This window comes from Takifugu flavidus, chromosome 15 (assembly GCF_003711565.1).
Source record: "Takifugu flavidus isolate HTHZ2018 chromosome 15, ASM371156v2, whole genome shotgun sequence".
NCBI classification, from domain to species: Eukaryota; Metazoa; Chordata; class Actinopteri; order Tetraodontiformes; family Tetraodontidae; genus Takifugu; species Takifugu flavidus.
In genome coordinates, this window is record NC_079534.1 from 5972495 (window position 1) to 6042875 (window position 70381).

A 70381-nucleotide genomic window follows, 5' to 3' on the forward strand; every position below is an offset into this window, starting at 1 on the left:
CAACTCTATCAAATGCTTTCTATTGAATTCCCTGGAACAAGGCCGACATCCTGCAGCGGTTCTCTGCAGGTCCTCAGAGGTTTAGGACGCATTTCTCTCCCTCTGCCCCCTCAGCGCTCTTATTTTATTTCAGGGGTTCATTTATTGATGCTGATGTTGATGTGGATCGGGATACTAAAAACAGAAGAAATGCGCCACTGTCAAATCCCATTTCTTTCTGCCGTCATCTTCTTGATGTTTTTGTTGCCTTGGCGATCGTATAATATCTTCTGCGTATCCAGTCAAGCGTAAGAGTTGCAGCTTTTGTTCGTGTTCGCACACTTGATATGGTGGTTTATTACCTCAAGGACCCCGCCGTGACTCAACCAGGATCCAAGGTGAGCGCGCTCAAAACGCTGGTTTCAGGAAACAAAGAAAACACATTTTGAATGAGCTGGAATTATGATAAAGTCCTTCTTTCTCTCCTCACCTTCATCTCAACACCCCCACATCATGAAGCAGGGAGAGAACGGCACACCTTTTCAACCGATGTCTCCATGGCGACGCCGCCTCCCAGCCTCTCATCCACCTTGTTCCCATCCTCTTCTTTTCTGCTCCTAATGGTGCAATATGGTCCCTGCTCTGATTCATGACATTCCTATGTCTGGCTCCTCTCTCGTGTCATGCCAATTACTGCGGTACAAAAGCTTCGTGCTTGTCTTTGGGAGGCAAGTGGTTTGAGGGAGGAGCGGGTGGCGTTTCAGAGTCTGAGTCATTAGGACAGTAGGGGAAATGAATGCACCATCCTGGAGAGAAGATAGGAGGACTGAGGGAGGAGTAGGAAGAGAGTTGAAGACAGAGAATATACGCAAGCCTTTTTTTAAAAGGGCACGTCTCTGTAGCGCCAGAGCAGAAGACCCACAGCATGTGGGAGAGTTGTCAATGTCTGTATTAATGAGCCACCAGCCGAGACCGCGTCTTCTCCTCCTGAGACGTACCAGGGCACCAACAAAGATCAGTAGGCTTCACAGTGAATGCTGGAGCCGGAAGCGTTGTAGCTTAGCATAAAAACCTTGGCCTCCGTGGGGTGGGTGGAAGGGTGGGGGGGAGCCAGGCTGCACGTCCCTGTCCAGAATCCACCTACTGGAAAAGCAAAACAAGCTCCCCAATGACCGTCTGTATTCAGACTGCGCAACACATGCCTGGCTGTAACATGAGGGAAAACCATGTGTATTAAACTGATTTACTCCATCTTCAGTGTAAATAAATGAAGTCTGTTGGTATATTATGGCAGTGTAACTCTTATTACTTGTTCGGGTGCAGATAAACCAGTTTTACCTTGCAGCCATTTTCAGTAAATAATGGTTTTATTGTAGAACATGTTGTGCATCCGTCATAATTAAGCTCACGTTGCTCCGTTGTTTTTCCTCTCTTTCCTTGATGGAACAGACATGGACTTGTATGCAGAAGCTGCTGCTTCACTTGGACACCTTGTGTGTTTATTCGATCCGATGCATAATAAAGATGTCCAACCCCCACCCCCCCGAGAGCTGAAGAGTTGTTTGATCATTAGGATTTGCCGCCCGGAATCACTTTTCTGCTACTTTTCTCCATTTGTGTGGCAGTTCTCCCTCATCGAGTCTCAACAACAGTCCCACCCCATTATTGTCATCTCCCTCGCTGAAAAATCCATAGCCCTTGTGTGTATCTGCCTGTGTTCGTGCGCGCGCATGTGCGCACATTGGACGTCTCTATGGTGAGAGATGCAGGGTGACTCACCGGATGACGTCACCAGAGGAAGAGGCAGGGTGTGTTTTTGAGGAAGAAGTCCTGCCAGTGTGAGGACAGGACCAGCATGCCAACCAGACAGACGGATAGAAAAACTCTAATTTGGCTATATATATTTGGCTAAAGCTATATGGAACCCAGACCCAATCACCGATATCATCATTCAAAAAGCGCCACGATGCACCAAGGTGACACGAGAAGTCACCGCCCTCGGGGTCGGCCCACTTTTGCCCCCCCTAACTGGCCTTTTTCATCCTTTTGACATGCAAACATCTAAAGCGGCACATGTATGTACAGTTTCCAGGCAACTGGGTCACTCTGTATGTTCATTAAAGCCTCTCCGGAAGCCTCACACATGCTGGTTTTGGGCGTGTGAGGATTATGGTCACGCATCAGCTCGCCTACACGGCGTGTGGAGAGGCGCTCGGCGCCCCTGTCCCATTCGTTTTTCACCAGTTTGTGAACACATCCTGCTTCGCCTCGGTCTCGTTCTCTTCTCATCTCCAGGGTTCACCCTCTTTACATCTTCCCATTATGTTGCCGTTAATTAATGCCCACCCCCCACCCTAATTTCCAACTTTCATCTCTGCGCTCACCTCCCTTCGACACTCCCTGGCGGCGGTGCAGTGACGCTGTCCTCCCGGACCCCTCCCATCCCCTCCCTCCCTTCTGTTGCTATAAATAGACAACCCCGGTGAGTCATCGCCGAGACGTATCGGCTCCCTCCGCCCCCACCTCCTCGCTCCTCCAACCGTTACCGCCACTCACCTCTATGCCCAAACTCCCACCCTCCGGCCTACGCTTGACTCAAGACTCCCCAACATCTGCAGGAACGTGCACCATTTTGCACGTGCGCCACATCTGCACCATTTTGGATGCAGAAACACCAGCAGCGGTTGAAAACTGCACTGAGAAACATTTATTTATTGATGTCTCTTTTGGGTCCTGCATGTTTAAATGAGAGATCCGGAAGGTTTTGACCCGAGGTGCAACAGCCCGTCACCACCACTCCAACCTTCCCTCCCCGCCGTGCCGCCATCTTTCTGCATCGCATGCAGCCGCCCGCAGTTTCCTCCAGCCACCGCCCACAGCTCCAGAGTTATGAGCTCCCGCTCTGCTCATCCTTGGGCAAACTCCAGAATGGCTCACTGGCCCACGGTGGAGCGTGCGCATAGGACGCGCGGACACACACGCACGCACACAGGGTTTTTTCCGCACTCCTGACTCATAGACAGGAAGGGAGAGACAGAGTGAGAAAGAATGAAAATAAAGGTGCCAAGAAAGGAGAATTCATGCAAGGAAGGAAATGTCCTTCAGCTTTCTGCTTCGTTGTTATCGTCTTAGTGTGTGTGTTTGTGTGCTTAGAAATGGTGGGTTAATGAAGGCAGCATTATGCTTCTGACGCACTCTCTGGTCCCATCGGGTGGGATGGAGGGAATAAGAGAGGAGAGGAGGGGTTAGAGGAGCGATCACTGAACTCCCACTGGTCTGACACGACTACTGTACACGAAAACACCAGCGTCTGTACAGCTAATGGAAAGGACTTCTGTGCAGCATCTATCCGTCTAAAGGTCTCTGAATGTCATTTTCATATGGGAATGATCCATCTGAACTGGAAGATCAAAGCGAATCAACCAAAACTATCTCAAAGACCAATCAAAACCAAACCACCCGTTAATTCTGCAACGAGGGGTTCGGCGTCTTTGTTCAGACGGCATTAGGCGGATGCAGAGTGAGCGAGCGGGAGGGCGAGCAAGCGCCTGAGTAGGTCTCCGCCGTTTGTTTGGAGCTGAAAAAAATAAAAATAAAGCCAATCCTGTTGTTTACCGGAGGTTAGAACTGTGTGTTCCATTTGCATCTGCGTGCCACATGGTCGTTCATATGCATTCAAGTACACACACTCACATGCACACGGGGACCTTGGTTGCCATAGAAACTCTGCGTACAGGGCGATTGTAATCGTGCTGCTGATGTATCAGTCACATATCACAGACGGACAGGCTGCGCCCGGGATCCAAACACAAAAAGACCTTTAAATGACAAACACTACAACAAAAACCTGCTTTTTTTTTTTTTTTTTTAATTTTATTTCATTATGTAGTTCCTCAAGGCCAAATCACAAATAAATAAAAAGGACAGAGACACTTGTAACAGCCCAACCTGACGGGTTCATAACCACACAAAGCAAGGAGACCCCAAAAACCGGTCAGTAACAAACTAAAGTCGTTAAATATGGTAACAAGGGACTTTACATTTGTATTATTATTCGCAATAGAGTGAAGGAAATTTGATCAGAGACCCCTCCCCCCCATCAAAAAAAACAAATATATTTACAAAGCAAGTAGAAATGACAGGAGTGGTCAAATTCACCGCTGTCCCACCCGCCGTCTGTCTGTCTGTAAAATGTACAAATAGACGTATAAAGGATACACGCGTTAGCATTAAAGCGCGGGGAGCGCTTCACATTCTCGAGTCTCCCAAAGGACTCATGTGTGTTAGAAGGCAACTACCTGTCTCTGGCCAGGCAGAGGAGAAGCAGCATACAGCACAGTAAGCCACTGACGTTCTGATGAAATGTCAGGAGATGTGTTATTTCAAAAAAGACAGAGAGGAAGGTTAACTCCCCTCCCCCGTCCCCCATCAGCACTACAGGCTAAAACCTTCCTGCACCTAGCTAGGAGAGAGCAGCGAGCACGGCGTCGGCTCGTACCTCACTGAAAGCAAAGCGAGTTCTCAAGAAGGCGGCGTCGGGACAATTACTGACCCTTTCATCGTCTGCCTGTCTGGGGGAGCAAAGAGAGAGTGATCCAAGGAAAGGTTTCGCTGGTTCTGCTGCCATCGGGGATTAGCTGAAATCCTACATCGGCCCAACACGTTTATGCAAGAGTTCATCTGTCATAATCTGCAGTTGTCGCAATCAGAAGCTCCGTAAAAACTCTTATCTATAATATACATTGCACATACTGATAAAAGGAGGCCTGTAGGTCTAATATTAAATCCTCACTATTCAGCTCCTTCGATCCTCTGACTAGAGTGCACCTTTTGCTCGCTCAAACATACGTTCAAGTGCTTTGGTACAGTCCACACGCCTTTTCGTCATGCACATTTAAAATGCCAAATATTAGAATTCCACTTTACAGTCTCATTACAGAACATTACATTTACAGCACAGCACGTTCCAAAGGGCTACAAATAGACTTCTCTGTCAGTGTCTCTCTACCATCCTCTTCATCGATCCTATGCTTCTGTTCCTACTGTCTGGTGTGGACAGTAACTGAGCCTTCTTAGGCAAGAGAGGGGCCGCTGTTTTTGGGCAAGCGAACTTTCTACATACTTTAAAACCTGCGTATAAATATTGCACATTCATCTTGATTTTCATACTCGTAAGTAAAAAAAAAAGGAATCTAGATCTAAACACTAAAGGATAAACTGCAAAAACGCACCTCAAATTAACTGGAATAGGCTAATTGTTTTTCAAGTTCCCTTGGCAAAGTTAATTTTGTGCGCTGGTCGAGTGGAGCGGTCTGGAGGAATGAATAGAGCAGGGCCGCACCGTGTTAACACCCTCCAAAAAGGAAAACAAAACAAAAAGAGTGATTCAGAGGCATTCAGGAACTGTAAGAACGTGGGAAAAATAACAACAGGAGTGAAAAGAGGAGTGATAATACATAAACAAAACAACTGGAGATTTTTGATCAGGCTGCAAAAGCAAAGAACATAAGTGCTCAGAGGGCGGAGTGTTTCACGTAAACACACACTCATGCTTTGGAGCACACGCAAATAGAACAAGGAAAGCTAAAAACACACACACAAAAAACTCACATCAAAATATAGCCGGTGTACAAAAAATAAAAAAATGGGAGTTTAAGGACCATCAAAGCATTTAACCATTAAATGTAAAGAAAATGTATTAATGTCCAATCGCTTCACCGCTGATTCTCACACGAGTATAAAAAAAACAAACAAACACGGAAGGGGAAAAAACCCAGATCAGAAACAAAATAGATCCCTGCTTCCAGTCCATGTCGACTCATCCAAAACTGATCCAAATACGTCTCACCCGGATGTGTTTATGTTTCCGTGCGCATCCTTCAGCACAAATCCTCCCAAAGCGAGCGGCGACTTCCGTGACATCACTGAGAGCCTTGCCTGGTTCGGATGTTGGAGGGATGACCTTCATGCGTTTGAACCCTTTTTTGATCAAACCCGGAAAGCAGCGGAGAGTGTGTGTGTGTGTGTGTGTGGGTGAGGTGTTTGTACTGCGAGTGTGTTTGGATCTGATGTGTACGAGCTCAACTGCGGACCTCTACAGTCGCAGCTGCTCCTCCGTGTTCAAGTACATACTGTATGTTTGTCGTGTTGCCTTCGCTGTCTCTGGCTGTTATTTGCCTCCGTACATCCTCTCAATATCTTCCTGGTAGTGTGATTTCAGCTCTTTGCGCTTGAGTTTGAAAGCGTCGGTGACCAGGCCGGTCTCTGGGGTCCAGGGCTCGGCGCTCAGACGGATCTTCTTGGGGATTTCAAATCGCTCCAGTTTTGCTGGGAAGAGCAGAAGGGAAAGGTCAGCGTGACGGGCGCGGCGCGGCGGTGAGAGAAGTCCAAAAGTCCTACCTGCGATAGCTGCCTCGGTGATGATGCGAAGGACCTCTTTCTCCATCTGGGAGCTGTTGCAGAGTTCCTCCCAGGTGCCCTTTACCTCCATTTGCTTCGCCAAGGTCATCAGTTGCTTCTGGTTGGGCACCACGAAGCTGATCACGTACGACTGGTCGCTGTGAGGCACGCGGTTCCCATGGTTACAGACATTAAAGCTCAAAACGAGTTTAAGTGTAGTCGCTTTACCTGTTTGCGTAGGCACAGATGTTGTCAATGAGGGAGCAGTTCTTCAGGACAGCCTCTACCTTCCCCAGAGACACGTACTCGCCGGCCTGCAGCTTCACCAGGTCCTTTTTGCGGTCTTTATAACAGAGCGCGCGTTAACATCAAAGCAGGAAGCGAACGCTGCGGCGCTTCGTCGCCACCTTACCGATGATCTTGAGGCAGCCGTCGGAGTGAAACTCGCCGATGTCGCCGGTGCAGAACCACCGCTGTCCGTCCTCGTCCACGAAAAAGTCGTTGCAGATTTTGTTTGTGGTTTTGTAGTAGCCCATGGTTACGTTGGGGCCGCCGATGAGGATCTCTCCTCGGGGGTTGGGCTTGTCTGTGCAGTAGTAACCACCTAAAACACAAGGGCACCACCCGAATCAGAAAAACCGCACCAGCTGGTCCATTGGGCTTCTCTGTTGTCGCCACTGGCCTCTCACCTTCCTCCCAGTCCTTCAATTTGATCTCGGAACAAACCAGAGGAGCGCCGACACGTCCTGTGCTGTAATCCCAGACTGAAACACACACCGTCCCCCCACCCGGTCAGACCCGCCAACATCTGCCAATCATGTTCGTTCTTGAATAAGTCTACCCTCTTACTCTCGCTGATGGTGCCGGCCCCGCAGGTCTCCGTCAGGCCGTAGCCCTGGCCCACCGGGCAGCACAGGCACACGTTCATGAAGCGCTGCGTGGCGGGCGAAAGGGGAGCGCCGCCGGAGAGCAGTATTCGCGTGTTCCCTCCCAGGAGCGCACGCACCCGTTTGAAGACCAGGCTAGAGGGGGTAGAGCAGCGTTGTACAGTGACTCACATGTGTTAAGAGAAAGACTCTTTAAGACTAGTTATGCTGATTCTTGTGTAGTTTTTCTGCCCCCCCCCCCCCCCCCCCCTATTTATTTACAGGTATCGCCGCCCTTGGAGCTGCTTAATGACCTCTGGCCCCGCTGAAGTGATTGTACATCATATTTTTTGTGTGTGTTTCTGTGCTCTGTGCCTCTCCTCTCCTCTCCCCCTCCTTTCCTCTCCTTTCCTCTCCTCTTTCCCCTCCTCCTCCTCTCCTCTCCTCTCCTCTACCTCCCCTTCACTCTACTTCTCCTCTCCTCTCCTCCCCCTTCTCCTCTCTCTTTACCCAGCCAGCCATCAGCAGGAGGGTCCCCCTACATGAGCCTGGTCCTGCTCAAGGTTTCTTCCTGTTAAAGGGGAGTTTTTCCTTGCCACTGTTGCTTGTCTGGGGTCAGGCCCTGGGATTCTGGAAAGCGCCTTGAAACAATTTTGATTGTATAAGACGCTATATAAATAAAGATTGATTGATTGAAGTTCTTACACGTATTAACACAAACTAACCATTAACCAGGAACCAAGGTTAATGTTTGTTGAGCACCGTGGGACCAGCACTCAGGGGTTGCACATGGCCGTTACCTGTCACAGAGCGGCGTGCTGTAGCCCTTGGAGATCTGCTCCATCTTGTAGTTGTAAGCCAGCACGAAGAGAGTCTTCTGGAATTTGCTCATCTCTTCCACTTTGGTCATCACGTTCTTGTAGATGCGATCCATGATCTCCTGCGGGACAGAGAGTTTACCAGGCTCAATATTTTACAGTTACATTCTGGGAATTAGCTGAAGGGCAATTAGCTGTGAAGGGTATGCTGAATAAAGTGCTTTTGAATCAAACATTTTAAGGAACAGATGAATGTACTATCACACATACTGGTACAGCAGCCATCAGAGTAGGTTTCAGCACACTGGTGTCGCCTTTGCTGCCTTTTTTTATCTTGGTGGACTGAAAATGAAGGAAACAAACAGTCAGTCAATAAAATAAACAGGTAGAGAGCTTTAAAAGTGAACCCATGAAGTTTTCAGAGGTTAACACTGTGAACGGTGTGGAGAATAAAAACTAAATTAAATACGATCGAGGTCTAGTTGGTGCTTAAAGGCATCATTTGTGTTATTAAAATGGTATTAAAATAAAAGGATTGTGACATGAATTGTGGGATCGTGGCAGGTGTAAAAACTAATTAATGTGTTTGCGTCTCATACTTCGTTTATACTTTACACAGAGGAACTGTGCAGTGAGGAGATATATCACCATGGCAACACATTTCTATCACAAGGCATCTGTTTTATTCTCAAAAAACAAAGGTCTTCAAGGATGATTTCATCAAAATTTGAAAGCCAAAAGCAGTTCTAACATAATATTCCTGATGCTCTTTGTAGGAGAGAAAAGGTGCAAGAACCTGATCTGCTAAGGTCTGAGGGGACGAGTAGCCGATGCGACAGCCGTGTGAGATGCACACCAGCTCGGCACTGAGCTCCAGGACGTGGGCCAACGGCAGGTAGCCGATGTAGGTGTCTGTTTCACTGCAGGGACAGAGATGAAACAAGAGCAGGATTGTTTCCACAATCGGGAGATAACAGTTGAGGTGTGGAATGAGGAAATGAGCTCAAATGCTAAAGGTGGAAGCATGGTGAAACAATGTTAAAGTCGGGGGTTGGCATACTTGAGGTTTGGAATTCGCTCGGCCATGCCGGTAATCCCAGCAATGATGTTGCCATGGGAGATCATGACACCCTTGGGGATGCCAGTGGAGCCGCTGGTGTACATGATGACGGCGATGTCTGAGGGCTCGGGCTGTCTGCGGTCCACTGCTACTGCAGATGAACAGAGTGCTGATCGTTACACAGGAAATGGATCCCAAACCAACACACAATATTTGCAGTAATAATAAAGTAATTATGAAGAAAGGTTGATTTCTGTGCGCAAACAGGACGGATGAACCCTTAATCAAACAAGTCAGAATGCTTTAAATGGATTTAGAAAATAAAATATTCCTCTGGGAATATAAAGGAAAATGCTATATTATAGATTCTATAGACTTTTCACACATTTTCCTTGGGTTGTTTTGTCAGAGTATAATTACAGTCACTTGTATTTCCAAACCCAATCATGTAATTATAATAATGGTTACTGGTGCGCAGTTAATTTGACCCGTTTGTCACTCTATTATTCAAAGCGCATCACTCTAATATTGCTTCAGCTCTGTATTAAGCCTCCACGTGGAGCGTTTTCATTTCCACCGCTAAATGAAAACCTCTTTAATAACGCTCACTCACTGTTGTCGGGATTGGATCCCAACTCCTTCACCGTGTCCATGTTGTAGATCAGAATGCCTCTGGGCATGTCTGTCCAGCTTGTGCGTTTACTGTCCACGACAATGATATGCTGCAGCCTTGGAATGTCGCACAGGATGGCCTGGGATGTAAAAGAGAGGGAAATCCTTGAAATATCACAGTGTGCTTCAGACAAATACCATCAGGACAGGTGGGTACCTTGAGGCGGCCCTGTAGAAGGTCCTTGCTAGTGATTATGTGTGTGACTTCGGTCTCGTTCAGACCGTGAGCGATGGCCGCTGGTCCCAGAGTGGCGTACAGGGTCACGACTGTAAAATTAAGGTCCAGTTAAGTCTGACAGTTGTTGTTACTGCAGCCACGAGCGTGTACGTGTCTGAACATTACTCACGTGGGAAGTTATACATAAAGCAGGCTTGGGCCGCCACGATCCACTCTGCTCTGGTCTCACAGAAGATGGCAATGTTACACTGAGGCTTCTGACCCAGAGCCGCTAGTCCGCTGCCAAAACATTTTGCTGCATGAAGGGCTTCCTCGTATGAAAGCCAGTTGTAGTTTCCCAGAATGAGCTGCACACAAGTTCAAAGTATGGTTTGTTTTCAGGATTATTATTAATTGCAAAAAATATGAGAAATAGGGCTATAGTTAGTATACCCAGTCAGCCTTAATCATAAACAAACTGGATCTCATTGGATGCATGCCGATTCAGGGTTCCGAAATACAGGAACGTTGGTTTGCGAGAAACAGTCAATTACTGCCACCTATTGGGCTTTACAAGAAATGCAACTTTTCATGAGGAAGTTTCATTTATTAGATGAAACACAAACTAAAACAAGGCGTCTTCCCCGCCAATATAGAGTACTCGCTGATGATAACCTTGAACATAGCTTAAATAAGAAATGTATTAAAATGTAAACAGTATATAAACATGCAGGAGAAAACTTATTGCGAAATATTGCATGATGTTTATGCAAAAAAAAATCAAATGGAAAAAAATCACGTGCTACAATTACTTTTATAAAAGTTGTCACCAGTGTATTTTTTAAACTGAATGTCTCTCACCTTCTTAAAGATTTTGCCATTCGGCTGGAGCTCATCTTCCTCACTGAGCACCTCTCTGGTGCCAAGGCAGTCTCTCTGGGGAAACAATGTGGCTGCATATTCAAACATCTTATCCAAGGTGTCCACCCCAGGGTGCACGCAGGCCAGTAGCTCGTCTTTGCTGTTGATGGCCCTGTAAGGCCCGGCCGGGTGTCCGCTGGCCGAGCGCGCCTTGACGCGGCGAGCTCGCTCCAAGTTGCTGCCGCTGCCTGAGATGAAGTACCTGGGGATAAAGGTGATGACGGAGTAGACCCACACCACAGAGCGGAAAACCTGCAGCAGCAAAGGATTTATGTCCTCCTTCAACTTCATCTTTGAGGATAAAGTCAGCAACGGAGACAAAGTCAGACAAGACTCCGACACAGATCCCTAATTATCTCAGCGTGTTGCTAAGACACCAGGAAGCGGAGGACAGTGCCTTTGTGTGGCAAGGAAATCAAATCTGCAAAGACACAGAAAAATATGGACCATTAGACATGTGAGCCAGGAAAAGAAGACACTGCAGCACAGTTAAGATCATTAAAGTGCAGCAAATGCGAGCTGGTAAACCAATCCAGCCTGTAAACCCATCTATGTTATTCTTAGGCCGGCTCTTAGTCAGCACTATTTTTTCAGATCCACTGGCCCTGCTGCAAGCAATCCTTAAAAAGAGAGGATAGAAATATGATCCACATCTGTGTGACCATTTTAGCTCAGTCTAAAAACTAATCTGTGTCCACAATGAAATATATACCTCCGTATGGACACACTGTGCACTAACTTGCATCCAATGCCTGTATGTAGCAACAGCGTTTAACATCCCAGAGAGGAATGTCACACTGAGGGACGAGGTCAACAAAACTCAAAACAGATACTAAATACACATAGGATGTGTAGAAAACACATTTAATCTTTTTTTCTGTCCAATATCATGATTACCAGAATTGTGTCAACATTGGTGCCTAGTCCGTTTTGCAATAACTCACATACCACAAGTAGATCCACCCACTTACTATTAAAACTGGTATAGTAACCTCTGCAGGGTATGGCTCAACCACGACCAAAGCAACCTTCTTGAAAACGACGGTGAATTCCACACGCTGCCACCCCATTCGAATAAAATCGTTTCCACAATTTCTGCACCATCATCGCGGTCACAAATAAACCAAAAGGTGATCCGAATCGAACAGCTGGGTCAAAGCACCGCCAGCCACTGATGTAACCTTGAGGAATTATCTGACAGGCATTACATCAATCGATTTTTTCTTCGGTGCTGATTATATCAGCGTGGTGTTGATTTAAAAGACAACAACTACGACAGCGGTATGCTTTGTGCGCCTATTCAAGAGATAATCGTTATCACCGTCAGATGAGATCACAACACACTATAGATGCGATAACGAAAGGATTTTAAGCGTGACCATGCCAAAGCCTCTGCAACCATAACAATGCCAGCGTCTTTGACTGCGGCGCACTTTTTACTCCCCGACACGAAATTATGTGAAAGGGTAACGATGGCGAAGCCGCATCGGGATGATCAGCTAGCTGCCAGCTCAATGAACTAGCAAAGCCAACGCTTAGCATTTAGCATAACAACTGTAGCCGCTGCTGCTTCTGTGAAACGAGCGATGTACCGTAACCATGAATCAATCGATTCCCACAAACGAAAGGACAAACTATACGTTTCACATTATAGGCATTAATCACAAGGAAGGTGATTTACAGGGCGTTGCTAAGTCACGGAGCTAACAATGTGTTCCCCGCATCCACATCTGCAGCGGGTCCACGCAGGCTGAAACTGATATCTTCTTACCGCTTTTCCGCCGTTACGGCTAAGTCGTTGCTTTAACTCACAGAGTCCCTTTATCGTTCTAATCAAACCGCTGACATCCTGAAGGCGGTGTATTTCGGCATATCGCGCAACTACATACCAAAAAGAAAATTTAAAAAAATGTAAATCTATGCGTTACCGGGACAGTTCTGTCAGCCCGGAAGCGATCAAGGGACGTCAGAACCTTTCCCGGTCCGTGATTGGAGGAGAGGAGGTGGCGCGTGTACGGGGCATCCGGGACGTCAGTGGGGTTACTAGCGGACAGTTAGAGCCGCTCCCGCTGCCAGGTTGTCGGCCGACACCCGACCTGCCTGCAGGTGTCAGGTAACCGTGATCCGGATGTGTTTGGTTTTTTTTTTTTAATTATTCTTTTTAAAGATATATATATATATATTTATTTATTTATGTTAGTGGGGACTGACTGATAGCTGGGAAGCACTGGGAGAGCGCAGATCGCCAAGCAGGTCATTTACCCACTTGCGACTTCCAAAATTAATAGTCCAGAAATACCCTCGATGATATTGTTCGTCTTGTGTTCGAGGGAGCCTTAGTGAAATGATTGCCGATAGCGGTTAGACTCCGATTAGAGGAGCAAGGTCCCGGGAAGGAGGGAGATCCGAGTGGTTTTTCTTTAATGGAGGGTGTTCTACTTAAAATAAGAGAGATAAGAGTTGTCTCGTAGATGAGGTCGCTCAACTAAATGTAACTAGTAGGTTGCTTGAAGATCAAAGCCACTTGGCCTCAAACCTTGGAAGTCACCAAGCTTTTTTCACCAAAAACCAAACATCTGTTCTTTGTCCCATTATCAACGTTTTTCCTGAAAATCTTTATTAAAATCCCTTCATAAGTTTCCGATTTATTTTGAACAGCTAGTCTGGCTAATAAACCTTTGTAATCGGACCGATGTTTAATTAAAATCAGTAAATTTGCATGTCCCATTTAGGTCTTAAGAATACGACAACAGATCAAGATGTTACCACGTCTTCTGAGTGAATGTCGTTTTTTGCGGCAAATTATAAAACACTTTCTATTGCATCCAATAGTAAAACACAACCACGCGATAACTAATTTAAGATCATATTAAACTGGCGTAGAAAGTGATTTTAAAGTAATCCCTATTCAACAGTCATGGTGCTGCCGTTGTGCTGCCCTCTAGCGGCAGAGAGCGTATAAGATATAACTGGTTTTACCCCAAAAATTCAACTCTTGGTGAGCAACAAGGAAATATAGAAAAAAGCTTAGATATTAGAAAGGTTGAAGAGTTATGTGTCACAGTATCAGCAGGTTCAATGAATGAATCAGCACCTCCTGTGCTTCATCTTTCCCGACGTCATGTTCCCCATACTATCTAATTAAAACAATTAGCGTCTAACTAATAGAGTGTGTGCCTGACATTTATGATTGGTCTGATTGTTCTCTCATGGCAGAGTAAAAGGCCTTGCTTATGAATGGACTAAAATTCTCACAAAGACAAACAAGCGACTCAAAAATCTCAAGACCTCAGTGACACCATGTGCTTCCTTTTTTTTTTTTTTTTTTAGCTCCACAGAAAGTTTCTCATCTTCTAAAACTTACTTATATTTTGGTTTCCTACTTTAGCCTTGGCTTCTCCATTCTGATCATTTGTGTTTTAAAGTCATGCGCTCTCCTTATCTAATATGCTAGTTATTTATTTATCTAATCCTGCAACTCTACCATCCAAATCAGCCACTTGATGATTAGATAGTGTGAATAAGTTAGATAAAGCCTTGTAACAAACACCAATGATAGAGCATGGCAATGTCTGGATTAGTCGTACCGCTACTGTTGAAAATCAATATAGTCTGGTCCCATGACTGGAACTGGTGCAGACTGGGCTGCATTTAGCTCCATTCTGAGTTTACAGCCACACAAGAAAGCAGCTAGTTTTAGGCTGTTTGCTGGCTGATATTATTTTACAGTCATCACACAACCAGATGGCCAAGCTACTGAAACTCAACCTTCCCTTGGATTACCACATTTCAAATGTATAGGGTTAGTTTGGACTGACAGCAGACAAAAACACAGTCCCCCAGCTTTACTTCAGAAGTAAAGTCGATTATTTTCAGGCTAAAGTAAGAAGTAATATCTGAATCCACCTTTGGTTGCATTCCTACGTCTTTGCACTAGGGGGAAACAATGCGCATGGTCTTAAATAGGGTCTCTGACCTCCATCATAATGCCTTTTGTCTCAACTTGACAGAAAAGATGTCAAATGTTTATCTGTGAGTGTTGGGGACAGAGGGAAGTGTTCTTCTTGACATCTGAAGAGTGACATCATGAATCCAGAAAGGCCCAGTAAGCTGCCGTTGACACTTTGACCCTGGACGCTGATCCCATCTCACTGATCTGTGGCCCGTTTCCATGCCTTTTAGGCCATATGTCCATGTTGACATACTGTGACAGGCACATGCAAGTGGACACACAGAAAAAAGAACCTTGGTACCTTTAATGTATCATAAACTCGTTTACGTGCCCGGCCACAAAGGCCCCCACAGATGTGATCACATGACAGGCGGGAGTGCGCACAGAGTGGTGATAATCGCTCTCCCCGGGCGATGGCATCAGAGGTCATCTTGACAGGACACGAGGAGGCAGATGTTACGAGCCAAAAGGGAGCACTTTCATCTCTGTGAAATACGTGTGTCCAATCTGATAATGACTGCTGGACACACTCTGGACACTTAAAAGAGGAAACGCATCATGCAACATGTCAGTGGCTAATGGCTGCTGCCTTGACGTCCACCTGACAAGTGCCATGTGATCGTTCTCTTTCCTGAATCGCGTGGTCGAGTTCAGAGGCCCAAAAATGCCAGAAGACCTTAAAGTTTTTCAAGAGGGAACGCAACAAGGCGCCGCTGTCGCCATCCAGTCTTTTCAAGAAAAACAAGTAAACTAATAAGTTCTGAGCCCCTGGCTGATTAGGAAGCCCCTTGATGTCCAGTTGGACTTATAGAGAGGACAGGGGGAAGGGGTTGTGTAGGGATTAGGGAACAAAAGGATCCTTCTCTGTCATCAAAGAGGATCTGCTCCAAACTCATCCCTCGGCTGCAGGGATGGCGGGAAGGTGGGCTAAACACAGCAAAGTTGGGAACTGGCAGATTTCAAAGGAATCTTTCGCTTTAAGCCCCACAACCCCACTTCTCCTCCATTTAATTTGATGATTGATATCTGAAGTGTATTTTTTTTCCCACAATTAAAATCCCCTAAGCCCATCTGCCTCCTGTGTTATTGGGATTCGTGCCGGACCGAGTGGAGGCCGCTCATATCGCGAATCAAGCCTAACCTGCCGCCGATAAACAAATCCGCAGAAATTGGCGATATCGTAGCGGCGCAGCCAAAAGTCCTTTACGTCAGTGCGATAATGCAAAAACTATTTGAGCTTGGATCATCGCGTCTGGCACCCTAAATATCCAGGACATCTGGAAACGATTGCCTATCAAATTTCGAAATACAGATCGATCAGATCTCTTTGCTTTTTCGTTTTCTCGACCCTCACTGCTGCAGATTCCTCTTTTCACCACAGTATCTCAAATATTTGAAGCTGCTTTTTCATCTTTTGCACATTTTCCAGCAGACCTGGACTAAGTTAGAGTATTGCCAGGGTTGGCCACCAGACGGCGTTCTGAAAAGAAGGGAATGTTTTCAATGTTTTCTGGCACACATGACAAAAAACATACAAAAACCCACATTATGGATAATGGACCTTCTTGCATGTTATATGACCTCAGAAGACAAACGAAAGACCTTCAGATGATTTAAACCCACTAGGAGGTTATCTGCCCTCCTATTGTCTCAATAGTTTACAGCACTACCTATGTGGCCCCCCTACCCCAAAGTTATTTCTTTCATTTTGTGAAGGTTTGTGGGCCCCTTGGGGTTTTGGGCCCCGGATCACCCGAGGACCTGGCCCCCCGGCGGGGACTCACTGTTATCCTCCCACAGGTGCTGATGATGGTAAAATGGTCCTGTCACGGACCCGATAGCTCATGCTGTTCAGGATAAATCAATCAGTTGCAAATTGACATTTCGACATGTGCTACACCTGAAGGACGCCCCTTAGCGCTCAGGCTTCAAAAGGTCACCTTTGCCGCTGCGCTTCTTTAAATGCTGTATTTAGCTTTAAATGCTGTATTTTCCAACCGTCTCTGTGGTTTTCTGCTCCTCCAGTTGCTAAATGTGACCTAATGATGGTGGCAAAACATCCAACATGCAGCTGTTTTATCATGTGTATTCCCATAAAAAAGTCGGTTTCATTAAATAATGCCTTTCCTGTTTTTATATTTGGGTGTGTTGACAATTTGTTTTATCATCATGTGACTGATTGATGATTCTGTGATCATAACTGTGTGTGCAGGTATGCAGGGCCTGACCCACATTTATGAATCAGTCAACCATCATGGCTCCCTCAGGAGTTGAGCCCTACAAAGAGCCTCCCTGAACACACCTGTCAGCACGTCTCCACCTGACAGTACCCGAGCGTGCTGCGCATGCGCACTGCGATGTTTGCGCGTAAATCTCTAAATAGTTGTCTTAGTCGGACGCCTTAACCAGATCACCAGAGTTGCATTCGATGACACGCGTTTAAAATGATTTGCTAACTCGGTGTGTGTCACCTGGATGGTCTGTCATTAGCGCGCGTCATGTGCGCCTGGTGGACTTTTTGCGCCTGTCTAAGCGTAAAATCAGAATTTTGCGTGTGTGGCAGCAGTATGCGCTGCTGTGCGTGCGTGTCTGTGTGTGGCACCTGCGGCTGCAGCTCACCGCCGTTACAGGCAATCCCGCAATATCGCCTAATAATCAATAATTGGTGTGTGTGATGCGCTGCCCCTCTGGGATCGAACTGTGATGATCACGGGACCGTTTGGAACAGAGCACCCTTCAGAATCTACCCTCCCTACCATGCATTCAAAGAAATAATTAAAGACATCATTTGGAAAAATATGTGAGAACAAATAACATCGTTCACGCACCAACGCAACAAGCTCGACCACCTGATTCAGTTGATTCATTTCAGATTATTTCCAATTTGCTTTCTGATCGTTGTGTTGCTGAGGTTTGAAGCTCTCGCGTCAAATTTAATCAATAACATTTCCAGAAATTGTCTCAAATCGCAGAGATTACGGATTTGGCTCCAGGCCTTGACGGGCGCCCCCTAGTGGTTTAATATACACACGATTAATCCTGAATTCAACAAAACTACTCAAATTAATGCAGATAGGTAAACTGGTAATTTAGTTAGTCATTGTGTATTTTCTCAGTATTAATATAATAATTTTTTAAAACGGGAGCTGTGATTAAGTTAGTTTAAAATGTTCCTCATTTTTTGTCGTTTTGTATAAAGGCATTAAATTCTTGGGCTAAATAACAGTTTTTTCATAAACAAATTAATGTAATCCAGCAACGGTAGAAATGATTGGGGGGGGTGATTGGCAAATAAATTGGCAAATCTTTCAAGAATGGAATCTTTTATTTGAAGGTCACATTTAAGGTTACATATCACAGTCATTGTGCCAGAAAGAGAATATTTATCCCCTCTGAAGCATGTTTTACCCAACATTATGTTTTTAAAAATGTGTAAAAAATATATTAAAATCAAATTGGTTTATTGATGAAAATGGCTGCCAAATGGTCAAATCATTCAATAAATTTAAACCTTGAATTAAATCTGGAAGCCAACTGTTTTGGTAAATACAAACACACACGCACGCACGCACACGCACACGCCTGCACACACACACACACACACACACACACACACAGGCCACTTAAATACAGATAACGATCTTCATCATAGGACCATAATCTTCATTTTCTGAAGTATGGAGGTGACCCCCCCAGCCTCTGGGCTGTATGCTTAACAAATGCTCTGCTTGTCTTTTCCTTTTCTCTCACCCACCTGGCTTCACCTTTCGGCTCTTTGTCATGTAAAGCGCGCTCAGTGTGACCCCCTTGCTGAAGCAAAGCGGGGTCACATGGATTTGATAAGATCAGACATGTCAGAAAAAAGAAACAGAACTTCTTTTGAAGCAGCCTTGTCGCAGGAACATCCCAGGGCTAACTAATCACAGAGCACATTTATTATATTAAAGACACAGCGTTGCTGAGATGTTTATCTTAATATCCATCAGGCTTCCATCAGGTGTCTTCAGTCACAGATGAAGCATCTTGGTCCAGCCAACCAGAGCCTGAAGAAGGGTGCGGCCTGCACTTCTCCACATAAAAATCACACACAATCCTTTGCGGACCACTTCCTGTTGTAATCTTATTTGCGGATAATGCAAATGAGGCTCCTTCAGTTGGGGAACCCATCACTCCTGTAACAGGAAGCCTCACAGCTCTCTTTATCGGCTAAAGTCAGAGTTCCACAGGAGTGAAAGAACGGCCATTTTTGCTGCTGGGGCACGTCCCTGCACCAGCCAGTGCAGCCAACGTGGCCCGACTGGACGCAACACCCATCAAAATGTGTAGACGCATAGATGACTGTTGGAGAATCTGAGCTTTCTGCCCTAAATCAGCCACAGTCTCAAACCCGAAACCCCAAGAAACAAAAGCCGGCTTTGCTATTAGGCTAGCTCCATGTTAGCAGCGTGAATTTCGGCGATTATTATTTTTCTTCTTTTTAAAAATATCTTTCTCGTTCCAGTCATACAGGCCTTGAAAGCTCAGGCCCAACCAGTCTGCCTTTCTGCTCGGGCCCATTTTGTTGTTAATTTCTGATGCATTTTGTTCACCACCCTGCATCTCTAACTCAGCTCACCCTGCTAACTGATTTGACACGGTAGATCCAATGTCCTTTTCATGATAGCCAAACTTCAGTATGATAAACCCCACACACACACACACACACACACACACACACACACACCACACACACACACACACACTCTGCTCCCCCATTCCTGTTTTTCTTTTTATGGACATATAATGTTTCCACATGTTCTGTTCATTCCTTTTCTGCATGAAGGAGGAATTAATCTGCATCAGGTCACGTGGAAAACTGCAAGGAAAGAGAGACTGTAGTCTGCAGTTAGGTCAGGGAAAAGTGTAATGAGACATGCATTCAAATCCTTCATGATTGTAATAAATACGATATCTATAGATACATATATAAATAGAAATGTGTGTGTTATTCAATGACCTGCTTATCAATATGTCAGCATCAGCAAGACCAGCCAGTGGTTCTTTAGGTTACCCCCCCCCCCCCCCTCCCAAACACACATACAAAAGAGAGAATAGTGTGGTGTCCATAATTGAGCATTTGCACGGATGTGTTACACTGCCTTGTGGTTCATGTAGAAGAACTATTGTTGTCGATTAGAGGCAAGAATGAACGACGGCCCTGCGTGAGCAGCGGTGCTGCAGCGTCCACCGCAAACACCGACAACAAATAGAGGTTAAAATAAAAACAGGAAATAAATAATAAAAAAAAAAAAAAAAGGGGGGGGGGGGGGGTGTTGAGTTTTGCGTGAGTTTTGCCCAACTCACGCACGGCAAAAAAGTTGATTGGAAAAGTTGAAGTTGAAGCAAAATAAATAAATGCATAGAAATGTAAAAGACACCCGGACACACGGTGGTTAATTATCCTTGAGACAATTTCGCCTGTTGCTTGTCGGCGCAGAAGTGCATAAATAAATAAATAAATAAATAAATATCTCACGAAGTCTCTAGTTGCTCAATTTTTCTCAACTCATTAATAATCTCCAAAAGCACAAGTTCGCGTTTTCTTTACATAAAAAAATAAATAAATTAAAAACTAAAATCTGCGCGTGGAATTGCTTCTGCCGTGTGCAGAAATGTCACCTCTGTGGTTTCAGGAGGCTCTAAGAGAAAGAATCACTAATTATTGTGGGGCCGTGCGTGTGTGCGCGGACCTGCGCTTGAGGTTTTTATTTCCCTGCAGGGACGGTGGGGTGGTGATGGTCCGGATGGTGGTCTATAAATATCTGTTTTCTTTTTTTTACTCTTTAAAAAAAATAAATCTCAATGGTTGACGGGCAAACGAGACCCGAGTTGGCGACTTATTAAAGGTTAATATTTTGGATTTCATCGGTTTTAAAAGCTGCTGGAATCTTGTTTCACTTGTTGACCAGAATTGTTTTTACACACCTAATAAAACAAGCTGATTGATGGACTTGATGAGCTGAAATGTGCATGCGTTCAATTTCTAAAGCATCTCAAACTTTAGAAGGTTGCAGGTGCACGTTCATCTGAAATAGAGTTCTTGATTTGTGATTCTATGATTGATTCATTTCTAAGATAGTGAGCAGCCTCCTCTCATCCCATCGTCCATTTAATGGACATCATTAAAAGTTGTGTACTTGAGGAAAAACTTGTGACACGACGAGTTGACCTCGTGAGGTCAGTGCAGACGGGAGCCGGTGTGGTCCAATCAGAGCGCTCCGACGGCCCCTGAACGTCCGGGTCCGCGGCCAATCAGGAGGCGCTGCGCCGAGTCCGAGGGGGCAGCCACGCAAGATAAAATGTTGGACTTGTATCCATCCCCGCAAATCATCCCCTTCCACCTCCGCAGGAGTCTCACTCAACACCTGCGCTTCGACTCCAGCTCCCATCAGCCAACGGTCCAGAGGGGCTTTCTGCAGGAGGGGCGACCTGTTACTGCAGCGGAGGAGCCCAGGAGAACCGGCTCTGTTGTGGGATTTAAGCGAGCAAACAGATCAATCAAAGGCGTCTGTCTGACACAAGAACCGGGAGGCATGACAGCGCTGGCAGGAGGGTTTCCCAGAATGATGAGGCCGAGCCCGCACCAGAACTACCCGAGGGGAGGCTACTCTCTGGAAGGTAAAACTCTCGCCAACAGCCGAGCCTTCAGAAGTTTAGCGGCGTTCAGGAGTTAGTGGCGGAGCTCGAGAGGGACGCTGGAAATCTGGGGAAAAAGACGATCATTATTGCGCCCAAGAATTTTGCCTCTTGGCTCGAAGTTAAAAGAAAATGTTGTAATTAGTTATAAGAAAATGGTGAAAAAAAAACAAAAAGTTGAAAAAAAGTTTTGTTTTCATTTGCGCGATGGGCGCAAATTAGGTAAAAGAATAATCAATGATTATTATTTGTATTATTATTAATGTTGGTAATGTTACTGGTATTATTACTTTTAGATATTTAAACAATTTGTGATTTTAAAAAAATCCAATAAATAACTAATCATTAAAAATGTACAATTAAGCAATGAAATATTTCAACAATTTAATAGTTATTTTTGTAAAAAGATAACAATAACAACAATAATAACAACAACGATATAATAATAATAACAACGGTAACGACAATAACGATAATAATAATAATAACAATAATAATAAGAAGAAGAACAATGACCATAATAATAATTAATTTACTACTAAAATTATATAATATATATAATATATAATACTCTAATAATAACATAATACTTTCTGCTGCCCAGTCTCCACTCCGTTGGGCCAGGGTCGTGTTAACCAGCTGGGGGGTGTCTTCATAAACGGGAGACCTCTCCCCAACCACATCCGCCACAAGATCGTGGAGATGGCCCATCACGGTATCCGTCCGTGCGTCATCTCCCGCCAGCTGCGGGTGTCCCACGGCTGCGTCTCCAAAATCCTCTGTCGGTACCAGGAGACGGGCTCCATCAGGCCGGGGGCCATCGGAGGCAGCAAGCCAAAGGTGAGGAACCGCGAGGCGTAATCACACCTTTTCCAAAAACTCTCTTCTAAAGAGTTTTTCTGATGCTGAAATCTTTTCGGATTCAACAAAATGTTTCATCACCTCTCGTTAAAGCCAACCGCCTCTCCGGAGCTGGACAAGAAAATCGAGGAGTACAAGAGAGAAAACCCGGGAATGTTCAGCTGGGAAATCAGGGACAAATTACTGAAAGATGGTATCTGCGACAGGAACAACGTCCCGTCAGGTAAATGTTCGCGGAAGTCATCACCTCGGGCCTGTTTTAGCTCGCCAGACAAAGCAATGGAACCTTTCTCCGCACAGGTATTCATTTGTCAGCGCTGTTTTTGTCACAGTGAGCGCCATCAGCCGCGTTATTCGATCCAAATTCGGCGGAGTAGGTGACGATGAGGAGGACGACGAAGAGGTGAAGAGGGAGATGGATGAAAGCGAACCACGGACTAAACACAGCATCGACGGCATCCTGGGAGACAGATGTGAGTACAGCGTTCTGGTTTCACACCTGCAGTCGTTATAATAATAATAATAATAATAATAATAATAATAATAATAATAATAATAATAATACTAATAATAATAATGAGGGGACGCATCTACAGATAGATTACATATTTGCGGATAAAGAAACATTTTTAATTCCCAAGCCTGAGAATATTTTACGCACAACCGGACACTTGAGGATGAACTTCAGGGAGCACAAAGCAGACAGAGTCTATTGAAACCCGCACCTCAGTTTGGCACACACAAAAGCCAAAGTGCAGTGAGCGGCTCAGTGGTGTACAAAAAGACGCCAGGGCTTTTCAAAATAGCCAAAGAAAGGGAGGAAAAAGTGCGCTGACAAAAGGCCCCAAGAGCACATTATGAACTCGCAATGAGCGATGAATTATTCAGGGACAGCAAAGGGCCCGCAGCGACCTGCTTTATAGACTGCTCAAAAAAGTGCCAATTTGGGGCTCTGTTCCCACTGTTTACAGTTCGTCACCCAGGGGAAAAACGAGCAAAGAAGCTCAGACTTTGGGCAGGCACCTGTTGATTTACGACCTGTTGGGGACCGAGGAGGGCCGCCGCAGAAGGAGAGCTTGTTGGAGACAATAATGGAGGGTGTAGTTAATTATTAACTCCATTTCAGTGGAAAAGTGGCCGCATTTTGACAATGCCAGCAAATTACGCGCGAATTTAAACATGTATGCGTTACTTTGAGATATTTAAATTCTGCTAGAGCTTTTTAAAACTCAAAGTGGAGGGGGGGAAGAGCAAATCCGAAATAAGTTGCATTCGACATCACGCAAAAGGCTTGTTGCTCCATTCGCGTCGAACTTTGCGCACCCAAATTGTACTTCGCTTTTACATTTTGTGCACAGAGATTTGTTTTTTGTCACAGTCTTTGCGCAACGAGCGTGACGCTTTCGGCCAGTGTGCGCAGTGAAACCCCTCTCTTCCCTCCACTAGATTAAATCCTAACCTTTTATTTCTTTCCTCTTTCATCTCGGGGAAAGTCCGCCCCTTTCCTTTCCGCCTAGGGCGCACACATTCAGGCGGCTCCGCGCTCTGTCCTCTCTCCCCACGTAAATGTATGGATAAATAACCTATATGTTGTCGCAGCAGTAGAGGAAATGGTTTATCTACACGTCTGGATGCGTATTTAATGCCTAAATGTGCCCCCAGATGCATATTTAATGCTTAGGTTTACGTCCTCAATTTAAAAAAAAGAATACACCTCAAACCCCCCACTGTTTACATAAAAAGCTGTCACTCATAGTTCCGTGAAATGCATTTAAGGAAAATGTTTATACAAATGATGTTGCATGAAATAATCGTTTGTTCAAACCGCTCCGAGGAACTTTCTCCCTGACACAACGGCACTATTTCATTCTTGTGTCTCTTTGTGGAAGTAGTTGTTGTTTTTCCTCTTTTATGGCATCTTCATTAGAATGTGAAAAGGCTGTTTTGGGGACTGAGAGAGTGTCTTCTGGCCAAATATTGATGAAGTAGGTGTTTGCAGAGGCCATTGTTGTGGCGGAGAGAGAAGGCCTGTTGCTCTCTGCCCCCTTCTCCTCTGCCGCCATTGTTGGCTTTCCTTAAATGCTGAGATCAAAGCTCGACTCATTTAGATTTATTTGTCTGGGAACAGGGACGCCATGGTTTGTGGGACAGGGTACGCAAGGCGGCCCCGGGGCATGAGCGGCGTTAGCAAGCGGCTCGCCTTCGGCCGGGCGGCTGTGGGAAAACACCGTATGCAGGAATAGTTCTGTTACTTCTATGTGTCATTTAGCTTTTGAGATGGTGAAATTTAAACGCTTCAGCCGTGTTTGGCAGGTTTTTGTAACCGTTTTTAGCGTTTGTGCAGAGAGACGGCGCCCCTATGTAGAATTAGCTTTTGCGTCTCCGCGGACACAGAATTCAAACATATATTTTACCTCTGTCGATCAGTGGTATCGTTTTAGCCACACTGAGGTAATTAAAGCAACCAAAGTCCTGAAAGTGGAGCAGCCACTCTTGCAGTGGGGGCGAAGGAGCAAAAGAAGAGGAGAAAAAGAGAGAGCTCAGAAATACAAACAGTCAAAGGGATAACTTCTCTTTAAAGGGGTTCCTGCAGTGTCAAATTGAATGAGCCTGGCTCTTTCAAACGTGCCATGGTGAACGCAGTCAACATGTAATAATTGGTTTCATTGAGGTGCATTCCAACAATCTGCTGCCATTCTCCGGCCCCCATTGTCCGGGCGCAGGCACATAGCCAGGGGGACAGAAGGAATCAAGTGCTGACAAAACATGAAAGATTTAGCTGCTTTTGTGGACGGAGCTAAGGAGGACTTTGTTTGTGTAAATAAACTGGGTTACCGGCTCCCCGTGACTTTGGATTTAGAGGCGAACGCGGAGCGCCGGCGACGAGCGTGGGGAACGGACGTGTGTTGGAGATTTTTAGCGTATTTTGAAGTGGTGGAACAAGAGCCTCTGAGTGTGCAAAATGGTAGCAAAGGTCAACACGCCGCCACCTCGATTGAGTCATCTAATCCAATTTTCAAAATTCCAAACTTCTATCGCTGATGAGTCCCTCACGAGCGTAAACAGGCACGTTACTCTCACCTCCAGGGAGGGAAAAGATAACCCCAATCATCGCGGGCCGAGCTCCCAAAATGTGCTGAACGTTTAAATCTCGCGGGCCTCCTGGTTCCGCTGAGTTACACGCTCGGAGGAGACTCATCCCTCTGCTGCCGTGGCGGGAGACAGAAAGCCTCAGCCAGAGGAATTCCTGCTCCACTCAGCTCTGACAGTTTAATACAAGTTTAACCAAAATAAATATGTAATTCCAGCAGATAGATTCTCAGGCTGCTGTCGTTCTCAGAGAAATAATAATAATAAAAAAAATCCACACCGGCTGATCTACAACTGAATACAGACTCTATGCTTCATTAAAGCCTCTTTCTCTGTTGGCACCCACATTGTGATCCCCCAATATTAATTCAAAGGACAATTAATGAATGCACACCAACTTTGAAGTAATAGGCCGGGGTCCTGCCCCGAGCCGGCCCCTCGGCGCTGATGTACTCTCCGCATTCTCCCCGCTAACCCCAGAGACACTGGGAAGTGACTGAAAGAGAAGCAATGAGCAATGGAAGGTCAAGGAGAGGAGCCCCAGTAAAAAAAGAACTCTCCATTTCCTTGGAAGTATTAGCCAAGCAAAACTCTGTGATGGGGAGGATAAAGGAGAGCGGAGAGAAAAGGGTCGGGGGCGAGGGGACTTTGCAGAGAGCAGCACAATGGGATAGTTAATTGAGTAAAGCCAGACAGTGTTGTCAATCACTTAACTTTGTTTAGCCTCAGTTTTTTGTGGAGCTGTTTCATCCAGCGCATTATGGACGCGCCGGGACGGCTCCGCTGCTCTTTTGATTAATGCCCTTTTCACTCTACGCAAATAAAACCCATTTAAAAACAGTCAATAAGTAGCGCGAATAAACTGATAAAAGACATTAAAAAAAGATTTCAAACTTTAAACCTTTTTTGCACGATTTATAACAACAGAAAGCGTCAGAAAATTAGCGCGAAGATTCTTTTAGGGCATCAATGACTACCTTTTAAGATTTAACTGTGTTTCCTTTCCCTTTGGTGAGGGAGTTTGTTGCGGGGTCGGTGATGAGGCTGTTTTTCAACCGCTCCCCTGTGCGCTGGCTGTGAAAAGGTCAGGGGCTGACCTCGGGTCACTTGACTGTTAAAACTATCAGGGCACATGAAAAGAAGGTCACGATAATGTTTGGGCAAAGATGACATTAGTATCCCAACGGTAAATCAGCGTCCTAAAAGCTGACAAAAATGTGTATTTCTCAAAAGTGTTTCATTTATTCAAATAGTTCACTTTCAATTTACGTCAGCTACAGTTTGGACAGGCTTGTGGCCCCGCTGCGCGAGACTGGGAGGCTTGGAGCTGAGCAGGGTCCAGGTTTTCCAGGTGTCCCGATGGTTGTTGGATCTCTGCTGCGTTAGCGTTAGACTGGAACATGTAGCAGACTGGCCTGTTGCTCTGTCCCCGCGTGGCTTCGCTGCTGCTGCTTTGTCCCTGCCCCAGGGGTGAAAATGCCACCGTGAAACTGTCACCTAGCCGCTCCGCAGTGGAACTAAATAATAACCACCTCACACTGGGCACACATAATAGGCATGAAGGGCCATTTGCGGCTTTTTGTAACTTCCTCCATATTAGGCAGAGATACATCTTTCAAAGTCATATCGCCGGCCATTTCTTTGTCCGTTAAGGGCCAACCTCCTGTGCTTATTGATGCCCTCCTTTTTTTCTTTTTTTTTGCCCATCACATCATCATCGCCCTCTCTCTCCTTCCCACTCTCTTTCCCCCCTCTTTTCCCAGGCAGCTGCGGGCTCCCGGGGGCTCTTTAGCAAGTCAAGTGGGCAGCCCACTCGCTCCCATTTCCCCCTTAACTGTTAACCCCAGCTGAGCCCGTGAGCTGTCAGTTAACCATTCTTCCCCCTCGGTGCATCTGCTCGCTCTGGCGGGACGTGGCACGCCGCTATTTCACTCGGCGTCCAGCTCGCACTCTGCGCTGCCTGAAAGGTTTAGATCAACTTCCCTGGGCAAATAACTAGTTCATTTGTCTCCTCTGCCCTTTGTTTTGGGTTGCGAACACATGTCACCAGCTCAATTACCTTCTCTATTAACAGCCCCGGAGGAAGGGCAAGCCAGCCCCTTCCAATGCAAGAACCATAAACTGCCCCATATGCTGCACTTCTCCTTCTCTTCACTACTCAGGCTCTTCATCTCTTTTCTTTACTCGCTTTCATTTCCTCCAGCTTCCCTCTTTCGCCGAGTTACTTTAATATCTATTTCTAAAACCCCATCCCTCTCTCCGTGGCTCCGTCCACCTCCTTCTTTTCCCGATCCATGCGTGGATTTTATGCGCACGTCCACGGACGTGTGTGCCTGAGCCCGTCTTCTCGTATTAACGTCTCCCGCAGCAATAAGGAGGGGGCCAAACGCTTGGCACGGCAAGCCCTGGCCGACGCAGACGGCGCGGTAAACAAGAGCAGTCTTTATTCCTGCAGTTGGAGGCTTCGCTCGGCTTTTTTTTCCTTTTCTTTTCGGGCCCGTTTGAGGCAGCGCGGCTGCAGGTGAAGCTAATGAGACTGGACATTCCTTGAGTTCACATCTGCGGGCTCGAGAGTTTATCTTCCCCGGCTGTCAGTCCCTGCTCATGATCGATAAACAATCCCGAGGCCTTCTAATGTGCAGCGTTGTGCTTTTCCTGCTGTTGTTTGAGCGAATCCGCTCATTCTGTGACTGCATTTTCCCCCAATGCAAATGCCTATCAAAAGGAAAGAAACCTGTTGAATTCACCTGTTGATCAGCTCCGCTCCAGGAGCCCTGAGCGTGAGGGCCACCCACTCCACTCTATCATCATCGCTAGCTTCTTTTTTTATGGATCATTTTTTACTGCAGCGTTAATTTCCGCTGGAGGGATAATCATCTATTTTACAATTAAGACTCTTGTCATATTTTCTGCCAAACCGTGAGTGGCTAAAGAGCGGTTTCAGCTCCCTGGTGCTTTAGCTGCAGCGGAAAATTTGATTTGTGCGTTTAAGCAAAGAACCCGAGGCCTCCCTTTGTTTCTCCAGCCATTTGTTTTGGACATTGTGCGTGAACAATGCTCTCTGCTGCCGCGGCGGAGTCTGAAGGTGTGAACGATCTGGATGCTGCATCAGAGAAAAATGATGTGAATGGCGGGACGGGCCGGGTTTTATGAATGACCACCAGCTTCACCCCTCTTTATTCTGACACCCTGGCATCTCCTTCAGGTGCCTCCAGCTTCCCGTCTCTTCCCCATGTCATCCCCTTTAACTTCCCCACCCCCAACTCTGTGGCCCTAAGGCAATGGAAGGAGGGGATGCTCCCCTGCTGTGCCCCTTCACAGCCCCCAGTGGCCCTTCTCTGGACCTCTTTTATACCCCTCCTCTGTCTCCCTCCCACCCTTCATTCCCCCACTCAGCCCCTGGTCTTGCAGCCCCATCTTACCCTGCAGCACCCCTCCACCTCCCGCTGGGCAGGTGACAGGCCCCTGAATGAGGGCCCGGGCGTCCCTGATGGCTCCTACAGATGGACCGTGGTAATCGGGCCAATAGACCGCTGCCACAGGCTTTTGCCTGCTAAGACACAAAAGGCTGGCTACATCACTTCCAAAAAAAAGAGAAAGAGAGAGAGAGGGAGCAAAAGAGGAAAAGAGCAGAAGAGAAAGTGCAAGCCAGAGGATGACAAAAGCAACACTGTCATACGCCATTAAGGGAGCATCTGTGATGGAGTGTTTTCTCTGTTACTAATAATAAAAACAGGGAGGGGGAAGAATAAGAGAGAAAGACAGAAATAAAAGGGGCAAAAGAGGAGCGATCAACCCCCACCCCTCAGTTAACATGAGTTACAGTGGGGAGCTTCTCCTCTGAAAAGTTTTATGAGCGCTTCTTCCCTCCCTCAAGAATCTTTTTCTTCTGTTGATTATTATGTTAATGCTGCGACATGGATTTCAGCTCTCCTCTGCGCGCTACTTCAGGTTGTTTTTTACCGACAAAAAGTGTTTATCAAGTATCAGGTTTCGATTTCATGCTTTCCGTTGCTCCCTTTATGCCCATCGCACTGTAAAATTTGCTGCAAGCCCGACCCATACCGAAAGCATCCAGCTAATCCTTTGTGAGTCTTTATACTCGCGCGGTCGCCCCTGGTTCAAATGTAATAAAGAGCTCTTCTAAGCATCAGAATCCTGCATCCCGGCGGTCCGAGGCGCAGCAGCATTCCCAGGGAACAAATCCGTGTGTAATGCCTGGTCAGACGCACACTGGCAACCTCCGCAAACATTTCCTGCCTGGCCCCAGTGGCTCCAGACCCAAAGGGAGAACCCTGTAAACCCCCCGCTCCGTGTCTGACTAGGCACTTTTTAATTGAAACTTTAAATTGGGGGATGGAGGGGGCACAGGAATGGGGGCCTTTGTGTCCCCTTCCACCTGTCTCTCCGCTTTTCAGGCGCATTTCTCGGTTTAGGTGCGAATCTGAGCGTCGAAAAGGTGCAGTGAACCTTCTTCACGAGAGGTCTCTGCGGGCTGGATTTAAGAGCCGACGGCGACTCCGGCTGCCTTGTGTCCATCTGTGTTTGACACATTGTCGAGGCCTGAGTTCATGGAGCGCAATAGCGCATAGCTGAGAGGCAGCAGATGCATGTTGGGATGCATACGAGATGGAGGGGGTGTACCGAACACATGTAACGGCAGACAAAGGCAGGCTGTCACGCTAGTTTGGGGAGGCTAATCATTATTTAATAGATGGTGCATTTCAGGGGGGAGGCTGCCCAACAATCCTCTGTCCCAAGCCTTCATTGATTCCCGTCTTCTGCTGAATTAGGCCCCAATAGCTGTCTCCGACTTGCCCGCTCGCTCTTTCCTGCCCTCGTCTGAACAAACAGATTAAGAAACACCTGCAAAAAAGGCTGCCTGCTCTACTCCATGGGACCCTATCAGCATCAGCGCACAGCATGGCTAAGACAGGGAGAGACACAGTGTCCCAGGGAATAAATGTCCTGGAGGGATCTAGTCCTCTTTAATCCGTGTTCAAGCAGCTTCTGGCTTTTGATCCCCTCGAGAACCACTGAGGAGTTTAAGAGAGCAGGGGGACGCTGTCTAAAGTTGCACTGTACCATGTGTTGTACTCAGGATAAGCTGTTGCTTCAGATCTGCCTATTGTGTCCCAGCTTTGCTTTTACTCACTTCTTTCTTTTGCTTTCTTTTTGTATTTCTAGCCAGTCACTCGGACGACACATCCGATGTGGACTCAGAGCCGGGTCTGCCTTTGAAGCGGAAGCAGCGCCGAAGTCGAACCACCTTCACCGCGGAGCAGCTGGAGGAGCTGGAGAGGGCCTTCGAGCGCACGCACTATCCTGACATTTACACACGCGAGGAGGTAGCGCAGCGGGCTAAACTCACAGAGGCTCGAGTCCAGGTTAGACACACTCAAGCTTCTCAAAACCCCCGCGTGCTCCACTCCTACAGCGGAGCAATGTGTCCGCCTGTCACGGTTATGTTATGTGGGCATTAAATTGCCTTGGGTCGCTGCCACGCATTTCTTACAGCCATCAGGCATGTGGCCCCCATGTCTGACCCCTCCTCTCCGCACGTCACACATGCAGACAGACACACTGCGCCCACTGTGTATGAAGATAGATTCCCATTTTTGTCAGAGTCTGCTAAAAAGGACCATGTAAAGGCCCCAAAATAGATGTCCTGAATTTAGACAGGGTGCTAATAGAGCATGGGCTTTAACAGCTGGAACAGCCCTCTGATGCTTGCCTGTTAACGCAGCGCAGTTGCACACATAGCTGTAGTGTCTATGGTTTTCATCGCAGGCTCCAGATGTTGAGATCTCTATCAGCTCAGCCCCATGTAACGGGTCAGTTAGGTTCAGTTAGGCCTCTTTCGGGCTCTCTCCCACACAGACGGGTGCAAAAATAACACAATTATTCTTATAGAATAGAAATCAAACACTCCTGTGTTTTTTTTATCTGAAGGTGTGGTTCAGCAACCGAAGAGCCCGTTGGAGGAAGCAAGCTGGAGCTAGTCAGCTGATGGCGTTTAACCACCTCATCCCGGGTGGATTCCCATCCTCGGCCATGTCCAGCCTACAGCCCTACCAGCTGTCTGATAGCCCCTACACCCCAACTTCTATATCCCAAGGTGAGTTCAGCTAAACACGTGACAATTATGCTTGGATTCTGATGAAACCTGATTCCACCTGTCTGATTCGCAGCGGCGTCTGAGCAACCCAGCACGGTCCATCGACCGCAGCCTTTGCCCCCCACCTCGGTGCACCAGAATGGGCTCAGCTCCTCAGCAGGCTCTCAGGATGGAAACTCTGCATACTGCTTGCCATCCGGACGCCACGGCTTCTCAGGTTACTCGGACAACTTCGTGGCCCCGGCAGGACATACCAATGCTGTCAACCCCACCATTGGCAACAGCCTCTCGCCACAGGTGTGATAAGACACAACACTGAAGCGCCTGAAATCACCGCGTAAAAGATTCATGCGCCCCTTTGTGCGACCTAGGAAGTGTCATTGCGGTGACATTGATGAAAATCACATTAGCCTCAAAAATATGCTAGCTTTTCCTTCTTGCTTATTCCGATGGGTCGTTAGCTAAATTCAAAACGCGGCAAACGTCAGACATGAGGGCAGATGGAAGTATGGACGTCAGATGATGACAAAAATCAAAACTGAAAAGACAATTATGGTTGATTACACAGTCATCAGTGTCCGCCGGTGGCTCCCCACCAGCCCAGAAGATGGGCTAACAGGCGGAAAACAAGCTTTTAACCGGCACAAAGGGTGGCCGTCCCCGCTGCAATGCATGCTGGGTACTTATTCCCATTAGAGAGAATCTCCGGGTTCTGTCAGGCACAGATAAAGAGAACGCCTCTGGCAGGTTTGCTCCCATGAATGCCGAAAGATCCACATAGAAGTATCAATAAAAGAAGTTTGTTTGCTGGTTGCCTGGGTCTGAAAATGGTGGGTGGCTCCACCGTGGCTGAAGCTATAATTGACCGGTTTGATATGTGACTTCTCCTCATTGGATGGAATTATCCGTCTGGTCTGTAAAGGTTTCAGTCATGGACTTGTGATTTGTTCCTCTGCTCCTATTTTGCTCAGCTAAGGACCGCTAGCATAGGTCTCTCTCTCTCTCACACACACACACACACACAGGTCACTGAATGAGTTTAACTCCAATAAAGAGGCCAAAGGTGTTGTGGCCTAAAGGCTGGTTTCAACATTAACCCCAGCGGGCAGCTTCATATAGCTCGCGCATCTCATCTCATTCCTGGGATGTTTTCTCTGTCTGGAAATGCAATCTCCAAATGTTCCACTGTCTTAATTGAATGGAATGAAGCAATCTATCGCCTTGTAACAAAGTGTGTAATTTATGCAAATGACTCACTTTGTTGGATAATTTGCTTTAATTCGTGGATTTATTGCAGCTGTTTGAATGCATATTGATACAGTTTTCTCCATTACATATGAAGGCAGAATTAATTCCCAGACGTCAGCTTAATGAGTGAGGAAATGAGTTTGATTAAATTCTGCATCACTGGCAGGTTTAACAAAAAGACCTCTCGGTATTTGGAAAACTTTAAGCGTTCAGGTCTTTTCGAGTAGCTTGTCCAAATCCACCCTGAAATGATCTGAACTGCAGATCTATCTGTTCTAAATGCCGATCGGTATCCAAGCGGAGACCCGAAGGTTCGGTTAACTCCAGATATGGTCACATTAGAGCCTCTTGATATGGATAATGTTTACTTTGGATAGGTGATATTCTTCTCCGAGCAGCCAGCTCTGTTTTCTCGGCTCTCGGGTCAGCGTGTGGTTCTACGACTCTGGCGTCTCACTGTTGATCTGGTGCATACCAAAGGAACCCTTTCTCACCAAGGAAGCGAGCGGCTGGGATTTGCACCCCCTCTGAGATATAATCCCCGGAACAACCTCAAAACAGACACCATCGGGAACTGCTGCCGTTTCAGTTGCAGACGGAGGGCGCGTACACAACACATGACGCAGGCAACCCGACACAACTATACATCCAGCGTTTGTGGGAACGGGCTAGCTGATAGGAATAATTCCACGCGTGCCCTGAATGCACCGTGCTCCGAGCGTTTTTTATTTTCTTCTTTTATGTTGCTGTTGAATTTTAATACAAGTGTATCGGTGGTGGGCCACGTTGATATTCTTGCAGATGTTTGAGGTCACATGACTCCGACAGGCCAACTGTAAAAAACGCATATCAAAACCACCTGAGGTATTCCCTGGTAGTTTTCAGCGTTTTTGGCGGCGTGTTTTGCTTCAGAACCGTTTTCTCCTACACGGGCTGTAACTCATGCGCTCTCTTTAACGTCATTTTCCCCGACGTTTTCATGACTCGGCTTCTCACGCAATCTGATGTGCAGCTGTTCGCGATGTATCACCGATACCACTACAACTCTGACATCCAGGCAAAGGAAAAAAAATCCTTATTACACAGGACTGTGCGTGCACACATCGACTGCTAAATACGGGGTTCCATCCAGGAGAAGTGGTGCTCGTATGAAAACACACGCCATCTCTTGTTCCCACGTACACTTTGGCCTCTTAACCCCGGCCTCACAAGGACACGGTGATTTTAGAGCATCAACAGTAAGCGAGAGAAGAAAAGAGACAATAACAGAACAGAGTTGTTTCATATTGTCTCCCTATAGCAACAGGCACAAAATAATAATAAGTAAAAACTACATAAAACATATCACATTCTCAAAAATGTCTCCCAAAAGCTTATTATAAACAACCAAAGAACCATTTTTTTTGAATCCACATGTGAAGTAAGACAGAGGACTAAACGAGGCGGGTGTCTTTTTCTGCTGGTGCTCTGTTCTGATCACTCTCTCCTCACCCCCCCTCAGGTAATGGGCCTGTTGAACCCCAGCGGAGTCCCACATCAGTCCCAGACTGACTTTGCCCTTTCCCCACTGACCGGCGGGCTGGAGCCGAGTGGCGGAATGGCCACCAGCTGTCACACTTCCCAGCGTCTGGAGGTCCTGCCGGGCCTCACCAGCATGCCCGCCCTGCCTAGCACCCAGTCTTACTGCCCCCCCTCCTACACCTCCCCAGCATATGCCATGGACCACCATCCTTCCTACCAGTATGGCCAGTACAGTCAGAGCAAGGTATGAAGCACTGTAGTTCACTTTCTTGGTTTTGATATCACTTCCAGGCTGTCTAAACTGTATATTTGAGTTTTTATTGTCCACATCTGATTAGAGGTTGAAGCAGGAGCCTTTTCATATTCTCAAATCACCATGAACTCTGCTGAAATTACACGTAGGAGGGGTCCACGAGTGACTAGATTTCTTCAGTTTACATTACCATCATCTGCCTCTCCTCGTGCCCCAACACACACACACACACACACACTTCTCTCACTGTCCTTTCGTGACCCCTTTTGATGAGCCTGAGCACCAGAATCCCCGGTCTAGCTCACCTAGCCATGTAATGACCCCTGTTTAACAAAGACCGCCGCCGAGCGTAGAGATTCGCTGCCCAAAACATGTTTGACAGGAGGGAGGGACCAATGTTGGGGCAGCAGTTCTGTTTTGTTGGGGCCGATCTAAGGTATGCTCCCACATGTTGACTAGCCCATCAGCGGTAACATCTTGATGTCATTAATTTAGCCGGTCATGAGAGAGACCCACATGTAGCTTTTGGGGGTCTGGTTAAATGCACGTGTGTGTGTGTAAGTGCAGGCACATGTGTGTGTTAGATAGTGTAAAGTAGGAAGGCTCTTTAACAGAGGGCGATTATGGCCCTTGGCAGGCCAGGATTAGAACCATGTGTCCGCTTGAGGTCAGATGTGGAGTTGTTATTGATCAGTGAAGGAGCGCAAGATCCAAACTATAGGACTCAGGTTAGCTTTAGCAACCACATTAGCTTCACAGAATATGTGAGGACATTAGCAAAGCCTGTTACGTTTTCTCGAACCTTGGACCCCAGCCTACACCCTTGCCTGTCCTTCACTGCCAGTTTACACTTCTTGTTACCCTCCAGAGAAGGTGATGTTGGTATCTCCCTAACGTCTTTCTTCGCTGGTCTCCTCAGGTGCCTTTTATCATATGAAGTGGCCAAGATGGACGCAACAGGAGGCTTCTTGACATTCATCGCCGGGGGAAACCCTGAGTCTAAGGTCAGCGGTAGAGAGCAGCTGGACGGGTGAAGACTTCAGAGAACCTTCTCCTAATGGGAACCAGTGGAGATGGAGGTGCGGCGATGGCGTTGGAGGGATCCGGCTGGAATTATTCGGACCAAAGTTACAGCTGTTACCTGGCAATCGCATCGCTCGCGCGTCAACCCGGGAGGAGGGCAGAGAGAGGGGACTCCATTCATGAAAGACTGAGCGATTTGACTTCTTAAGCGCCTTTCTGGCTTCCTGATCATCGCGACGTCTTAGGGAAATCATGGTGACTGTGTTACGAGCCTCGTGTACAACACTGAAGGTGACGCTGTGACCCTACCTGAAGAAGCAGCAGAAAGGCATTATGGGACTCCACCACTGCAACCCAAAGAAAGTGCAATACATTCATACCTCATGTGGTCTAAATTATCACTGATAACCCCCCCCACCACAACCACCCGATCCCGCACTCAAAAACATGCTCACTCATGCTGATTTCATTGATTTTGGGTTGCGTGCATCGATCAGTCAGGGGAAATCATCGAGCATTGCCCTGACTACATTAAACCAAAAAAAAAAAAAAGATAGAGACATTACTTCCAGTGAACACATCATTTTTTAAACCTGTTTTATTTTTGCATGTGTAAAATTAGTTTTCACCAGGAACTAAATCTCTTTTATTTCTTATTTATTTAGGGCTCCTGTCTCTTCTGTCCTTCTTGTATTGAGCCCTAAACTGGGGCTGAACTGAGTCTTACACGGTGTTCATTTCGTGCTTTTTCTTTGTGTACTTTCCATTTGCGTTGCTGCAAACCGATTCCGTTGTAAGTTTTGTGTACAGCACAGCACTATTTACTATTTATAATAAAGTGTATTAAAATACGTGACATCTCAGTGGATCTTATTAAATCGAGAGAAAAAAGGGAACCGTTGTGCTTGCCTCTCGTTCTGATCTTGACTCTTTTGGACCTCGATGCAGATGAGCGGTGAGCAACAAAACCGTCTCTGTGTGAGCTCTCACGGAGCACTAAACCGTAAATATATCCATTTTCATAAACACTCCTTTTGGACAAATTCCTTCTCCCCGGGGGCTCCTTCACACCCCTTAACGACTAAAGCAGAGTGGCTATAAATTATTGTGCCCGCGGTCACCGCATGACTCCAGTCAGTGATGGGGTCTGGAAGGGAAGGGGGGCGGGGGTGTCACTTTCCCCTGCCAAACACAAACTACAAAATACTTCACCCAGTTGGCGAACTCTTCAGAAGGTTACAGATATCGCCGAAGCATTTTTATCACCCGTGTTTTCCTCTGAAGGCTGAGGGATCAGGTGTGCAGCTGTCGTTGTCCGTCCGCGCGTCCAAAAAAAAGAGAAAGAAAAAGCTTTTATTGTTTCATCCCCAAGTATTTGGTTTAATCTACACTTTTCAATTAAATCAAGCCCTGGGAGACACAATGAGGGGGGGGGGATGCTAAAGGGGTCGCTTTGGAACAGAGTGCCAGTCATGCAGCAACACACTGGAGACAACTTAACCTTTGACCCTGCTGCTCTTTGAAAGTGAGGAGACTACTTGACCGGAGCTGACAACAATCCAGCCGTCGCCGCCACTTCCAAGGCCCTAAAGCGAATGTGATGGAAAGAGCACAAAGGAAAGGAGGGGTTGGAAAAGAAAAGTTTGGGATGGTATATAATAAAAGAGAGAGTCCAACAGGGGCTGGAAAAGAAAAGATTAGATGAGCAAGTATAGCCCAAATCCGAATTTTTATACACGTCGGGATGTGGCCGTACCCAGCAGGACAGAGGAATGGGCCTTATCGCTGGCATTCCGCCTTATCAGGAGAGGGCGGATTGCTCGCAGCGTGCCTTTCCTAAAGGGGTACAACCCGGTTCGGCTCTCTCAGTTGTTCAACTGTGTTTGTTTGACTTGCTTGGGCACCTTTGGTCTGTTATTTCTAATCGGGCCATGGCAGAGGTGAACCGGACCCTCCTGCTTCCTCTCCTCTCCAAATGCCAGCAGATCCTGGAGGACAGATCCAAAGCAGGAAACGCTACGGTGTCCAGCAGCACGGCCGCGCCCCCGTCCAGCACCGGTCCGGAGGACATTAGCTTCTCCAGCTTCAGGGAGACTTACGACAACGCTTACTTTTACATCCTCTTCGTAATGGTCTTCTACTCTTTCCTCGCCATGACGCTGCTCAAGTGCGTAGGCAGCGACGAGGACAAAAAGGACCCCTTCGAAGAGTTCCTGAAAACTGGACAGCCGTCAGCGCAAAAAGCCGACGCAGGACGGATGGCGGAGAAGTTTTACTTTGAAGAGGAGAGCGGCCTTTAAAGCGCAGGGAGGAGGGCTCGTTTGAATGGGAGCGTGGGTTCTGAGTGGACGTCGGTCAGGGAGGGGACACGCAATCCAGGAGCATGAAAAAGTTTGTGCCGTGCACTTCGGTGAGACCTGCTTGTGATTTTGCCAAACCTGCAGTAAGTACACCCCCCCCCCCACCCCCATCCACCAATCAAACGTCTCACGCAGGCGAGCAGGCAGGAGGGGACCGCTGCCTCTGATCATCTGAGGAGGCTGGAAACTTGGACGACTTCGGGTCAAAGGCAGGCCGGAATCGCCTCCTGTGAGGCCCAATCAGGATCAATAACAACGGGGCCTTCGACATGTACACACACCACAGGGGAGCGTGGATACCTGAGTGTGTGCCTGTGCATGTGCGTGTGTGTTCCCTCGCTTGATTTCATTTACCATTAAAAGAGTTTATTAGCCTTTGATGCATTCATGTCGTTTTTATTTTTCTACACATTTATTGATGCTTTCAAACTCGGGCTGAATATAAATGTGTCTACAGTTTCAAATAAAACAAAGCTGACATCCTGCTCTCAAATTGGTTGGTTCTAATTAGGGTCCAAAGCTCCATGTAATAGTCAGAACCGAGCCACATTCCTTTGTCATTACATTGTAACTGATCTTCGGAGAGTGTGCGCGCGGGCTCGGGCCGCTTCAACCTCTGGGTGACCCCACATGATCTCGGTTTACCAAGCTGTGACTCACTCTTTGGAATCGGCTTCAATGGCGGGATGGCGGAGAGGAGTTTATGAGGAACACGCGCTTTCCATTTGCGCCACACCTTGACGACGTTTAACTGACTGGCAGCGGAACGGGGCCGTGCGGGAGCGCAGAAACGCGGGCGGCAGGAGGAGGAACGAAGGGAAGGAGTTTTAAACCCAATTTTTCTTTCGCGAGGTCGTATATGCGCAATTAAATCAGGGAGGTCAGAGGTGAGTCTGGGGTGACACCGCAGGCCTAATTTGAACTATCCGCTCCCAGGTTGTGCCGGTCCCCGAGGGCATGTGCGGAGATGTTTCCTCTCCTTCCCTCGTAATTAAATCTGTGTGTCATCCTCCTCCGCCCCGCAGACGCGCGGATCCCCATCGAGCCCGGCGACGCGCAGCAGATCAGCGCTGCGTGAATTATACGCGGGGTTTAGGTCACAATGTTTGCCTCATCAGTATGACACGACAGCCCAAAGTTATAGAGGTAAAAACAACCCCAAAACACACGCACGCGTGCACGCTCAGAGTTCTACCGCAGCAAATCGAACGAACACATGACAACTTGCGCAACCTGAGGGGAAGACGCGGGGAAAGCTGTTATGATAAATAGCTGGTTTGTATTCCCGCAGGAAAACACAAAACTAAATCTAAAAGTCACCTGTGCGTGACCGGTGCGGCATGTCCATCATTTGAAATGATTCGTTTTGGGTGAAAACACGGGCTTGTTTTTAAATAGGACGAATTGGGCAAAAAAGGGTGTTCTTATGGTCAAACTTTACGTAAATGGACCTGTCTGCTTTATTGTCATCAACAGAAAAAAGTATCCAAAAATACTTGCTGCTGTTCAAAATAACATAGGCTATAGAGTATATACTTTAAAAAAAAAGACATTTAAATGATAAAATCTGCTTATGATCACAAATAAGTCACATTAGCTTATCTGTCTTCATGCATACCCCTGGGTTAAAAGGCCTTTTTATAATTGGAAGAATAAATAAATCAGTTCTTCGTGTGGCGAAATGGCGAATGAAGCTGTGACTGTACCGCCCCCTGGTGGTCACGATGGCGCTAGCACTAAAAAGACTCCCATTATTGGACTGTTGTCGCCATCTACAGGTCGGCCTGAGGTACTGTTTCAACAGGAATGATTGCTTTTACCAGTGCACCTCTGATTGAGGAGTTAATGAAGCTCCCATATTATCATTAGATTTGTTTATTATATTTATAAGTCAGTGTAGTCTGAAATTGAGAATATGATGTATAAAATTGAATTAATAATACGTTTATTTTCCAAAATTAAACGAGTAAACCATTAAGTTACAGTAATATATTGTGGTTATCTCATAAAGACAGGGGAAATAACAATGATAAAAATAACAAACAATCAAATTAGAAGACTTAGTTGATAATTGTTTTTCTTTAAAGATTTGGCAATATTTGCTTTAAGCAACCAAGTGTACTTTAGGTTTTGGTAAATCCATATTGTTACTGTTTGGCTGTTACCGCAACATTTCTGTAATTCAGTTATCAATTGGATTCAAATTGAATAATCATTTTCAATTATGCACAGTTCAGATTAATTAATTAAAAAAGGCATCTTTACTTACCGCTGTTCAGCAGCGATTTTCAATTTTTCTTAGTAAAACTTTTCAATTTATGTGCAATTTAGCAGTCGTATTATCACTTCTACTCCTCACGACTATGTAAAATCTAAGCATCGCTGCCTCCTGCTGTTAAAATGCCGTCACTGCACCATCATATCTGGTGCTGCTATTTTAATGACAGGAAATACACTCAAAATGAAAAATGAACAATTTGGCTCTTTTTCTTTCCAGGATAATTCACTTTTAAGTAGGACGCAGCTAAATTCAAGCTTGTATGCCATAAATCTTTAATTATTGCCATCATTAAAACAATTTGCCATTACGAAGCACATTATCTGTTCATTAGAGTTCATTTTACAGAATCAGTTTTGGAAAAAAAAAACAACCTGTGTATGACAAAAAAATGGCTTCATTTTATTTAAAATGCTCATAAAGCTTCTCACCCTCAACAATAGCAGGTTGAGGCAATCGAGACAGATTTTAAAAGTGCACTTGGTCATCAGATTTAGAATGATCTCTCTATATGAGTTGAGGATCCATCCATCCATCCATCCATCCATCCATCCATCCATCCATCCATCCATCCATCCATCCATCCATCCATCCAATGTGATGACTTAAAGCTGCATTTGAAGTGATCATTTACTCGACATGGGTTTTTTTCTTCCGTTTAGCATGTACGGCCATTACGCTGCAAATTACAATATGCACACAGGGATTCAACGGCTTTGAGAATAAATAGACGGTAAACAAAACCCTCCAGATATTTCAGTGAGATGGGCTAATTTTCCCGAAACCCACAAAGTTGATCTCGTCAAGACAAGTCAGAAAACTTTGTGATGATGGGCTGTCAGCTTCCAAACCTCGGTCCCTCCCTCACGTCTGTGTGTAAAATCTAAACTCTCCAGCTGGCTCCAAACTCGCGGACGTTGCGGGCGAGCGTGCCATCTGGCTTCATCCAGTCGTTGTGCCTCTGCTGGTCAAAGTTCCCACACAGACCTCCCACCTTCCTCCTATATATGCGTGGCAGAGTGATCTCTGTGGAAACCAAGCATGAAACCCAAAAGAAACTGTTGGACGCCACATTTGAGGTCAACTGTAAGTCCATTACACCCTTAAACAAGGCTAAACGAGGTTACCTGCGGCGCCATGTCCATCAAACTTCACCAAGAGACCGAAGTCGGACTTCAGGTAGATGCGAGATGAGCGTTGGTAGATTTTCAGACCGGCAGATGGTGAAACGGGAGGTTTGATATTCCTTCCATCCACCTAAGAGAGGACAGAGGAGCTCATTTTGCCTGTGCCTGTTGACACCATACAGGTACCTGGAAGGCCACAACTAGGGAATGAGCCTGCACCCATGGTACACCCACGATGCACCCCATGGTACACCCATGGTACACTCATGGTGCATCCCATGGTACAGTCATGGTGCATCCCATGGTACACCCATGGTGCACCCATGGTACACCCATGGTACACCCATGGTACACCCATGGTACACTCATGGTGCATCCCATGGTACACCCATGGTGCACCTATGGTACACCCATGGTACACCCACGGTACACCCACGGTACACCCACGGTACACCCATGGTGCACCACTGTACACATTCAAGTGAAGAAGCACATCGATCAAAGTTCTGCCAGTACTTACGACCAGCCCCCGGTTCTTCTTGAACTCCACGGTGTGGTTGTACACTCGGATCTTGAGCTCGTGCAGCCTGTGGCGCCCGTCTTGCTCGTTGCTGTCCTCCTCTTCGTCATCATCTTCATCACTATCTCTGCGATCGCGCTCTTCTTCACTGCTGTCGTCGCCGTCGTGGATTTGTGCATAGATGCCCTCCACATAAACATCCTGGAAGTTCTGTGGCAAGTTTTTGGACCTGACCAGCACGTAGGAGTGCTCGCCTTCGAAGCCATACTTCAACTCATCAAAGGTCGAGTACTTGGAGTCTCTGGTTATGGTACAATCCCCGAACCCTGCCGAGACGCATGGTGCAGTTCATAAACCATGACAAGACGTCTGCTACAGGTGCAGGCGGAGACTGATCGTACCTGTGGGCTGGCAGTAATAATCCCCCTCTTGATTCGGGAGGCAGACGGCGTCGTCGTCGCATCCATCTTCATCATCGCACTCAATCTCACCCACCCCGTCTTCTTCCTCACACTCACATTTCTGCCTGCAGTGACTGGTGTACCACTCTTCATCGAACTGGGGGAGACAAACGATCATCACGGGGGGGGTTAGAAAGGCTCTCCGGAACAGGCCGGTGTTGGGGAGTGTCTCCCTAGTCACCTGGTGTTTGTGGCCATTCTCGTCCACACAGCCACACTGTCCAATAGGGACACACACACTGCCCTTCTGCACAAAGCCGTCATTGCACACACATCCTGGGTTACATGCCTCAATCTGGATGCAGTGTGGGGGACCGTTCAGGTGTGTGCATGTGGGAGTGCAGGCAGGGACACAAGGGGAGTAATGACTGTTGGGGGGACACAGTGGTGCTACAAAAATAGACCAAAGAGTTAGGGTACGCAGCGAGGTAAACAGGTTAATAAACAGGTCCATACAATTTAGAATTATCATTGGTGTGTTTTTACAGTGTCAATTCAGGAGACACGAAAGAAAAGAAATGAACTTGTTGATTGTGGTGGGTTGATTGTGTTACAGCTATTGTTCCAAGATCAGCTGTGGTTGGAGGTTGTGTTGCACCTGTTGTTGCTGGTTCAGCTGTTGTTGCTGGCTCAGCGGTGGTTGGAGGTTGGGTTGCACCTGTTGTTGCTGGTTCAGCAGTAGTTGGAGGTTGTGTTGCACCTGTTGTTGTTGGCTCAGCTGTTGTTGCTGGTTCAGCAGTAGTTGGAGGGCGTGGTGCACCTGTTGTTGTTGGCTCAGCTGTTGTTGCTGGTTCAGCAGTAGTTGGAGGTGTGGTGTACCTGTTGTTGTTGGCTCAGCTGTTGTTGCTGGTTCAGCAGTAGTTGGAGGGCGTGGTGTACCTGTTGTTGTTGGCTCAGCTGTTGTTGCTGGTTCAGCAGTAGTTGGAGGTTGTGGTGCACCTGTTGTTGTTGGCTCAGCTGTTGTTGCTGGTTCAGCAGTAGTTGGAGGTTGTGGTGTACCTGTTGTTGTTGGCTCTAGCTGTTGTTGCTGGTTCAGCAGTAGTTGGAGGTTGTGGTGCACCTGTTGTTGTTGGCTCAGCTGTTGTTGCTGGTTCAGCAGTAGTTGGAGGGCGTGGTGTACCTGTTGTTGTTGGCTCAGCTGTTGTTGCTGGTTCAGCAGTAGTTGGAGGGCGTGGTGTACCTGTTGTTGTTGGCTCAGCTGTTGTTGCTGGTTCAGCAGTAGTTGGAGGGCGTGGTGTACCTGTTGTTGTTGGCTCAGCTGTTGTTGCTGGTTCAGCAGTAGTTGGAGGGTGTGGTGCACCTGTTGTTGTTGGCTCAGGTGTTGTTGCTGGTTCAGCAGTAGTTGGAGGGCGTGGTGTACCTGTTGTTGTTGGCTCAGCTGTTGTTGCTGGTTCAGCAGTAGTTGGAGGGTGTGGTGCACCTGTTGTTGTTGGCTCAGCTGTTGTTGCTGGTTCAGCAGTAGTTGGAGGGTGTGGTGCACCTGTTGTTGTTGGCTCAGCTGTTGTTGCTGGTTCAGCAGTAGTTGGAGGGCGTGGTGCACCTGTTGTTGTTGGCTCAGCTGTTGTTGCTGGTTCAGCAGTAGTTGGAGGGCGTGGTGCACCTGTTGTTGTTGGCTCAGCTGTTGTTGTTGGCTCAGCTGTTGTTGCTGGTTCAGCAGTAGTTGGAGGGTGTGGTGCACCTGTTGTTGTTGGCTCAGCTGTTGTTGCTGGCTCAGCTGTAGTTTGAGCTTGTGTTGCACCTGTTGTTGCTGGCTCAGCAGTAGTTAGAGGTTGTGTTGCACCTGTTGTTGTTTCAGGCTGAGCTGAGGTTGTAGCAATTGTTGGCTCCACTGTAGCTTCTGTTGATGTCGGCATAGAGGTTGTGGCTGCTGGTGTTGGTTTATTCAGGTCTGTTAAATCAATCACAATCAAGAAAGCTGCATCAATGATTCATATCAGAATTAAAACAAACATCCCATGGAGGACAGATTCACCTGCGCACTCTCCATGATAAAGCTTTACATCATCTATGGCCACATCGGACTCTTCATTCGAGCCTCTTCGTCCCTCAAAGATGATCTGCACACAACAGACTTTGAGTTAAACTTCCTAGCAACAAATCAGACGGTGGCGTCTTCACTGGACTGTGACAGTGGAGGCGACCTGACCTGGAACACTCCAGTGGTTGTGAGCTCCACCTCAGCCAGACGCCACATATTTCCCTGGTCATTGGTCATTCTCCAAACATTACGAGCCAAATTGTTCTGGACCAAGTACACGTGGAGGCCCATCGTATCGGCTGAGCCGTACATGTGATACCAGAACTGCAGACACTTTGGCCCTGAGTTAGAACACTCGGCGCTGATCAGACGAGCCGTGTCCCCATGTGTCACGCTGCTGGCCTCGATGTAAAGATACCGACCACCTAAAAAGCACTGAAATGATTCACACTGTCTTCTTTCAACAACAACACAGGTGTTACCCGTAATCATGAATCTTGTGTTCACAGATATTTGTGCGTAAAGGGAACGAGCGTGTTACCCCCTGTGTGGTCAGCAGAGGGCCCCGTCATGGGGGTGGGGGTTGAACCGCTTTGCCACGTCCAGTCAAAAGCATCTGTGACCGTCTGACTCCAGCTACAGAGGTGTCTGTCAAAGTTACATTCAGCGTTGCACACTGGAAGAAAAGGATTTGTGAAATCAGCATCTGGCACAGCCTCGTTAACCTGTATTTAAGCCCATGTATAGGATGATTAGGGTTGACCCTGAAATTAACGTCTAACTACAATTAGGCCTCCTGTTGTTGAGTCAGTGGTCCAGAAAATCCGGTTTCCTGTGCACTCACCTAGTCGTGAAGGTGGCACATCCGCAGGTGTAGTAGGAAGCCAACTTTCAACTGCCATGGCTGGAAAACCTCCGAGATGAAGTGAGCGATAAACTGTTATAATCAGAGTAATCGGAAGTAACTTGCGTGCGAAGTTGGAGATAAAAATCACCTGTGCATGAGCCAGCGTGGATTGAAATGTCATCAATGGCGACATCCGATTCAGCATTAGAGCCTCGAATAGCTTCCACGATGATCTGGAGGATGAATAAATGGACGTCTGATCAGCATAACTGTATCGTAAGCATAATATTTTAACCGTCAGTTAAAAAAATAACTTAATAACATTTACTTTAAATGGAGCTGTCGCACCGATGTCGATTTGTGCCTGATGCCACATTGGGCCGCGGTTGTTCTTGGCCGACCAGACTTTGGTGGCTCTGTTGTCTTTGAGGAGGTAGATGTTGAGCGCCATCGCAGTCGCCGAACCGAACATGTGGTACCAGAATTCCAAGCAGAGCGGTCCGTTATACAGGCACGATGAGCTCAGGAGGCGGGCTGAATCTCCATGGGTTACGCTGTTTCCCTCAATGTACATGTAGAAACCAGCTGCAGAGACATATATCAAGATAAACTCGGAAAACGCTGACGCAGCACTTGTCACGTTCTAACGCTGAGAACTACCTCCGGTGGTGTGGTCCTGGTCCGGGCCGGTTAGGTCTGATGGGGTGGGTCCGGAATGTCTCGTCCAATCGAAACTGTCCTGAATAAGCTGCTCCCACCCACACAGATCGTTTTCAAAGTTGCAGTTTATGGGACAGACTGTGAAAAAGCAAATCACCACAAGAAGGATTTGATCAGAAGCCAATCGAGATGAATGAAGACCGGAGATGTGTACATCTGTAAAATGATGTCAGCCGATCCCAAACCCAGCATCGGCTGGCTTTGGGATCCATGCTGTCTCTTTCGTGGATGGACAGAATCAATGAGGAGGCAAATATCGGGTATCTATACATGAGATCATCTATAGTTTCACCGTTCTGGGCTCAAAAGGTGAAAAAAACACTTATAACTTGCACAGTAAAACTCGCTGAATGAGCGGAACCCAGCAGAGACACACGTCCAGGTCTCTCGTCCAGGTCTTTAGGCCTTTTCCTGGCAGCCTAAGCTGTTGTGTAATCAGCGCAATAAAAAGCAGCAGTTAAGAAGTGAAAGTGAGAGATAACCAAATGACTTAATCTAATTTCATACGCTAATGCATCACCCAATGTTATCTCGGTATCAGTGCCACAGGTTCATGCCGCGCATCCTCTCACCGATTAAGTTGGACCTCCCTTAATCTCACCATCGTTGCTATCTGCCAATTGGGACACTCCGTGCCAGCAAACTGGCTCTGCAGGACTTCAGGGATTCACACAGGCTGTGTTAGCATTAGCCATCTGTTCTTCATTAGATATCATTCAAAGGACCCCTCTCTTGCCTTTATTACTGTGATAAAACGTGGTGGACAACCCCCGCAGCACAATCACCATAAAATCCAAGTAGCTGTTTGCACTATCTTGTGATCAGCTTGGAGCTTAAGTGCAGACACTCCACAGTGATTACCTCTGGGAGAAAGGCACGCGATAAAACAATTATTAGCCAGCTTCACATCAATTAGCGACAGGCAGAGGAACAGTTGAAACTGGCCTGTAGATTAAAACAGAACTGTGGAGCATTGTTCCAGGTCAGCTCTTAAAGGCCCTGCCATTTAAAGGTCACCTCATCTTATCTAGAGTGAGTAAACTCAGGCCCCAGGAACCAGTTCCAGGGCGGTTTGTATAGCCTTTACCTAAAGAAACAGGTGGCAGACTCCTCATCCAGTCGCACGCTTCGCCACTGCGACACCGCAAACATATTAAACAAGGGGGCCAAACGACAAGCATGTCCTCTGGCTCTCTTGAAACACGGCGTTTATTGCGACAAATTTGAGTCCGTACAGTCTGAATGACGCCGAGCCACATCGCGTTTTCCTACCTGAGTCTTTCAGTGATGGATGAACGTCTTCGGCCCTGAGAAACAAAACATGTGCTTTGATCATTAACGGGTTTCTGCGGTCTTATGAGCTGAAATGATGTTGACTCTCACCTGCACCGACTCCCTGTCAGGGTTAGAACGAGCAGAGCCGCTGTGGCCGCCAAACCTCCGCGGAGTCCTGCGAGCATGGCTGATCTTTCCTTCTTTCCTTGTTAATAATCTCTCTCACCGTCGCCGCAGGTTCGCTTCTCTACTGCGGAGGATTCGGCCCTCTTTTGTCGTCCTCTGGGGGGATGCTTTACGCATTTATAGGCTCACCATCTAACCGGGTAACCGCGACAGTGGGCGGAGAGAGGGAAAATTGGGCTGGACCGGGTCTGGGGTGTAAAAATGTGCAAGTGATGACAGTAACTAATGCAGTTGCAGGGGGCAGCGAGAGGCAGAGCCAGGGTTTAGCATCAGGTTATTAAGGAAACATGCTAAGATACAGATGTACATCAAAAAAGATGTCATAAAACAGAGTTTCAGCTGAGCCCTTACTTAATATTTGTCATATTTCTGTCTCACATGTTGATTCTTCATACAATCTCCCCATCAGCCTCAGAACATTCTCTCATTGATATTGGCCTCTTTGGCGGCGTGGCTAACATGCAATAAATGTCTGAGCAGCTAATCCAGTATCTTGCTGTGGGCTGATTAGATAAAAATATATTACAAATATGAGTTACATCATTAGTTAATGTATGAAGAAGAACATTCCCTTCTGGACTGTTCCACCAATCACCGTGGTCCCAGCGGAGGGGGCAGCAGTTGTTGGAGGGAATATCAAAGCTCCAGGTTGTCTGAGAGAAGAACTAAGTGTTCTAGGAGCAGTTGTAGTCCTTCCTGTAGTTTTATGGATAAAGCATGAAAAGTAAATGAATTAATCAATAAATTAAAAGAACACAAAGAGTTGATGAAACCATTTGTTCGACACCCCCATGCTGAAGAACCTTTATCAGTATATCATTATATCATGTCCTGGTGGTCTCGAGGCTGACCAATCAGAGCTGCTCTCTCCGACCCACCGTCCAATCAGAGGCTCACAAATCTCGCCCCTCCTAAAATGTTGGCTTCTGCCGGTCAAGGCCTTTATTTTTGCCTTTGAAAAGGCACTATTATTACCTGGCCTAGCAATAGACCGCAGATTTCGACTCGTCAGACTTCGGCGCCTTGTGCAAACCACGTTGGTGTTGCGCAAACGAGCGCCTGACATTTTGACCCTGATATTGTAAACACTGGCTTTGAGTAGAGCCTTTCAGAGCGAGCACGCTGGATCTCAAGCACATACACTTTTACACTTGATGACCATTTCGACAATTCTTCTTCTTATCCGCTTATTGTAACCTTACTGTAGCTCATCGGTATGTGTCAACAAAGACGGGGCCCGAGCAAACCGACCATAACGAGGTGCGAGAGGAGCTCCAAAGTACTAAATAGTATGCTAATAATTTGAACACCAGAGAAACTCTGTTATCTGCGGAGATTAGGGCCTGATGTCTTGACCTTTTTATCTGTGTCTGTTTCGGTGGTGAAAGGTGTATGGAAAATATCGCAGGTGTAAAGTTACTCATAAACTGGTCCCCCAGGTGTGTCCAAACATGCTGTAGGAGGATTTTACCTGCCAAAAAGTGGCATCTGTAGAATCAGTCGGGATGATCCACTTCTGACTGGTTAATGAAGACTTAAATGCTGTGAAGCTTTCCATAATCTGGTCTGTTCCACACTTATGTATTAATCCACTGGAGTAAGACGCACATTCAGGAATTACTTTTGCTCGCCCTTCCGCCGGGCAGCAATTAAAAAGACCCATTAATGATCAACTTTGTCCAGAGAAAGCGGGAGAATGAGCAACAAAGGACTGAGAAAAAAGCAATTTGCTGGGCGCTTTTGCAAGGATCGCTGCTGACTCCACATGACCGGATCCATGCCCAGCAGTTAATAAGCTGCTGTTTGCTTTCTGAAACTCCCGTTGGCTCCTTTCACCTACCCGGCCGCGGGGACACCTGAGCAAACGCGGGCAGCAGAGGAATGTGGGTTTGAAAAAAAAAACGACCTTATCTTTTAATTTTTTTTTCTTACAAAGGCCCACTGTTGTGACCCACTTGCCTACAGAATCAATATTCCTCTCGGATATCAGCTAAAGCAGAGCCGTGTGCTGTGATCCATGTTTCATTCGTTCTGCAGCACCTCCCGCCAGTGTCATCCCATCAGATCGTTAGTGGGAATAATGACGACGATGGTGATGAGGAGGTTGCTGTTTGTCTGCACATCCGAAGCCGGAACCGATGTCCTCAGCAGGCTCAGCAGAAGGACAACCGGGAAGAAGCAGTTCCATTGGTTTGGTGAAGGAGAACTTCAGGTACTTCAGCAGTCAACTGAACTTTGGTGACATGAATTTATGTGCACGCGCTCCATCGTGTGCACATATTGTGGAGAGCATCTCATCCGTCCACAATGAAGATAAATCAGCTCTTCATTCCCGTGAGGTTGGACAGATGGAGACAAAATGGGAGCAGAAGCAAACACACCAACTCCACACGACATGAGGGAATATACACATTTTAAATTATAGGCTTTAAAAAAAATAAAAAAATAAACACAATTACTGGCAGTAAAGAAAGACGATGTGGCTTTATTGAATACAAAGCAGAATAGGTAAAGGGTGAAATAGAATCTTTTAATTATTCTCCAATAAAACAAGTCTATCAAAACAAATTAGGGCCTGCTGCGTAGCATCTGCTTAATATTCATTGAATTTTCTGCACTGGATTTCTTAATTTCACAGCCAAGAGTCAAACTTGTTAACATTTTATCCTCTCAGCACAACAGTGAACAAGCTGCTATGTAGACATAAACAAGGTCTGTCGCATTCCAACTGTTATTGTCAGATTCATGCTGTTCACACGGTATGTTCTAGTTTTGTTCTCCTTGTCATGTGACTTCCTGCCCTTCCTCTCTGTCCCTTCTTCCCGTTATGGTCCAGTGGAAAGTTTCCTCACTCTTGTGCATCGTTTTTTCTCCTTCTTCTGCACAGTTGCCTAACAGGTCATTTAATGAGTACAGGTGCTGCCCGTTCTGCTCAGGTAGGCTGGATTAATACTCTGTGTCACAGCCTTTTGTCAACAATCCTCCAAATCGACTAGAACCAGAGAGTGCGATGTGCTGGAACCCTTTATCAGGACTTAGGTAAGAGAAATGCTTTATAAAATAAAAAAAATCCTCAGCTTTCTTTAATTTCTTTCATGAGTAATTATTATTATTTATTTTTTTGGGGGGGGGGGGGGTGGTTGGTTATTCACTCTTTTCAAGCAGCTCTGTTGTTAACAGTTGTTTCATGCCGGTGGAGCAAAACCTTGGCGCCATCCGACCGTTCCGCCGGCAGGTGGCGCTCATTCTCCTCCTGAAAAACAAACCCAGGGCGCCACGTTTTTGCAGGTGTTCTACAAAACACGAGATTTTTCTTTTCCTTTCATGTGTAACCAGATCTAAAATATTTATATTTACCAGCACAGTGACGTCACACTTGGAGGTAAATGGCGCTTCGAGAAGTGACCCGGAAAACGATCAAATACATGTGAATTCAATTTCAGCAACAGCTGATCTGTCTCCAACGCAAGATAATTGCAATTTGTGAGATGCGATAAGAAATTATTAATTTTTTTTCTCCGTTGGAGGTTCAGCGATTGACTCGCTGATGAACTGGTGTAAAACCACAATAGTGGTGCAGCCAGTGGCCCAGTGGCCCATCTCCCCTCAATTAACTCCAGACTGCTCTCCATTACACGCTACAATGGGATGAGATGCAATTTCATCACCTCACACAGTCACATCGGTGATACTAATTGTTTTTCTCTTCATTTTCGTCGTTGCGGGGCGAGGGGGAAGGGAAGGGTCGGGGGTGGGCTTTTCTACGTTAACAGAGGTGGGGAATTAGTCAGCACAACCTTAGAAGGGCAGGGACTCGAAAAACTCGCAGACATTTAATTCTAAATCAAGCTAAAAGGTCAAGGAAGACGCGGAGAGGTAAACAGAGAGTGGCTGGAGTAAGTGACTGGTGTCAGGGGAAGAAAACACAGTCCCACGTTTTAGCAGTAAAAACCCTGAAAATCAATCCCGGCATACAAGGGTAGCAGATTAAAGAACTGCTGTCGTGTCCAAGCAAGCTCATAAAGATGGAAAAACGTCTTTCTGGACATGAGTTATGAGGGCCTGTGTGATCAAATTAAGACAATAACTCATTTAAACACAGTCTTTTTTTTGCTGCCGCAGGTGTCCGTCAGTCAAAGTCACGAAAACAAAAGGCACATTTTCGAGGGCGTAGAGGAGTAACAAAAGCTTTATCATGGTGTTGTCATTCAACAGCTGCCAACGAGGACGGGACGTGCTGTGTTGTTCATTTTCAGAGTTTGCAGTGAGACTGGCCTCCAAATGGGGCTTTTTCACTGTAACTGTGGATAGAACTGGATTTAGAATGTAATCAAACATCAGGGACGATGAAGAAAACCTCTGAAATACATGTTTTCTTTTTAAAAAAAAAAGACTCTTGTATACTTAAATCCCGCCAATATTGAATTCAGTTGTTGAATGTTAAAATAGTTCTAAAACTATTTTAAACCCAGCTTTAGCATGACCGTTAGCATCCCTGGAGGAAAAGCCGGCGAACTCGAGCTCCTTGAGTAAACCGATGATGTCATACCACAAATTAGGCAACGTTCGTGTCAAGAAACAAGGTCATTTTACATGGAGTAATCGTAGATGACAGGGTGAAGGACAACATGATTCTTCAGCTGCTTTATTAGCAACACGCAATTTCCTTTTCTTAACATAAACTTTTGGTTCTCTGTCAGAATTTGGACAGTTTTCCTTTCAGCATTAATGTTCTGCGAAACCCCTTAATGATGGCAGAGGACTGAACGTGAGAGAGGAGGAGGAAGCTGCCACAAGAGAAGAGAAGGCTTCTAATTAATAATGCATGAAGTCGTCCATATAAGAGGAGCATGGTGATGTCATCTGCAAGCGGCGTCGGTAAGACTTGGAGATGGAGGGAGGATTTGTCTTTATCAATAATGTAAAAAAAGAGCACACGTGAAATGAGATCAGCATTGTGTTTTTTGATGTTTCCCTCATCTTGGTCTTTCTTAGACAATACGCGCATTCCCCCCTCCTGGAGTCGCTGAAGCAGGAACTGAAATTGCTTCGCTAGCATCGATCGGGAATCTATTCTTGTCGCTAACCGGCTGAAACCAGTTAGCGACAAGAAGCTGGTCTCCACCCAAAAACTATAAAAATAACCTTTGTGAGGGCTGTCACTCCTCAACTCAGGTACACCTACAGGACTGGACGGGGGAGAAGCCAACTCAAAGAGAGAACGAGCGCTAAAAGGATGTGTAGACTCGGAGCAAAAAAGAGCCAAAGAATCAAAGGTTTCAAACATGAACTTGCGCTCTTTGTTCTAATTCTTAGTTGTGTCTCAAATTCTTTCTTTCTGTCACCTTTGAAACTGGTCAGAATGGGGATTCACACAAAAGGTTTCATTAAAAAGACGGTTTGAGGAGAAAACCTTTGGTGTTTCACTTTTCAGGCTAACGTGCATATATTCAAACAGCATTAGCCAAAGGAGGAATAACATTGTTTTTTTTTCCTGTCTCAGCAACCGAGGGGCTCTGACAAACCCTCCTTTGCTCTGACGAGCTGCCTTCGCCCGCAGCAACGAACGCATCCACCCTTTCTTTTTTCCCCCTTCCTTTTTCTTGTAACAGATAACGGCAAGCAGTGGCGTCCAAGGAGAAAAGACCGCATCTGAATGTCAACTGTCACGTATCAGAGAAGACACAAATGGCACAGCAAGTTTGTCAGAGTCATAAAGACACGCATTATCTCAGCGTGGAGCCGCTCTGATAAGAGAAACAAAAGCCATGGGAATTTTAATCATGATCCCAGGATTACAATCGAAAACTGAATGGCGTTGATTTGAATTTGCCCAGAAAGCAAAATGAACACAATTCACGAGAGATGCATGCGAAATAAGCATTGCAGGAGGTGTGTTGTAGTAATAAATGCGCTGCTTTATTTATGCAAATACTTGCTAAATTTTAATTACGTGCTCAGCCACCCCTTTAGTGTGTAACTAACTCTCTATGACCCCCCCCCCCCCCACCTCCACGGTTGCTGATGGTAACGATGTAATTATTGAGTTCAGTTGTCTCGGTGACCGTTGAGAGGCTGCTGGGCGGAAAAAGCCTCCAAAAACAGGAAATATTCGATGTAAAATACAGGATTATCACACTCCAGCGCTGCCAACAATGCTGATGTCAGAAAAGAGAATGAGCAACCCCAGGTTTCTGTGCGAACGGACCAGTTCTCATTATCTGTCCAGCTGTTTGAGGGCAGCATCTCCACGGTTGCAGCGGTCTGCTCTTTTCTTGCATCACGGTGACCACAGGAGCCGTGAAACAAACACACCGGTGGAGGTCTGGCCACCTTTCTGTGCACCGTGTGCGTTCCCCTGCCATGAAATAGTCATGTGACCCTGACGGTCGCGGGGGTGAGCGCTCACCTCGTCAATAAACAATCTGTGCAGACACAGTAGGGCAGTAGATCCGATTCATACAGCTATCACCATTCTCCCCTGAGGCCAAAGGGACCCCGGAGCTTTGTTTATCAAGCTGCCGGATCTCTCCCGTCTTCAGGAACATTTTGTACCTGCTCTATTGCAACCTGACAACAAGGACGGCGTTCACACCCATCATCCAGCCGCAAACACGTTGTGTTACCGAAGTGTGTGAGAACGGGAGAGGACACCAGCGCAGGTGGTTTAGCTGAAGAGTTCCTCCTCAGCCCGAGTCGTACCCCTGCACTTTTGTCCCCCCCACCTAAGCTTCATGATACCACGTTTTTCCTAAAAGCACATGAATCAGACCCTCGAGGGTTAGGGATTCATTTACAATGCTGCAATCTTGATGCATCAGCTTGACCGCATGACATAAACTATGCATGCAGGCATTACGTGTGCTGGGTCGGGGAGTCTAGTGAAGCTAGAAAACTTCTGGAGAACCGGGACTCTGAAAATAGTGAATAGTTTGGGAGGATCTGAGGATGTGGCATGTTCAAACTAGTGCAAGTACTGGTACAGATACTTCAGAGTCGGGGTTCCAAGGAGTACCCTGTTGTTTTTAAACCTTAGAATGATCCCTGATCTTCATAATTACCTGTAAAATTTCAGCACAAAATCATCTACGAGAATGGTGGTTAGAAATAAACAAACGGCACCAGCTGAAAATGCCAAAAGAATCAATTTTGTGTCTCGTTAATTGTGCGGGTATGCCGATACTTTGTAACAAAAAACTTTCGGCTATCAGTATTCCTCTTGTACCCAAGCATGGGCAGCTTGTCTGTCTATTTATAGGTATTGGTTTCTCTACGTGGTGTGCTCTTCAGGCCTCAGTGGTTCTGTGATGCATCCTTATGGCCCAGCAGGCATCTGCCTGTATTACAGCTGGGCCAGACTAATGAACTGGACCCAGACACAGTCATAATCAGATTAATGGTGGCGTTCAGGTATAAAATGATCAAAATCAATGGGGAGAAAGCGTGACAGAGGCTCCACGGCTAAAGGATGATTAGATGTTGCGGACACTGAGGTCAGAGTCTAAGTGTCTGATCTGGGGCCCGGGGAAGGCGCCACTTCATGGTGCAAAGATGAGTTCGGAAAAGGTGAGCAGGTAGTCAGAGACCTGCAGAATTCTGCCTGCCTGCTGTTGGTGCCATATGGAATATTCTGGTGAATGCACATCACTAATCCTTCTGAGAGGCATGTGGGAAGAAAGGTCAAGGTCGGTTTCATCTGCACACGTACCCCAAGGACAGACAAGGACTGTGAAATGAAGTAGAGAGCGCAGTTAGAATAAAATTCGTATATTTGGGCGGTGGTAGCTCAGGCTGTTGGGAACCGGGCTGAGAAGCAGAGGGTTCTCGTTTCAAGACTCAGTGCAGTTCTGGTAGTAGGGAAATGGGCCAGAACACCTTCAGAGCACTGCTGGGGTACCCTTGAGCAAGGTACCGAATCCACAAATGCTCAAATAGGTCCCTATGATGAAATGAAGACTCATCCAGGTGTGGACCTCCAGTCACCCATTGTGTACCCTCCCTAGAGTAGAGTAGCGAGTAAAGCAAAGGCTGTATCCTATACAACAGCCCGAACTAGACAGAACCGTTTCTATCACGTTTCCACAGAAAGGCAGCATATCAGAGTAACTCAAAATGATCAGTAAAGACGAGGAAACACTTTCTTTTTCTTTCTCTCTGTTGATTGTGTTATTCGAATGAAACCTTTTACGGGGACTTTCTGAATTTCTTTTGCAATTCACCCATGAAGTAGTGTTATTTTCTTCAATCTTTATTGCCCCTCGTTATTGCTCCTTATATCACAGACGCAGCTTGGTTGACACATTTGTTTCATAAAGTAGTTCATGACCTGAACCCGTTCATGCCGCACCTATCGCCATTAATATAGTATAATAAAGTTCTTACTTTATCCTGAACCAGCCTTTCCCTTCAGAGTCTGACATCTGCGTCCCTCCCTGCAATGGGAGTTCAACAAGTTCACAGATACACACACACACACACACACACGCACAAGCATTTAAAGATGTTTTCTTCCACAACTGATGCAATATTATGTATCGGCCTTCCTCGCCATAAGTATCAACCTTTCTCGTAGTTGGGTTTCATCATACAGCAACATCCTGTAAGAACCCAAACTAAAAGCAAACACAAAACATTAGCATTTTTAAATAGACGCAACTGAAGTACATAATTTAGGTCCTTGATGTGTGTTACATAAAACCCAAGTTCAAGTTCCAGTTTTGCTTCATGACCTTGGGTGAAAATCTGTTCAATGGCACACTTTCAAGTGATGAACACATTCCGGTCAAGAGTTTCCATATGAACTCTGAGAAGTGGTTAGATAAACATAAACACATAAAACATTTGTCGAGCTGATTGCCGGCAACTCTGAGCTCATGGTTTTTTATAGGTCATCAGCGTCACCACAGATAGCCTCACACTAGCGGGCTACATGTCTCATAAGATATGCAGGAGGAATAATTTGCCTCTATTGAGTGGCGGTCAGAGCTCGCAAAAAGTATCTTTAATGATTCTCCGCGCGCTGGAAGACTTATGAATAAAACACCCCGAGATCAATGAATTATTGACCACGTATCATCGAGTAAGGAAACCCCTAATGAGAGATTGATATCAATACAGACTCTAATGCAAAGTATGCAGGCAAAATCCATTCCTTTTATATAGCTGGTCATCAAGAAGATGCTTTCACAAGAATTCTTTCTTTCAACAACAGAACTTTCTTTGTTTCTTTGCAACAACCCCGATCAAATGGCAGACACAGCAAAGTATTCCCAAAAGCTGCCGTAAATCGTTGCATGAGCAGATTTTAGCTTGAATATCTCTCATAATTGATCACATCACATGAATACACATTACCTATTCCTTACTATTTATATATATATATATATGTCTTATCTTATTTATCTTATTCTAGTGTTTATTGTTTTCTCTATGTTGAATGTTGCAGCGTCACACCGAGACAAATTCCTAGCTTGTGTAATACTGTGTACTACATGAACAATGGCAATAAATAAATCTGATTCTGATTCTGATTCTGATCACAACCTTTAATCTCTCTCTAGTACACATTTGTGTGCAGATTAGTCTTAAACAGCCATCCAGAATATCCACCAATATTCACATTGTCACTGTGCCCGGGTGTGCTGTCTTTAGCTGAACAGTGAAGTGCTTCTGGCACCCTCCTCTCTGAAGTGTGGTGAAGCATGTGGCCATTTTCTGTCTTTCGCTGACAGCCCTGTGAAGTGTGCAAAGCCCCCATTTCTCAGCTGGGAAATCAGCCTCACTAAAACCGCCGTCACAAACAATCAGCGCTCATTACTCAGCGGGCCGGACTAGATTCTACCCCATTTTCCTGCCATCTCCACGCCGTATGACCAGGGGAGTGTGTCCGGTGTGTCTTGCGACGACTTTGTGGGCTCCATTTGTTCTCTCTCTGACTGTGTGGTCAGAACGTGTGTTGACGCTCGTGTGTCTAACCTTGTGTTAGGACCTGTCAGATTCTGAATGGCGCTTTTATCCGCCTGCTGCGTCGCCTCCGGCGTTGAGCACTCAACCAATTACCTCTCCATGAGACACGCACACACAAATGTGCTGTTACTTCCTTCTGTCTGTGTCTTTAAATGACACAATGATCACAACAGACTTGGTGTCAGGGAGAGGGACCAGTCCAGGAAATGAACGTAATTGGTGAGGAAAGCTGTGAGCTGGCTGCTCCTTGTGTAAGCAGATTACAGGCTGGTTTGGTTGAGACCCCCTCAGGGCGCCACAACAGGGCTGTCGGTACGTGGCGTGTAAAACAAGCGTGTCACTCATGAATTATACATGGGAGAATGCCCAACAATGAAATTGGGAGAGCGGGCGAAAACAAGAGGACGGGCCGAGGTAAAAATAGCAGAAAAAAGCTGGAAGCGAATGGGAGATGGAGGGGGGGGGCAATCGTGTTCCATGACAATTAAACGGAGAACAGGTGTAGCCAACAACCGGGAAGCCAGGCAGAATTCATTCAAAGGGCTTGGGTGCTGCCACTTTTGCATTGTTTTGTAATGAATTGTTATGCCTTGACAATGCCGATGGGCCAAAACTGCAACTAAATCAACATGTTGTTTCAGTACAGACCTTTGGTCCATGTTTGTTGTGTATCATCTTTAAGATGAGGCATCATTCCAGACTGCTCTCTTGGCTCACCGTGGTTCTGTCAAAATCACAAAAGAATAATGTTCAGTAACTTGAACTTCAACACCAAATTCAAAATAGTCCTGTGCAACACAGATTCCTCCTCCACTGGCACCATAATCCCCCCTCACACCTTGAATCATAATCCTTGACTCTCCTTGGAAACGGCTTTGGTGAAATGAGACTTAGGATTTAGGCCACATTAAAGGCACCAACGGCCCTGCTAAATTTCAAATGTATCAGACTGGTTTTAATGTCATTTTGTGTGAATATGGAAGAGGTGGGATTTGAGATGTTCCACCTCTCCGAGAGCTCCGGGACAGCAACAGTTGCCAAATTGCTCATTAGAATGACCAGTTTAGCACTGAGAAAGTAGACTATATCTTGCTTTTTGAGGATTTCATGTAAATAAGGCGAACAAAAACATGGAATGTTTATAATCAGTGGCACTGAAGCAGAGAAGGACACGGAGGAAGAGCAAGGACACCTGGCCATTTTTCAGACTCCACACATGGAGCACATGGAAGCACCTAGAGACAATAATGATTCTAACGGACGCCATATAAATAAGGTTGGATTGAGCTGATAGAAAGAAGCCTTCGGTTCCAAAATGAGGTGTCTTGTAGACGTCTGTGGAGCTTCCTCGAAAGTTTTCTTCTCTCAGTGCAATGGCTGGAGGTTGTGACAACACCGTTGATACTGTTCAACAGCGTTTAATCCCCACATATTTATAGACAATCTCCATATTCTCCAAAGTCTCCAAAAATCAACTGGGCTATAATAACAAAGAGATGGAGATTCCAAAAGCGATTCAAATCATCTCTCCTCTGTGCTTTGCATTAGGATGCACCAGAATGAAAAAGAAAGCCTCAATAATGGTTTCCATTCACCCCCCAGTCACACTAATCAGGGCAGCATTGGTTCCACTCGCTGCTCTCGCAGATGCATAGGAAATGACGTAGCCCTGCGCTGCAGGTCGCAGCGGAGCAGGCCAGCGCACCTATGATTATCACCAGCTCTCAGAGTCTCTGGCTACTTTTGTAATATGTAAATCATGAAGGCGGCCAGAGGACATTCAGATATCAGACATGCAAACGTGTGAGTCTAGAGGAGTTATGGTGCAGCAGAAGAGGGCAGAGTTAAAGAAACATTCTCATGCTGAAATATGACTGGTTTATTGAGGCTACAATGTCAGCCATAATGATTCCGACACATTATATCAAAGCCCAGTTGCAAGGAAAAATATTCAGAACGTGTGTAGCACTCGATGCAGGGTGGAAAGCTTTAACCTTTTTAAAACAAAAAAGACGCACATGGAATCATGTTGCAGTGCCTTTTCCCCCGCCAACCTCGTGCAATTATATCAGAAAAGCGCACCAAGATGGAAAAGAAAAAGAAATATTCAGCCTGCTTCCCTTTAGCATCTTTTTAGCAGGTTTGCTGTGGTTGGGGGGGAACTTTGAATGGCAGTGACTGTGCATTATCATCATTGGTGTCAGTTTTCTGGCTGTTCTGGGGTCTGTTGTTACTGACAAATGCAGCTACTGCAGACTTATTAACCCAGAAGTTCAAAATACGCTGAATTATTAAAGAAACCGTTGACGGCATCCACAGCACAAAAGGGGATTGTTGAATTTATTCCTATTTATTGTTGGGGTTTTATTTCCTTCCAAGCATATTTGAAGCTTGTGCTCGGTGAATCGAAGACATTTTGACACGCGGGTGCACGTCCCTCTGAGACCCAATGTCCTCACGGGTATTGCACGCGAGCTGCATGTGAACATTCAAATGACCCAAAATTTTTTACACCTTAGCAAATTGAGAGGTTCTAGGATTTTTCCCGCCTCATCCTCGCGTCAGGACCATTCTTCTGAGAGTCTAGAGGTTAGAATGAAAGTAAAGCCTCTCCTTTAATCAGGGTGTCAAAAAAAATAAATTCTTGAGTCATGTTCCATGAGTCTTGGATCTAAAACAAATCCTGTTAATGTGAGAGACAAATTTTTCCAGGTAACATTCTGTTCTGTCCTACATCATCAGTTGCTCCCATCTGGTTTAGAAGAATCCATTTAAATATTGTTCTCCTCACTTTTGATGGGCAGCTAAATCTGGCCCCTGGTTATTTAGGTAAGGCTGAGATTTCAGGGTCGTCTTGACCTTGAAATGACCTCTGAGACGTGAAAGCGGGTATAGCCAGCGAATCCTTTTCTTCCTGAAGGTGACGGTTGTGGAATGTTGTGCTGGTTTGCTTTGGAAGCTTTGCCGCTTCATTTATGATGGTGACTGAGTCACTTGGCATTCTGAAAAAGGACTTTATTGAAGACGAAAGAACATCAAAATTCGATGTTTTTGATTTTCTAAAGCCAGGGACAGATAGAGCCGGGAACCTTCCAAACGCTGTGGAAACCTCCATTTTTTTTCGTGTGACAATGAATGATTCAAACCCAAAGGTTCCATTTGTGTAGACCGTGGCTGTTTGCCACACGGTTGAATAAGTCAACAGCAACAATGAGCGAAAATTTGTTCTTTGCTTCGCCGTTTCTCAAAATAACTCCCCGAGGCTGAAATCGAGACGATGGGAAAGTGAGAGGAAACCAAATGCATGCTGACACGACGAACCGGCACCACTCCTGCTCAGCTGTCTATGAAATAGTAAAGATAAAACACTGAGGTCATATTTTATTCAGAATAAAAGCCTCGCATTCAGTTCAAAGACTAATAATAAACGCTGTCAATATCTTTTTCTTATTCAGCCTCCTCTCTCCAAATTTCACATCCCCCTCGCTGTTCAGTCGATAAATTAATCAAAAGAGAGGAAACTACCTCAAAGAGGAGCTTTAATTGTGCAGGTATGCCAGGAACAGCACAGCTACACCATTTGAATCAAAGTCTTTTCACTGTTGCATAAATCTGCACATTAATGAGGCAGAAATGAAACAGAAAGGATTAAATGCCCAACGATTCCAGCCTGGAAGTTTTCTTTTTAAGTGTGTTGGCTAAATAATCCGATTTTCAGACCTACAAATGTTAATTATAAATAAGCATCAGACTACAAGGACCTACAGTATTTTGGTGTAATTGACCGGGCGACGGTACATTAAAAACTAAGTAAATCATTTGTGCCAACAGCAATCAGACTGCTTATCGGTAGATAACGATGAACAGAGTGTAAAGTTGTAAATGAAAGATTGTAAATGAAGCACTTCTTCATTTGTTTATACAAGGTCTGAAGCATGGTGCACGCCTGCATGAAGGGGGGGGAGTGAACAGGTGAATGTGGGTGCACTTGTTCAGGGGGCTCCTCCTTTGATTGCCAGTGTTGTTGTTTCTGCGTCAGCTCTGTAGTTTTTCTGGTGTTGTGTCCTTCATATGAGTATATTATGATATATGTACATGTTAGACATGAGACTATCCTCACTGGGGATCATTAAGTTGATCTTGACTCTTGATTATCTGATTGGAAAACATTGATTATGAAATTAGGACTGATGTCCCAGGAGGCCCCATCACCGAGTCTGTCCCAGCGGGCACTGGGTGAAGGCCAGTACAGGTCACCTGTCCACCACAGGAGTCCGAGGGACGTTCACATGCTGCAGCCCTAAATGCAGAGACTATAAACAGGATGTTGTACCAAACCAAGAGGGGGGGTGGGGGGGGGTTAATAGGTGTGGAGACTGTGAGGAGGAGAGCTGATTGGCTGGTGGCAGCAGGTGGGAAGTCCCACCGTGCCTTTGGAGCTATCGGAAGAGTCTACAGCAGAGGTTAGAACACAGCAGGAGGGCAGAGTCTGCTCGCCGGAGCATGAAGTAGTTAAGTGAAGCTTGATGATGGGAGGACTCTAAAGGTAACCCAAATCCCTGATCTGCTCCTATGAGCCTTGCAGAAGGAGCCATGTTGCTCCGGAGAGGTGCACGGAGCAAAGGGGAAGCAAAACATGCAAATATGCCATGCAATGAGTAGATATCCATCTTTTCGCTATATTTTTTCACTGCCTGTAAATTTGGGGAATTTGTAAATTTCGCTGCTTTATGCGGTTTTCCTAAACCAAATCTGGAGACATTTTGTCTCCGTTCCCATAACTTTTCCTGTGTCTGCCTCTGTCTGTCCGCCTGTCCATCATCTGTCTGCATTTCACAGCGGATTCGACCCCGTCAAGGAGCAGCAACAGGGTTCTGGCCCATCACACCGCGACACAGTGTTGTTTGGTGCTGAGTCACTCAGGTCCATCAGGGTGGATCAAGGGCAGAGGAGGAGGTGCCAGAACGCCGCAGTGGTTCTTTCCACGTGGAAAGGTTGAGCTAAGACGAATAAGACAATAGAACCGACTCAGGCATAAATAGTTAACCAGGTATGCGCGGAAGAGAACCAACTGATCCGTGAGCTGAACCACTGATTTGTGATACTCAGCTGTCTCCTTTTTCCCTGGAATGCCATTAAAGGCCTGACATTAACAGAGCCGACAGTGACATTTCACCAATTTACCACCGGGAATTATAAAAGAATCTGTGATTCCGACTGAGAGCTGCTTAATTTTCACCCTTCGATTTTGCAGAATTCCATCCAAGGACGTTTTTTTTAGGGCGACCTTTCGACTACAAAATGATAAAGAGTGGAAGAGACGGACTTTTCCTGACCTTGTCCTTTGAGGAATTGTGTTGTAAGTCTGAAATGGATCCACACGGGATTGTCCTTTACAGTTTGTGTGTCTGGGTCACCTTTAGCTAAACATTAAAATTCTCTTCAAACATTCTTGTTTCTGGTCCGGAAAGAACGGATAACAGAACGGGCCTGTGGCACTAATGTCCCATCTCTAAGTTTCATCTGCTGGAAATTTGGGATGATCCTGGGGTCAAGATCACCTTGTAATCCATTCTCTGTCTCATCCTCCTTTGCTCATATCAGCTACAAAAGTGGAATCATTTCACTGTCTTCAGTGTTGTGATAAATGGAGTCACTGGCAGTTTGGTTTCCATGTACCGTTCCATTAAAGTGTCACAGGCAAATCCGACCTTTTCCCTGGAAATCTACGTGGGCAATTTATTATCCGGAAAATAAGAACTGATTCAACAAGAGAAGAAACATAGGGGCTTTGGAAACGTCCTCACGCTCGTGTGAAAAAAAGGTTCATTTTAATCCTGGATTAATTTCCGGCTGCACCGTGTTTAGCCTGGACACTGTTTATTCCATTCCTCATCTGAGTTTTTCACCAATATCTGGGAACTGGATTCTGGCTCTGGAGGCTTGCCTAACTGGTTCCGGACACCCTTGTCTTGTCTCTGGTCCATTTATTGCATTTATATTGTTATCCGGTCCACCATTTATTGTTTTGTTTTTTCAAATTTCCAACTATGCTTCCTTATCAAAGGTTCACTTTTTTATTCAGAGCAACAACTTCTTGTATTATAAAACCAGCTTACTGTTGCGTCCGTCCTGCGTCTCCTCCCCTCCTGGTAGACTGTTGGAGGAGTTAAACGCTGTTGAGGCAACACACCCATCTTTAACAATCGTCTTTCTGCCTTACGTCCACCTGTAGGAAGATGAAGATGAGGAGATGAAACCTGGTGATGATACTGTGCATTTATAATTCTTCTCTCCCGCAGAGTCTGTTTTACAAAATACTGAGCTCCCAGAACATCTGGAAAAGGGACTATGATATTAGTAAATATACCAGGTTTTTAATAGTTTTAATAGATAGTATTTTCCTTTTCTAAGTATGCTGATGATGCTGCCTTAATAGTCTGAAAAAAAGGAAGGATATCCAAATAAGGTCATCAATCATTATTCTCTAAAACTCTACCAATTTGTGTTTTTACATCAACTTAATTAACATTTTGCGGCCACCTGATGATGACACATATACAACCAGGGTTCGACTGTGGCTCTATTTTGCAGTGCGTATTGTGACACTTCACACGCATGCGCCCAGTGACAGGGTTACTGAGAAACACTCTCCAATATCACCAAGATGATGTGATTAATACTGACAGAAACATTTCGTTTCATTTTCAAGGGAATAATAGTGTGCAAACTGTACATCCAAACTGTTGTTTGGTGGGAAACAGTCAGGTTTGGTGCTGGAGGTAGCACCAAATCAATCTCCTCCTCGTCCTAGCAAGACCCACTGTAGGCACCGACTAGCTACAGCTAGCTGGCTAGCTTTCGCTGTTGTCATCGCTGCTAACGATGGGTGGGGTTGTTTTTGTTATCTTCCAAAAGTGTCAGAACCCTTTTTGTTTCTGCTTTGACATTTATTTTCAGCATCTTTTGAGGATAATTCGATCAGAAAAATACATCAAGATGTCGCCAAAAGAGCCGTTTCAGCTGTCTACTATTGAGGAGTTCAGGTAGCAACATAAATCTAGGAGTTATAGTCCGCCCCCACATCCACAGCAGGGGGCGCGCAATTGTGTTAATAATTATTGGGAGGTATGTAGGGGAAAGAGAACGGTATTGAGCAAATAACCAGAGCCACAACATAATTATTTTCTTTGGATTTTTGGTGCTTCATTGTGGAACATAGTTTCATATGGACAATTTTTCAGAGCTCCCCCTGAAGCAGCCTGTCGGGGGTGCCCGAACCCCTCTCAGGAGAGCTGAGGTCCCATTAGCTCCCTCATTATGTAAACACTGCTAATAACGTAGATTAGTCGGAAAAGAAAACGTGATACCGTGATAAATTGATTAGAAGTGGCCTACTTGCTCAAGAGTGACACCTGGTGGATGTCAGGCCGGTTCCCATGGAGACAGCAACACAAACAAGGCGACGCGCACTAGCAACATTAATATTCCGAGCAATTTTCCAGCATATAGGAAACTCACAGCAAAAGCTCTGTATTGTCCGTGCACATGGCACAGATTTGCATAAATCAATTCAGAAATCCAGCGCTTATATATCAAAATATCAAAAGCTGTCCCCACATGCAGATTTGTGTCTGTGTGTATTTAGAAATTTCCTGAAGCTCCTCTGATTAAATCAGCCTGTGATCAAATTTAGTGAAATCCCGTGGCGTGTTGTCGTCCAACACCGAGCCGTCGGTACACACGGGGACGCGCTGAGTGTAAATTGCGAGGGCGGCCTCACCCCGCTCTGGAACTGGCTCCCTTCTGCTCTTTCTGCAATTATATATTTTCTCTTCTTTTTTAATGACTCAGGCTTAATAATCCTCTAGGAGGAAGACAATAAATAGAATAAGAATGAACAGAGGGTCCCAATCGGTCCCAATATGTTTAGAAATTTATGAGGAACAGGGGCAATATTTGTAAAAAAAATAAAATAAAAAAGTACTTAATTACATCTCATAAATGCCTTCCAGAACACAGAGAGAGAACAAAATGCAAGGAGGATGAAGGGAATTTAACGGGGGTGTTTACAGAACACAAGTAACTCATGAATATTCAGCCCTGGGAGAATCCACTGGTCTCTGATGTCATTTGGATGTTGAGATACATTCGATAGCATCATGTCACCACGGGGCCTCCTCGGTTGTTTTCATGCATTTCCTTTAAGAATCAGTTGAATAACATCTTTAAGATGTATATTTTTTAATGAATAGATGCAGGAATTGGTAAGACTGTATTTGTTCGAAAACATGGATGCGGTCTGATGGTGCTATTGTAGACAGGAGCATTTTTACACTGAAGGAAGCTAAGATGCATCTTTTTTGCGCTCTGAGGTGATTTCAGGTTACTGTAAGGTGTTTTCCATATGGTTTTGTGATCCAATTACAAAAAGACAGATGCTAGAGGTGGTGCAGACCACATGACCCCATGAATATCACGACTCTTTCCTTACAACCAAGCACACTTAGCAGGTACTTTGTCTGATAGAACAACCATAATGCTTTAATGCTTTTAATGCTTTTGCTTCAGGAAAGGTTCCTAAAAATGACCCTGAAGTAGTGAGGTTATTCTTGTTATTCTAGCTAGCAGACTTTGAATGTTGGCTGTTCAGGAAATTTAAGCTAGCTTATGCATGTTAACAATATGCTAACACATTTATTTTGATTTAGCAGCAGCCTGAAAACAAAAGAAACGTTAAAAACTTTGATCAAATCTTATGATTTACAAGTTAAAACATGTTGGCTACACATGCACAAAATGTGGCACAAATATGCTACTATTAGCATGCGGTACATGTTACCTTTCTGCTGAGGCCTCTGCACCTGAACACAACAGACTTTCTCACACTCACCTGAGGCTGGATACCAATAGCAAAAACACACACATGGACGAAGTATAAGCTATCTTTGGGTGTGACCTCTGTTTGCTGTGCCTATGAGTAATGATGACATGTCAGAACTTCAGTAGCATTTTCAAACCCTGAAATATGGTACGCCCGCTCCACCCAAACCCATCGGCTGAGGCTGGAACCTTCGCCTGTTCCTCTGAACGTCCCCCGTGTCTCATATTTTCTGACTCACGTCTGACAAATAGCGGTGTGAATTTCACTTCAATGTCAGATTTCACGTGACGCTCCTCAGAGGAAACACCTCCACCCATCACCTGCGGTTATAACACAGCGGCAGGGGAAGAGACTGTGGCCGTATGTCACGTTCATTTGGTTACGGAGTTGATAACACTTATCTCGGACACCTACCCCGAGATTCACATTATCCTCAACTGCTGCGGGATTCAAAAAGAAAAAAGATGGAGTCTCGTCTCTTCCTGGAAATATTTTAATCAGAAAAGTAAATTGAGGCAGGTAACCTTCTGACCTCGCTTCAGCTGTGTGGGCCGGTGCTCAGAGGTGCCTGTACGAGGGCCCCCGCTCCAGGTCGACAGTGACACCATGTCGTAGCGTCCAGCTGGAGTTATTCTTTTGTTCATTTTGACCTTGGACTCACCGATGATTTCCCGTAGTTTATGATACCGTTGCCAGATGTAAAATGACAGGTTATGCCTGTTATTCATGTGCAATTAATTCAATTTCGGCTGCTAGCAAAGCTGTTGTAGCAGCCCTTACACTTAATTCTGTAAGTATTGCCTCTAGGACCAGTTTAATTCTGACTTTTACCATCACGTTATGGAAATGTTTTGAACTTGGTGGTGTGAGTTCCTGCACTGGCTTTAAGGCAAATAGAACCACTGAGAAACCCACAAATGTAAGCACTGTTTACAGCAGAGACACACAAAGTGAACCAGGACCTCAGGCTGCACTGATAGAGTTCATGGATTTGGCCAAAGACTGAGATGTCTGTCCCTTTGGGTGACATCACACCTCCATTCCATATGAGTGACCTATGACATTGGTGGAAATGGGTTAGAACCACAAGGCCAGCCTGATGGTTTAAACAAGGCTAAAACGGTAGGGGTGGCAAACATTAATCCCTCCTTCCCAAAATGGCAATCGACAACAAAAAAACCTCATATTTTCCCATTATTCTTTTCCTCTAATGTTTTTGCACCACCTGATGCCCTGATGCTGGTTGCGCACTTATTCAGCAGCCAGCATTGTTGTCTTATTTATATTGTGTTACTGCCGCAGGAATCCTGCTGTCCTGCAGGGGGCGATGCAGTAACGGATGACCTGATTGGCTTGTTGTTCTTCCAACTTGCTCCTTAGGGGACTCCATCCATCCATCCATCATCCATCCATCCATCCATCCATCCATCATCCATCCATCCATCCTCCATCCATCCATCCATCGTCCACCCACCCACCCACCCATCCATCCATCTATCCATCCATCGTCCCCCCACCCACCCATCCATCCATCCATCCATCCATTCTCCACCCACCCTCCATCATCCATCCATCCATCCTCCACCCACCCACCCTACATCCATCCATCCATCCATCCATCCATCCACCCTTGTACCCAGAGCCTGGACTTGAACCCAAAACCTTCTTCCTCTGATGCTTCTTTACAAACATGACATAAAATGGCGCCCCCATATTAAGTCCTGCCTATTTCATTTTGTCATCTGAACTCCGTCTATTGTTGTGTCCTCGTGTTTATGTTAATGCAATTATGTAAAACGGCTGGTGGGCGACGCCACTGTAAATCCTTTGATTCCTGTTTCGTTTGAATCTGAAACAAGGACGCGCCGAGCGCCTCGTATCAAGCTGTTTGAGGATAATGCGCAGGATTGGGTTTACCTGGATTTGCGGCCTGGGAAAACGCATTAACGCCGCTCGCTACACCCCAACAGCAAGGCTAAGCCCACGTATACGCAGGCACATAAACACAGTTACATATGGGGACACGTTCAGCTTTATTCAAAGCAATAATCACATTTGTGGGACTGTTTGAGGCGCCGATAAGCACCGACAGACTTCGTAATAAAATACGCGGCGATGAAAACGAATCATTTGAATGGGAAAGTCATTCCGGCGGTCCCAGATCATCCATCACACGGGGCCCACAGCCGGACCGGGAATGACTGGATTACAGAGGTGAAAGCGGCCTCCAGCCTGGCTTTTACACCCGTTATGCCTCATATATTCACCTTCATCCGCATACGGAGCCTCCGGCATTGATCAGGATGTCGGAATCGATGAGAACACAAATCCTTGTGTGCAGGTTTGCCAAGTCAAAGAGCGCCGGCCGTACTACCACTCCTAAGTGGTAGTACTCCTCAGCGCTCCTCATCGGGGCTCTGACACCTCTCCAGTCCCGGGGTAGAGGTAAAAAAACTCCCGCCGCTTCGTCGAGGAAGCAGCAAAACGTTCCTCTTCATTCCCGTTTCTTTTGCAGTCGCGGCGATGTTCAAGTAAACATAATTTGCGTGGAATAATCCGGAAAGCGAACGCCGTCCTCCGTCCTCTTGCCTTCCACTGTCTTCTTCTTGTCCCCCCGGATAGCAATCAATAGTTATTATCCGCTGAGTGTTGTGATAGACGCTGCGATGAGCCTCCATTCTTGGCTTGATGGCGCTTTTTCATTATAGCTGACACGAGTCTAAACAAAGCAGGCCTAGCTTTTTTTTTCCTGCCGCCACACAAACACCGTCTCCATAATGGCGCCAGATAAAAGGAGCGGGTGGGAAAATTGAGTTTCACATAATGGGGAATCACTAACTGTGGACCCCCCCCCCCACCCCACCCTCTCCTTTCATCATCTTTCCGCGAAAGGCGCCGCAACTGTTGCAGGATTTGTGTTAATTTCTTCCTTTCAACGATGCGCCGATCGGAAGATCCATCCACGCGGCCAGGTGAGGGAGGGGGGCAGGTTCTTTTGATTCGGAGGGGAGTTGTTGTTTCATAAAAAATAAATAAATGATATCTGTGCAGCCGAGTGGAAAGCGTAGCCAATGGCAGCTGGAGAAAAAGGCAATTTGGGGAGAAGTGCGCCGGCTGGCAAAGCAACAGAATGGCTTTTACGGTGAAGTATAACCAATGCATTACGAAACACATCAGAGGTTTATTGAAAAAGCCAAGTGGTCCTCACGGTGCCCCCCCCACTGTTATGAATTTGGCCCACATTATCGCGGCCTACATGGCTGGGTGCCGAAAGTCACTTTCACAAAGGAGAGAGGTTTGGGTCACATGAACACAACACGAAATGAGCGATGGCTGGGTGCTCTGAACATTACGCTGACTCACTACACACAAAGACACACACACACACACACACACAGATTTTACTGTCAATATGTGACACAGGTGTTATTTTTCCTTGGGAGAACAGACCAGAGGCAGAGGCGGGGGATGCGCCGGGTTAACGTGTGGGTCTCCGTGTGTTCGGAGACTGTAGAGGGAAGCAGGAACACTCGGGAAAACCCTGCACCTTCAAGAGGAGAAGTCCACCCAGAAAGCTCCGCGATGTAAGCTGTCTATCTGGAAGTTTCTGTGCTACCTGACCTCATCACCACACAGCTTTCATTAAGATATGATCCCACCAGGACAGCCTTTCCCTTTCCACAACACGATTTTTTATAATATATATTTTTTAACTAGGATTTGGAAAAACCTCAGGGTGTTTCCTTCAAAATGACCTGAATGTAAACTTTCCCACGACCTCAAACGTTACTGGGGAAGGACTTTAAAGATTCCTGTACTGAAAAACGCCGATCGGGGACTTGTTCACGCTTCTGTTCGCCTGCTGGATTTAACGCTGATGGGTTGAACCAGAAGTGGAGGGACAGATTCGGGCTCTGGTTAATGTCTTCCTGAGGAAGAATTTGGACCTTTCCTCTGAATCAGCGACTCAAATAGAGAAATAAGAAGCTGGAGGAGCTAAACCCGTCCCCAAACGTCATCAGCCGGAGATGAAGGTTTCTGGAACTTTGAGGTGTAGTGGAAATGCAAACCACACAAATTGCCATGATTTTTGTTTTGTCTTTACAAAAAAAGTTACTGGAAATGTGCAAGATCTTCCTCTCTTATGCACAAGTAGGCTTTAATTA

At 46.1% G+C, this 70381-nt stretch overlaps 3 protein-coding genes and 1 long non-coding RNA gene across 9 annotated transcripts; 2 read left to right on the top strand and 2 right to left on the bottom strand.

Annotated features, from left to right (window-relative positions):
* Nucleotides 1-3830: 3830 nt before the first annotated feature.
* acsl3b (acyl-CoA synthetase long chain family member 3b) lies at nucleotides 3831-12840 on the bottom strand. Of its 4 annotated transcripts, none has more exons than XM_057056615.1 (15): nucleotides 12644-12840; nucleotides 10813-11293; nucleotides 10142-10319; nucleotides 9952-10061; nucleotides 9736-9874; nucleotides 9123-9270; nucleotides 8859-8982; nucleotides 8333-8404; nucleotides 8045-8184; nucleotides 7228-7400; nucleotides 7068-7142; nucleotides 6791-6982; nucleotides 6607-6721; nucleotides 6379-6536; nucleotides 3831-6306 (listed from the first exon to the last, which is right to left on the bottom strand). In XM_057056615.1, exons 2-15 carry the CDS (start codon nucleotides 11161-11163, stop codon nucleotides 6149-6151), a joined length of 2133 nt encoding a protein of 710 aa, XP_056912595.1. In that variant the 5' UTR covers nucleotides 11164-11293; nucleotides 12644-12840; the 3' UTR covers nucleotides 3831-6148. The 4 variants fall into 4 exon arrangements, with proteins under 4 accessions (XP_056912595.1, XP_056912592.1, XP_056912593.1 ...); XM_057056612.1 differs by having other exon boundaries at nucleotides 9123-9273; nucleotides 12644-12839; XM_057056613.1 differs by lacking the exon at nucleotides 12644-12840 and adding an exon at nucleotides 12554-12571 and having other exon boundaries at nucleotides 9123-9273.
* An 8307-nt stretch (nucleotides 12841-21147) lies between these two features.
* Nucleotides 21148-36464, top strand: LOC130539193 (paired box protein Pax-3-like). Its single transcript, XM_057057385.1, has 9 exons — nucleotides 21148-21481; nucleotides 22104-22339; nucleotides 22454-22583; nucleotides 22693-22833; nucleotides 30638-30837; nucleotides 31403-31568; nucleotides 31642-31865; nucleotides 34318-34581; nucleotides 35510-36464. The coding sequence occupies exons 1-9, from the start codon at nucleotides 21163-21165 to the stop codon at nucleotides 35525-35527; spliced, it is 1698 nt and encodes a 565-aa protein (XP_056913365.1). The 5' UTR covers nucleotides 21148-21162; the 3' UTR covers nucleotides 35528-36464.
* A 4038-nt stretch (nucleotides 36465-40502) lies between these two features.
* LOC130539216 (zonadhesin-like) lies at nucleotides 40503-47485 on the bottom strand. Of its 3 annotated transcripts, XM_057057422.1 has the most exons (16): nucleotides 47288-47483; nucleotides 47177-47211; nucleotides 45845-45982; nucleotides 45513-45769; nucleotides 45333-45417; nucleotides 45182-45250; nucleotides 44879-45013; nucleotides 44506-44762; nucleotides 44332-44416; nucleotides 43720-44247; nucleotides 43617-43659; nucleotides 42541-42748; nucleotides 42300-42456; nucleotides 41899-42224; nucleotides 41379-41508; nucleotides 40503-41277 (listed from the first exon to the last, which is right to left on the bottom strand). In XM_057057422.1, exons 1-16 carry the CDS (start codon nucleotides 47362-47364, stop codon nucleotides 41135-41137), a joined length of 2673 nt encoding a protein of 890 aa, XP_056913402.1. In that variant the 5' UTR covers nucleotides 47365-47483; the 3' UTR covers nucleotides 40503-41134. The 3 variants fall into 3 exon arrangements, with proteins under 3 accessions (XP_056913402.1, XP_056913401.1, XP_056913400.1); XM_057057421.1 differs by having other exon boundaries at nucleotides 43617-44247; nucleotides 45182-45241; nucleotides 47288-47485; XM_057057420.1 differs by having other exon boundaries at nucleotides 43617-44247.
* A 2723-nt stretch (nucleotides 47486-50208) lies between these two features.
* Nucleotides 50209-53350, top strand: LOC130539217 (uncharacterized). The gene is made up of 4 exons (XR_008954064.1): nucleotides 50209-50404; nucleotides 50546-50653; nucleotides 52066-52243; nucleotides 52361-53350. It is a non-coding gene; the product is annotated as an uncharacterized LOC130539217 (long non-coding RNA).
* Nucleotides 53351-70381: the final 17031 nt, after the last annotated feature.

Bases quoted from the DNA above. Each gene is read 5' to 3' on its own strand.
- LOC130539193 (XM_057057385.1), top strand. From the start codon at position 21,163: ATGTTGGACTTGTATCCATCCCCGCAAATCATCCCCTTCCACCTCCGC. The intron at 22,584-22,692 runs GTAAATGTTCGC...TTTTTGTCACAG, and splicing joins CAGGAACAACGTCCCGTCAG to TGAGCGCCATCAGCCGCGTT. The intron at 31,569-31,641 runs GTGAGTTCAGCT...TCTGATTCGCAG, and splicing joins CCCAACTTCTATATCCCAAG to CGGCGTCTGAGCAACCCAGC.
- acsl3b (XM_057056612.1), bottom strand. From the start codon at position 11,163: ATGAAGTTGAAGGAGGACATAAATCCTTTGCTGCTGCAGGTTTTCCGC. The intron at 9,875-9,951 runs GTACCCACCTGT...TTTACATCCCAG, and splicing joins TTCTACAGGGCCGCCTCAAG to GCCATCCTGTGCGACATTCC. The intron at 9,274-9,735 runs GTGAGTGAGCGT...GTTCATCTGCAG, and splicing joins GGGATCCAATCCCGACAACA to TAGCAGTGGACCGCAGACAG.
- LOC130539216 (XM_057057420.1), bottom strand. From the start codon at position 47,364: ATGCTCGCAGGACTCCGCGGAGGTTTGGCGGCCACAGCGGCTCTGCTC. The intron at 45,770-45,844 runs GTAGTTCTCAGC...ATGTCTCTGCAG, and splicing joins CCAGGACCACACCACCGGAG to CTGGTTTCTACATGTACATT. The intron at 41,509-41,898 runs GTAAGTACTGGC...GTCCTCTCTTAG, and splicing joins AGAAGAACCGGGGGCTGGTC to GTGGATGGAAGGAATATCAA.